Raw genomic sequence first — 72,089 nt, 5'->3', positions numbered from 1 at the left:
ATGATATTTCCTTTATTTTGAAAGTTGAAACAAATACATTGGTTTTCTAGATGTGTCAAGATCCAGGAGAATTCTTTTAAAGTCGCAACCAGATGGTACAGAACACCAGATTTTTTGTATAAAATTATCTTAATCCCATCCAACAAATGTTGGAGATGCAAATCCCAAATTGGTAACATATCTCACATTTGGTGGGATTGCCCTTTAATCAAATCCTTCTGGGATATGGTGTCTGATGCTATACAAAAGGTCACATCATTAGAGTTCCTCCTTAACGCCCCTCTTATTCTCCTCTGGATCCCATCAGACAATTTCCACCCCAAATCTAATGACCTGGTTACTCAGATAATCACAGTGGCCAAATTATTGATTCCACTCCACTGGAAGTCAACGGAGCCTCCAACCTTGAATAAGTGGTTGAATAGGATGGACTACATATGTAAGATGGAGGAGCTCTTGACATGGGGATTCAGGAAACATGCTGCATATCTGAAAGTATGGACACCATGGCAAACCTTTTGTGCTGCTACTGTCCCCTCCCCCCAGTAATACCTGTCACATTGGGTACGTGGACCCACTGGACCGTACCATCATGACGGTATGGCAGCTGGCCAACAGGACACATGTAAAGGATTTGCCTGACACAGGTTCTGTGTTGACGCCCGGGGTTAATCAGCATTCATTTGCTCCAAGGTCTGCTAGAGTGACGCGATCTGTTACCACTCAGGCTTGAAGGCTGTGGAGGGGGAGAACCTATCACAGCCTGGCCTGACGGTTCTAGCTCCCGCCCTTGGTCTATTTATACCCTCACTTGCAGCATGTTCTTTGCCTGTGATTCTCTTGTTTTCCTGGCTCTGCTATTCCTGCTATTTACCTGATTGACCGCTGTAACTTTTTGACCCTGGCTTGCCTGACTATTCTCCTGCTCTGTTTTGCTACTACGTACTCTCCTGGTTTGATTTGGCTCGTTCACCACTGCCTGTTGCTCACGGTTTTCCGTGGGCAACTGCCCTTACTCCCCTTGCTTCTATGTGCCCTTGTCGTGCATTGTCTGTCTTTGCACTTACTGAGCGTAGGGACCGTCGCCCAGTTGTACGACATCATTTAGGACGGGCCGTGCAAGTGTGCAGGGACTGAGTTGCGGGTAGATTAGGGCTCACCTGTCGTCTCCCCACCCCGTACCATTACATAATCACAGGCCACATACCTTTTCGTACCCTGGTCCCTGACTCTACTATGGATCCCCTTGAGACCCTGGCTCAGCAAATGCAGGGTCTTTCCCTACAGGTCCAAGACCTGGCTCAGAGGTTCAACCAGTGTGATGCTACCCAGGTAGTACCCTTCACCTCACCTCTTGAACCACACCACAAGTTGCCTGACCAGTTCTCAGGGGACCGGAGGACTTTTTTCTCTTTTCGGGAGAGTTGTAGACTCTATTTCCGATTAAGACCCCACTCCTCAGGTTCTGAGAGCCAGCGAGTGGGTATAATTAGGTCCCTGCTCCAGGACGGCCCCCAGAAATGGGCCTTCTCCTTGCCTCCTGACGCCCCTGAACTTTCTTCTGTTGACCTTTTTTTTTCTGCTCTCGGGCTCATCTATGACGAGACTGACAAGACTGCCTTTGCCGAGAGTAAGCTGGTGACCTTACGTCAGGGTAAGAGACCCGTTGAGGAGTACTGTTCTGACTTTAGGAAGTGGTGTGTAGCTTCTGGGTGGAATGACCCTGCCTTGAGGTGCCAGTTTTGATTGGGTCTGTCGAACGCCCTTAAAGACCAGTTAGTTAGCTATCCCATCCCACCTCTGACTCTCTAGATCAGGCTATGGCTTTAGCGGTACGTCTTGACCGATGTCTCAGGGAACGACGACTTGAACGTTCTGGTGCCTTCACCTCTGGCTCTCCTATGATGGCTCCAGAGGTTCCGCTGCTTCGTTCTTCCACGGAGAACTCGGATGAACAGATGCAACTCGGGGCTTCCGTGTCTCCCCAACAACGTAGAGAGCTCCGCAGGAAGAATGGTCTCTGCTTCTACTGTGGGGATGACAAGCACCAATTAAACTCCTGTCCCAGGAGCAAGAATAATCAGCCGGAAGGACTTCCGCGCCTAAGTGACCATCGGGGAGGTCGCTTGGGCGCACAGGTATTTCCCGTTAACATGAAGCCTAATAAAATCTTGTTTCCCTTTCAGGTCTCTTTTGATGGAAGGTCTGCCACCGGCAGTGCCTTCGTGGATTCAGGGTCTGCTGCTAATATTATGTCTGTGGAATTTGCCATGTCTCTAGCTATGCCACTAATTGATTTGCCTAAACCTGCCCCGGTAGTGGGTATTGACTCCACTCCACTTGCTAATGGTTATATTATGCAGCATACCCCTGTTTTTGAACTCATTGTTGGCTCCATTCATTTGGAGCAGTGTTCTGTGTTAGTGATGCAGGGGTTACCGTCCGATTTGATTTTAGGCCTCCCTTGGTTGCATAATCCCACTTTTAACTGGAATACTGGTGATCTTACTAAATGGGGTAATGAATGTATGACGTCATGTTTTTCTATTAATTTGTTTTCTCTCGCTGAGGAGGTGATCACTCTACCTGAGTTTATTCAGGACTTTGCGGATGTCTTTTCTAAAAAAGCCTCTGAAGAGTTACCTCCTCATAGAGAGTACGATTGCGCTATCGACTTGGTACCAGGAGCTAAGTTCCCTAAAGGTAGGATATTTTTTCTCTCTTGTCCTGAACGTGAAGCCATCAGAGAATATATCCAGGGAAGCCTGGCCAAGGGTTACATTCGCCCCTCTACTTCTCCGGTAGGTGCTGGCTTCTTCTTCGTGGGGAAGAAGGATGGTAGTCTTAGGCCGTGCATCGATTACCGAAGTTTAAATAAAATCACTGTAAGGAACCAATATCCCCTTCCTTTGATTCCTGATCTCTTCAATCAGGTTCAGGGGGCCCAATGGTTCTCTAAGTTCGATCTTCGGGGGCCTTATAACCTTATCCGGATCAGAGAGGGGGGTGAGTGGAAGACAGCGTTTAATACACGGTCATTTTGAATATCTCGTCATGCCCTTTGGGTTGTGTAATGCTCCCGCGGTCTTCCAGAATTTCATAAATTAGATTTTAAGAGACTATCTGGGGGTATTTCTTGTAGTGTACCTTGATGACGTACTTGTGTTTTCCAAGGACTGATCCTCCCACATTGAGCATGTCAGGAAGGTGCTCCAGGCCCTTCAGAAAAACAAACTCTTTGCAAAAACCGAAAAATGTGTGTTTGGGGTACAGGAGATACAATTTTTGGGTCAGATCCTCACTCCTAACGAATTCTGCATGGACCCTGCCAAGGTTCAGGCTGTGGCAGAATGAGTCCGCCCTGCCTCCCTTAATGCCTTACAGTGCTTCCTGGGGTTTGCTAATTATTACAGGAGATTTATTGCTAACTTCTCGGTCATCACTAAGCCTCTTACGGACCTCACTCGTAAAGGTGCTGATCTCCTCCACTGGCCTCCGGAGGCGGTTCAGGCTTTTGAGATCCTTAAGAGGTGCTTTGTCTCTGCCCCAGTGCTGATTCAGCCTAACCAAATGGAGCCATTCATCATGGAGGTTGACGCTTCCGCGGTGGGAGTGGGTGCTGTCTTGTCCCAGGGTACTAGGTCTCTCACCCATCTCCGTCCCTGTGCCTACTTCTACAGGAAGTTCTCCCCCACTGAGAGTAACTATGATGTTGGCAACCGCAAACTCTTAGCCATTAAATGGGCATTTGAAGAGTGGCGCCACTTCCTGGAGGGGGCTAGGCACCAGGTAACGGTTCTTACTGACCACAAGAATCTGGTGTTCCTAGAATCTGCCCGGAGGCTAAACCCGAGACAATCTCGATGAGCATTGTTTTTTACGAGATTCAACTTTGTGATTACCTATAGGGCTGGGTCAAAAAATATCAAATCTGATGCTCTGTCGCGTAGCTTCATGGCCAGCCCTCCTCTTGAGGAGGATCCCGCTTGTATTTTGCCCCCAGGTATAATCATATCCTCTGTGGATTCAGACTTAGCCTCCGAAATTGCGGCTGATCAAGGTTCTGCTCCCAAGAACCTTCCTGAGAACAAGCTGTTTGTTCCCCTGCAATTCTGGCTAAGGTTGCTCAGGGAGAATCATGACTCCGCACTATTTGGCCATCCAGGCATCCTGGGTACCAAGCACCTCATTTACAGAACCTATTGGTGGCCTGGGTTGCCTAAAGACGTTAAGGCCTACGCTTGTGAAATTTCTGCTAGGTCCAAGACTCCCAGGTCCCGACCTGCGGGCTTACTATGTTCTTTGTCCATTCCCCAGAGACCCTGGACCCATATCTCCATGGATTTTATCACCGATCTGCCTCCATCCCAAGGCAAGTCGGTGGTGTGGGTTGTAGTAGACCGCTTCAGTAAGATGTGCCACTTTGTACCCCTCAAGAAATTACCCAATGCCAAGACGTTAGCTTGTTCGTCAAACACATCCTGTGTCTCCATGGGGTTACGGTCAATATTGTTTCCGAAAGAGGGGTACAATTTGTTTCATTGTTTTGGAGAGCTTTCTGTAAGAAGCTGGAGATTGATCTGTCCTTTTCCTCGGCCTTCCATCCTGAAACTAATGGCCAAACTGAGAGGACTAATCAGTCTCTAGAACAATATTGAAGGTGTTTTATCTCAGACTATCAAGATGATTGGGTCTCCTTCATTCCCCTCACTGAATTTTCCCTTAATAACTGGGTCAGTAGCTCGTCGAGGGTCTCCCCCTTCTTCTGCAATTTTGGGTTTAATCCACGGTTCTCCTCCGTTACACCTGGTGGTTCCAACAATCCCGAGGTAGATGTCGTTCATCGGGAACTGTGCACAGTCTGGGCCCAGGTTCAGAAGAACCTTGAAGCGTCCCAGAGCATCCAAAAGAGTCAGGCAGATAAGAGACGTTCAACTAACCCCCTATTTGTGGTCGGGGATCTGGTGTGGCTGTCTTCTAAAAATTTGCGCCTTAAAGTTCCGTCCAAGAAATTTGCTCCCCGGAATATAGGGCCGTACAAGATCATTGAGGTCCACAACCATGTCTCCTTCCGGCTGGAGTTACCCCCGTCTTTTCAGATACACAACGTGTTCCATGCCTCCCTCTTGAAAGGCTGCTCCCCGTCCTTGGCTACATCGAGGAAACCTCCGGTCCCTGTTCTCACTCCTGATCGGACAATCATATGCACGATGAGGCGGAAAGGTCTCTGCTTCCTTCTTGTCGAAGACATCAGTGAACTGAGAGAAACAAGGTGGCAACCTTGCCAATGACTGATGCCGAGAAGGCTGCGGTGGATGGATATGACCCAGACAGCGGTCGAGACACTTGGGACCCCACTGTAGAACCTCTCCGGAGTTTCAATCCAGGACTGGGGCAAACGGAGCCAAGGCAAACCCAGCAGCATGGGGTTGATGGCCTTGGGCAGAACAAACAGGGAGATGAGCTCAGTGTGAAGAGCTCCCACTTGAAGTCTCAATGGCTTGGTCACGGAAACAACTGGGTCAGGCAGAGGCAGTCCATCTACCGAGGCTATGATCAACGTCCTTTCCAGGCGGACAGTGGGCAACTGGAGAAGATCCACAAGGTCTTGACAAATGAAATTAGCTGCAAAGCCAGAGTCCAGGTAGGCAGAAACCGGATGGAGCCTCTCGCCAGCGACGATGGTCACGGCAATAAACAGTTTGGAAGAGAGCTCACGATTAAATGCAGTAGCGCCCAGGGTTGTCTCTCCAACCAAACCTAGGCGTTGTTTTTTTTTTGTTTCTGTGGACACAGACGCACGACATGGCCAGCGAGGCCGCAATACAGACAGAGTCCAGAGGTGCGCCTGTGCTGTTTCTCTTGTACAGACAATTTTAGGCGATCCACCTGCATCGGCACCTCAGGCGTAGCAGTAGATGAAGGCAAGAGGGGTTGTTGGAAGTTGGGCGCCAATCTGGGAAGTCGTCTCTCCTGTTGCACCTCATGAGACCTCTCCCTGAGCCTTATATTTACCCGAGTAGTCAGCAGAATCGGGCAGCAAGTTTGTCCTTGATCCTGGGCGACAGGCCATGCCAGAAGGATGCCACCAAGGCCTCATTGTTCCAGGACAGCTCTCCTGCCCGTGTCCGAAACTGGATGGTGTATTCGCCCTCTTGGCAAAGGTTGAAGACTGAAGGCTGCTGACGAGACACGTCCTGGCTACTCAAAAACAGTACGGAACAACCGCACGAACCCCTGGAAGTCTCGAGTCTCGGGTCTCTGTCGTTCCCAGATTAGGTTTGCCATGCCAGGGCCTTGCCAGCAAGTAGAGACATGATGAAGGCGATCTTTGTTTCATCCGACGGAAATGCTTGGGCATTCAGGGAAAAATGGATATAGCATTGGTTCAGATATCCCCTACACGTACTTGCGTCTCCATGGAACCGAGAAGGAGCTTGTATAGAGGCAGGAATGGAGGCAGCTAGCGCCCCTAGCTGCTGCGCCATGGAGTCCACTGCCACAAAAATGTTGATCCTGTCCTGTTCAGAGATCCTGCAGGTCCGCCAGCATGGCTTAGGAGGGTGACATGCCCTTAAATTGACCAGCGGGGTCCATGGCCTGAGCGTACTGTCATGAGGCGGGGTGTGGACCCACTGGGCCGTACCGCGTAGCGGGATGGCAGCTGGCCAAACAGGTATGGTACAGAGTCTATAGTCCAGAAAAGGGTACCTGAGGCAATGTAGGCAGTAGCAAGGCAGGCTTGGCTGGGACCAGGTGGAAGGAAGACGTCAGGCATGGTGCAGTAGAACAGGCGTGGAGACGCAGCAAAACACGACAACAGTTCAGCATGGCAGTAGACCAGGATGGTACTGATAGCACGGGAAACAGGATACAGGATACAGGTACGGGGAACACTGGGAAGCTGGAAGACACTTAGGAGACCATTTGCAAGACAGACTAAGGGAAACAACATCAACGCTCAAGCGAGTATACGAAGGGCGGTGACCCTCTTATAGTCCAGGAATTCAGGAGTTGATGATGATGATTTCTAGGTGCGCTCGCTGGCCCTTTAATAGCGGGCACGAGCGCGCGCGCGCACCCTCCGGGAGACAGGCTCGATACCCGGAAGTAAGTGCCAGCGCCTCACAGGGGGACGACACAGCACAGCAGCAGGGCTTCCATGGCCGCGGTCGTCAAGGGGTAAGTTAGAACGACAGACCGTGGCCATAGACATTATAGTGGTTATGGTGTGGAGGTATTATTTAATAACAGTATGGGGGTATTATTCAGTCACTATGTGGTTATGGTGTGGAGGTATTATTCAGTAACCGTATGGCGGTATTACTTAGTCACTATGTGATTATGGTGTGGAGGTATTATTCAGTATGGGGGTATTTTTTCATCTGGTATAGTGGTATGATTTAATAAGATTATATGTATATAGATCATTTTTTTGTGTGAGGGGGGACATATGCTTTTGGTCTTGCAACACTCCTGGACGCGCTAGCAATCAGTGATTCAATTCTCTGCACATCACATTCTGAATTGACTGCATTATTGATACAGTAAGGGTGTGTTCATTTCAGCATCTGGGTTCCATTGATGGACGGAATCAATAGCACAATCGACCGGGCTATTGTTTCCGCAAAAAAACCTGAAACCTTACAGAACGGAGACAAACGGAAACCATTTGCAACGGAAACATTACCATTGAAATCAATGGTAATGCAAACGTAAGCTATGGTTTTCGTTTGGTTTGCGTTCATGTGTTCCCCTGACGGAAAGGTCTGACAGAAGCCATCAATGGAACCCCGACGCATTTGGGGCCCCACTTTTAAACTTGTCCAGGGCCACACTTCGTCTAAAACCGGCCTTGCTCAGCGCGTGCGCCCGCTCCATACATCACCCCCCGCAGCACGACGTGCTATTAAGTCATAGTGCGCGAAGGGGTTAATGTGCAGTGGATGGTGTAAAGTGAAAATTTCACAATTTGTTGTGCCCAGTTTGTGCCACTAAAGACAAATACCTCATAAAATGTAAAGCGGGTCCTCCTGGGTAGGGCAATGCCATATATGTGGACGTAAACTGCTGTTTTGGGCACACTGTAGAGCTCAGACGGGAGGGAGCACTATTTGGCTTTTGGAGTGCAGATTTTGCCTGGTAGTAGTTCTGTTTGGGGTTTTGCTGGTATTTCAGCTTATGATGTGGGGGCATTTGTAAGCTGTGCAGAGTACATCAGGGCATAATAAGAGGGTATAATAATGTGGTAAATAATTCATAGATGTGTGGCTAGTGTCACACTGATAAACGGTGCCCAATCTTATCCGCTTTTGGAGCGCTCTGCACATTTTGCGTCGCTATATTCTGAGAGCCGGAACTTTTTTATTTTTTCTCCAACAGAGCTGTGATAGGGCTTATTTGTTGCGGGACAATCTGTAGTTTTAATTGGTACCATTTTGGGGTACATTTGTTTTTTTTAATCACTTTTTATTTCATTTTTTGGCAAGCAATGTGACCAAAAACCATAAATTCTTAAAATTCTTGCTCGGCGGTAGTAGTGAGTACGCGGTCTTAACCTTGTGGGCCTGGGAACGATGCTAGCTCCACCCACCTCTCGCAGCGGGCGAGTCTTTCCCCGGCTCTGGCATCTTCCAAATGAAGCTGACAAGATCCCCCCCCCCTTCACCTTATGCCCGCGCTCCCTCCTGGCTAGGTAAAGTTAGGCTCCGCCCATCGACGAGACGGAGCTCCGTTTGCAGGCTGCATCCACGCCCTGTGGTTGAGCTACCTCCACTGTTGCGCTCCCCAGGGGCGTACCCCTCCCCTCAGCTGCTAGCAGCTCCACAATACCTACAAGTGATTTCCCGCAGCAATGAGACTGTGCACAAGCCCATACCAGTGGCGCTTGGCATGACTTTTTCCCACCAATGGATGAGGGGTCTCAGGATGGCTCAGATATATTTTTCCCATGCGGGCAATACTTGCCACCGGTTCGACTGGTCCCAGCCCCTGCTGCGGAGCTAGTGGATACAGTGTTTCTGTCTGCAGAGTTAGGTCCAGGTTATGTCCTCCCAGATAGGTCTTCCAGACCCCCTTCAATGGCTTCACATGCCAGTGGTAGTAGGTATAGGTCCTGATCTCGCCACCATCACTTCTCCCACCGAAACTGGTTCGGGCGATCCAGGCGGCGACATTCCAGGAGAGATCGCCGGTGGCCCTCTGAATCATGTTCATCCAAATTATCTCGAGGGAGTTCCTTTGCGGGTTCTACTAGCCGTGGCAGTCTTTGCAATGCGTCTGATCATGGCAAGAGACGTCGCCGTCCTTGTTCCTCTGGAGGATCCCGGAGGGTCTTGTTGACCACGCCAGTAAAGACTCCTCCTGTGCAGGCATTACCCCCTCCCGCTGCGGCTCTGTCTAGAGTGGTTCCAGCGCCTCCTCCTGGTGAGTCTGATTGCCTTCGGGCTTGGTATACATGTAGTATATCAGATGGTACTTTACTTGCTGCCTTGCGATCTCTATTAGCGGCCATGGTTTCCTCTTCCGTGGAACACGTGGCTCGTTTCGTGGCGTGGAAGTCTCTGGTTGAGGCTTCAACTTCCACGTCGACGCCTTCGTTGCCCGCTTCTAGGGATACCTATTTTTGCGGTATTTCTCCTCTGGGTGCTCATATTTCTGAGGACATGAGGGAAAATATTGTTAGGAATGATTTATATTGATATCTGGTCTCTTTTGTCTACTGATTCGTCGACGGTTGATAAGGAACGTCGTTTCGATAAGGGAGTACAAATTAAGCCTAGAGTAGCTAAGACTGCCTTCAGGCTTTTGCAATTTTGGGTGTTGTTTTAGTCAGAAGCGTCCGGATAGTGCTTGTCAGTTATTTGTGTACTTGAACGCCATATTAGGTGCGTACTAGTCTCACAGGAAATTTGCTTGGCTACCGATGTTTAGTTGCGCTTGATGATGTCTCAGCGCCCCTTTCAGCACTTGCCCCGTCTCTTCGTCTTTCGCTGGTTTGGGTGCCGGTCTCGGGGGTGATCCAATGCACAAAACAGGTGCCTGTTGGCATTTTAACAAAATCCACTGTAGGTTCTAGGGGTCCTGTAAGTTTAAACATGGGTGCTCTAACTGTGGCGGAGGTAACTCCACAGTTAGATGCTCCTGGCATGTACTCGCGATGCTCCCATGGCTAGTCCGGTACCCCAAGATGTGGGAAGCCGCCCTACTTACATCTGGTTTTTGTATCGTTTTTTTCATCCCGTTTACTTTTCATTCGGCACCTGTTTTGTCTCGGAATTTGAGGTCTGCTTCGGAAATTCCGGCTGCTATTAGGGAGAAAGCGGATAAGGATGTGTCTCTGCGTTGGATGGCTGGCCCGTTTATTGAATTTCCCTTCCCCAACCTTCGTGTCTCCCCCCTAGGCATCATCCCTAAGATGGAGCCCGGGAAATTCAGTCTCATTCATCATCTTTCCTATCGCAGAGGAAGTTCGGGTAATGATGGCTGTAACACCCATTGCTGCGGGCCGTTAGGTTTACTCACCTCCTGACGGCCACAGCCATAAATCAGTGAGCGCTGGCCTGCATCTCCTACTCAGGAGACGCCAGCGCTCACTTCCGCTTCACTCTGCTGTGTCCCGGAGGGTGTGCGCGCAAGCTAGTGCCCGGTCTTAAAGGGCCGGCGTGCGCACCTGAATTAAGTTACCAAATTAGCCCATGAGCACCCTGGACTATAAGAAGGGCCCTGCCCCTTCCTGCATTGCCTGAGTGTTGTTGTCGTTACCTATGTAAGTGTTTTCCAGCTCCCAGTGTTCCAGTTCCTGCTACCTGTATCCTGTATCCCATGCTATCCTGGTCTTAGTGCCGTTGAGAGTTGGAGTCATGTTGTGCTGAGTACTACATCTGCCTTGTTACACCACGCCTGGTGTCTGCCTGCTGCCGAGGTCCCATCCGAGCCTGTCTGGCTGCTGTCTGAAGTTACCACAAGTACACCAGTTTGAACTATTGACTTTGCTTGTATCCTGTTGGCCAGCTGCCATACCGTCAAGACGGTACGGCCCAGTGGGTCCACACACCCTACGTGACAATGGCATCAGTAAGGATCTTGTGACAGTGTCTTATGTGTCTTTTGACCAGGCGGTTGATCTGTTATGTCTGGCGGGTCAAAGTGCCCTTATGGCAAAATTTTACATTGAATCTGCGTTTCGCTTGTTGGCGGTTCACGCAGATTGCTTTCATTTATTGGGTTGTCATCTCGACGGGTTTTTCTATTACGATTTGTGTTCTGCCCATGGGCTATTTCGAGGTATTCAGCTCTTTTCTTGAATGGGTTTTACGTGAAGTTACTGGTTGCGGAGCGGTTACTCACTATTTAGATGATTTTTTGTTTCTTGGCACCGCTTCTTCGTCTCAGTGTCCTTTCCTGATTAGATCATTTTCGTATATTTCTCAGGGTTTTGGGGTCCCTTTGTCTGAAGAGAAGACTGAGGGCCCTTCCACTGTGTTGTGTTTCCTGGGTATTGAGATTTATTCCTCCGAAATGGTTTTTCGTCTCCCTGTAGATAAGATCTTCAAGTTGCGATCAGCTTTAGATTTAGCGCTTTCTTCTCGTAAGTTGTAATTGCGTCAGATCCAGTCTCCCCAGCTCTTACACTGTCCGTAGCAGTGACACGCCCCCTTGCCAGTTCGGCAGACAAAGTACAAGGCTGATCTCCCACAAGAGATGAAGAGATGAGAGCTCTCCTCTCCACAGCTCTTACACTTTCCGTAGCAGTGACACGCCCACTTGCCAGTTCGGCAGAAGACTGATCTTGAAAGCTGAAGAGTGAGAGCGTGTGCGCGCACACACTCTCTCTCCTCGCTCTTGCTGTAACACTGTCCATATCTGATTGGATAGTGTCACAGCCATAGTAACACAACCCCTTGCCAGTACACGGCAGGTAGAATTTTTTTTTTAAGTCCCCCATGGTTTGTGCAGCCCTCCCCATTACATGCTGCACTCAGCTGCACATGTATGGGGAGGTGAAAGGTTGTCTTTAAGAGATTTCTTCACAGTATAATACCAAATAGCTGCCCCCACACAGTATAATGCCCCATAGATGCACCGATACAGTATAATGCCCACACAAATTCCCCCATAAAGTATAATGCCTCCATAGCTGCCCCCATACAGTATAATGCTCCTATAGCTGTGCCCCACACAGTATAATTCCCTATAGCTGCCCCCACATAGTATAATTCCAAATAGCTGCCCACACACAATATAATGCCCCCATAGATGCACCCATACAGTATAATTCCCACACAAATTCCCCCATTAAGTATAATGCCCCATAGATGCCGCGATACAGCAGAATGTCCCATACAGTATAATGCCCCATAGCTGCCCCATAGTATAATGCCCACAGATACCCCCATGCAGTATAATGCCCACACAGATGCCCCCATACAGTACACTGCCCCATAGTTGCCCCATACAGCATAATAAAAATGGTGTGTAGAAAAGGCAGATCCAGCACTCTGATGTATAAAAAATTCGATTTTTATTTGGTCATGTTAAAAATAGGGATAAAACAACAATCCCGGGACCACGCTTACGCGTTTCAGACCGCTGGGGTCCTTAATCATAGCATACTGAATAAACATAAAATTCACATATATATAGTCAAGAAACTCAATCACATGATTATTTGGGGCTGGGTTAGAAAATTTTAACCCTATCCGGTAATGAACAAAATTTATGAACGGAACTTATGTCGTAGTTATCTCTTAATGTCAGAAATCACAAAATTATTTTGCTGTAGCAATATATGTTGTCACAGAAAGCACAGGAATAAATAGATGTTACGGAACAGAAACTTTTTTTCAAAAATATATGTTAAAGGAGTGTCTATATATTTCTTAAATTGTATTCCCATGGTTGGAGCCTAATTGTAGTTAGTTAGACACCAGGTGTATAATGACGTCAAGCTTGATTTAAACAGAATAGGTGTTTCATGCGTAAATGGTTACTAGAATATAGATATATAATTACGTGTAACACACTTTTTCATACTATTTTCTAATGATAAAAAGTACCAGGCATCAAAATCTATTTACAGTCTATATTGTTATAGAATATGTTTTATATAAAGAATTATCTGTATATGTAAATTTTAATTACTTTTCAAAAAGTGAAAAAGTGTGTATATGACGCACCTCAGTTATATCTCAATGATCATTATACAGACAGATGCGTTATCTGCTGGATTGATGAATGTAATAAAGATTAAAAAGTTAGTTAAGATTAACCTGGAGAAAGTATCTAAAGCAACAGATTTCACCAAGAAATTCGACATGTGTGAATAGGTTATATTTATGCTGTCTCCATGGTGCTGAATGGACAGCTCTGATTACTCTGTTTGAGATATATTTGTAAAAGCACTATCCACTGTCTCCGTGGTACTGAAAGAACAGCTCCACTCTAGAACTTATTATAAAGGCATTGCCCATGAATGAAAAAAAACGGCAATATTTAGTGATGAATGGCATAAAGATTGTAAGAATAACAAAAATAGTTATTAACACTGTGATTTTCATGATATTTCGGCCAATGAAAATGTATTCCAGATTTAATTAGTAAATATACATTAAATCATTCCTGTAATTCATGCCAGTTGGAAAACGAGTATCTAGTTTTAAAATCCATAAGGCTTCTCTGTTTAGCAGGAGTTTTCTCCAATTTCCCCCTCTTTTTGGACAAAATACTCTTTCCAGGCCACAAACTTTAAATGTACTAATATTACCTTGATGTCTTTCTCTAAAATGTTTTGCTGCTCCTGAGATGTTGATTTTATTTAAATTTTTTATATCTGCTAAATGTTCAGCTATTTTAAAGGTCTTATAGTACATCCTACATATTGTGTATTGCAAATATTGCAAGATATAACATATACCACATGAGTAGTACTGCAATTAATAAAAGACTTTATTTACATTACCGAATGTAATGTCATTGACACTAGACTTACAACACGGGGCTATTCAAAACAAACATTACAAGAAGCGAAAAATAAAGTAATAGCTAAATCTAGATCTGAACTGTTGTACCCGACAATGAAAAATATCAAACATAGTCAGCATCAAAGTAAATCTTTAACTTTTTCCACTCCTTACAGTAATGAGTATAATCAAATAATATCCATCATAAAACGATATTTACCCATTTTAGACAAAGATCAGGATCTTAGAAAAATATTAAAAACAGGTTGTAATTTTGTGGCCAGAAATTCAACCACGATAGGCAATAGAATTTCACCTAGTATTTTCCCTAAAACTTCAGACAAAATAAGCACATGGCTAAAATATACAGGTTCCTGTAAATGTGGGGGGAACAAATGTAATATTTGTCAATTTATGACAATCTCAAATAATTTAACATCTTTTTCAACTAATATTTCCTTTCCCATAAAGTCTTTTATTAATTGCAGTACTACTCATGTGGTATATGTTATATCTTGCAATATTTGCAATACTCAATATGTAGGATGTACTATAAGACCTTTAAAAAGGAGAATAGCTGAACATTTAGCAGATATAAAAAATTTAAATAAAATCAACATCTCAGGAGCAGCAAAACATTTTAGAGAAAGACATCAAGGTAATATTAGTACATTTAAAGTTTGTGGCCTGGAAAGAGTATTTTGTCCAAAAAGAGGGGGCAATTGGAGAAAACTCTTGCTAAACAGAGAAGCCTTATGGATTTTAAAACTAGATACTCGTTTTCCAACTGGCATGAATTACAGGAATGATTTAATGTATATTTACTAATTAAATCTGGAATACATTTTCATTGGCCGAAATATCATGAAAATCACAGTGTTAATAACTATTTTTGTTATTCTTACAATCTTTATGCCATTCATCACTAAATATTGCCGTTTTTTTTCATTCATGGGCAATGCCTTTATAATAAGTTCTAGAGTGGAGCTGTTCTTTCAGTACCACGGAGACAGTGGATAGTGCTTTTACAAATATATCTCAAACAGAGTAATCAGAGCTGTCCATTCAGCACCACGAAGACAGCATAAATATAACCTATTCACACATGTCGAATTTCTTGGTGAAATCTGTTGCTTTAGATACTTTCTCCAGGTTAATCTTAACTAACTTTTTAATCTTTATTACATTCATCAATCCAGCAGATAACGCATCTGTCTGTATAATGATCATTGAGATATAACTGAGGTGCGTCATATACACACTTTTTCACTTTTTGAAAAGTAATTAAAATTTACATATACAGATAATTCTTTATATAAAACATATTCTATAACAATATAGACTGTAAATAGATTTTGATGCCTGGTACTTTTTATCATTAGAAAATAGTATGAAAAAGTGTGTTACACGTAATTATATATCTATATTCTAGTAACCATTTACGCATGAAACACCTATTCTGTTTAAATCAAGCTTGACGTCATTATACACCTGGTGTCTAACTAACTACAATTAGGCTCCAACCATGGGAATACAATTAAGAAATATATAGACACTCCTTTAACATATATTTTTGAAAAAAAGTTTCTGTTCCGTAACATCTATTTATTCCTGTGCTTTCTGTGACAACATATATTGCTACAGCAAAATAATTTTGTGATTTCTGACATTAAGAGATAACTACGATATAAGTTCTGTTCATAAATTTTGTTCATTACCGGATAGGGTTAAAATTTTCTAACCCAGCCCCAAATAATCATGTGATTGAGTTTCTTGACTATATATATGTGAATTTTATGTTTATTCAGTATGCTATGATTAAGGACCCCAGCGGTCTGAAACGCGTAAGCGTGGTCCCGGGATTGTTGTTTTATCCCTATTTTTAACATGACCAAATAAAAATCGAATTTTTTATACATCAGAGTGCTGGATCTGCCTTTTCTACACACCATTTTTGTTTCTATAGCCTGCTGTCGACACAGGAATTAGTTCGGGAGGATCTGCGAGCACCAACAGCCTTTGGATTTCTTATGCCTACATTGGTTTCTATCAAACTTCATTAAAACGCATTGGAATAACGCAATCCAGTATGAAGGTTATGAGGTGAGCAAAACTTTTGGTTATACTTTTTTCACTTTTTCATACAGCATAATGCCCCATAGCTGCCCCATACAGTTTAATCCCCACACAGATACCCCCATGCAGTATAATGCCCACACAGTTGCCCCATACAGTATAATGCCCCATAGTTGCCCCCATACAGCATAATGCCCCCACGGCTGCCCCATAGAGTATGTCTACATATCTGCCCCCATACAGTATAATGCCCCTTTAGCTGCCCCCATACAGTATAATGCCCCATAGCTGCCCCATACAGTATAATGCCCCATAGCTGCCCCCATACAGTATAATGCCCCATAGCTGCCCCCATACAGTATAATGCCCCTTAGCTGCCCTTAGCGCCAGTGCCCACATATAAAGTACCAGTGCCCACATAGTGCCTCAGTGCCCATGCAGATAGTACCACACACAGTGCCCATGTAGATAGCGCCAGTGTCCCCTGTAGATAATTAACATATGGTGCTACAGTGTCCATGCAGATCGTGCCACACCCCCCTTTAAGATAGCGCCACCCCACTGTAGAAAGCGCTACCCCCTGTATATAGCGCCATTGGGGCTCCCTCTATGAGTGGATGCCCCAGCCAGAACTTTGGCAACGCTCTGGCAGGGGATTCTGCTCCAGTAGCCCCTGATGTCACTGTCCATATATGGACAGTGACGTCAAAGGTTCCCTCTAGGAGTGGAATCCTCGGCCAGAGCGTCGGCAATGCTCTGGCAGGGAATTCTGCTCTAGGAGGAGCCCCTGACGTCACTGTCCATATATGACAGTGCCACCCCCCCTGTAGATAGCGCTACCCCCCTCCCTGTAGATAGCGCTAATGGGGCTTTCTCTAGGCGTGATATCCTCAACCAGAGCATTACCAATACTCTAGCCGGGAATCCCTCTCCTGGAGGAGCCCCTGATGTCACTGTCCATATATGGAGTGACTACTCCTAGAACGGAATCCCCTGCCATTGGAACGGCAACGCTCTGGCAGGGGATTCCGCTCCAGGAGAAGCCACTGGCGTCACTATCCATATTTGGACAGTGACGTCAGGGGCTACTCCTGGAGCAGTATCACATGCCAGAGCGTCAGCAATGCTCTGGGTGTGGATTCCGCTCCAGAAGTCACTGTCCATATATGGACAGTGACGTCAAGGATTCCCTCTAGGAGAGGAATCCCCAGCCAGAGTGCTGGCCACGCTCCCGCAGAGGATTCTATTCCTGGAGTAGCCCCTGACGTAACTGTCCATAAATGGATAGTGAAACCAGTGGCTTCTCCAAGAGCGAAAACCCCATCCAGAGCGTTGGCAAAGCTCTTGACGGGGATTCCGCTCCTGGAGGAGCCACTGATGTGACTGTCCATATATGGACAGTGATGTCAGGGGCTTCCCCCTGCTCAGCGCTTAAAGTAGCGCTGTGCCAGGGTAGTCCTCTTCTCTGTATTAATGCTGAAGCAGGGAGCGGACAGCTCCTCACTTCAGCATTGGATTCAACTGTATCTGTGACCTGAGGATGCAGATACAGTTGACACCGAGACATACCACCAGCGGCCCAAGACAGCGGGACCTCGCACGGAATCCTGCACGGTTGGGAGGTATAGGGATGTTGGAATCTGTCTCTATAGTTGTAGGCCTTTCTCCTGTGTTCTGCTTGTGTGCCCTTCTGGTGCCTCTAGTTACGCATATGGTACTGACGGAGACATTTAGAATCTTAAAGGGAAGCTGTCACCAGCATTTCACGTATTAAACCAGCAATACCTGGTGGAAGTGGGTGAAAAATAGTTTCTATGTAACCTATAATTATCTTCTAAGTAGGCTCTGTACCTTTAGTATTCGTTTTTTTTCATGTTCCTATGCCGTATGCTAATGAGCAGAAGTCATATCTTATTTTGAAAAGTCGTATCTTCATTCCTCAAGCCTTTCCGAGTTAACCCCACCTCCTTACTTTTGATTGACAGCTCCTCGCTTCCCCCCAGCACACACACGAAATCCCGCGCTTGCGCATCAACGTCCTGTTCTGGTGCGTGCTCACAAAGGGATACCGGATTATTGCCATAAAAGGCACTAAATGTTTGCAGACAGTTATTTACAGTCAGAGGAGTTTAGGAGAGTGGATAATGGCAATGAACTTTTTACAGAAGCGGCCAGCGAGGGGTGAGTAGAGTTCAATATGTGAAATGCTGGTGACAGGTTCCCTTTAAGATTTTCACCTGGAATGTGAGGGGTCTCAGTGATAAATGTAAAAGGTCTCTGGTTTTTAATTTTATATCCACTTATAGTCGACATATGGCTCCCCTTTAAGAGACTCATCTACTAGGTTCTAAGTTACAAACACTTAAAGAGGATCGGTCACTAGTTTATGAATTCTCTATCTCCTAACTATTCTAATCGGCGCTATAATGCTGATAACTAGTGTAATTTTTTTTCAAAAAAGTTTATTATTTACAGTTATGTGCATTTTTCTAAATATGCTAATTTGGCTCTAATAGCCAAATAGGAGGCGACTTTATTTTCTCGCTGGGCTGTGTAATGTTTTGTATGACGCTGTCCAATCAGCATCATACAGTTCTCCTCTTCACAGTCCAGCGTAATCTCAGCTTCAATCGTGAGATCACGCTGTGTTGTCACTTCTAGCCGCAGGTCCTTTAATACAGCAACTCAGCGCTACTCCAGGAAGACCGTCTTTTTTAAATTTTTATTCGTTTTTAACACGTACATATACACATTGATATTACACATAACAAATATGTCCGCTACCTGTATCTATAACAGTCGATACATAGTCTACAATAATAATTCATTACCGCCAGTTAGACCCACACACCCATTTCTTATGCAGATCATTTATGTGGAAAACATGATTCTCATTTAGAGTGGTTTCGTAGCAATAATACGGATTAACTATTTATTATACTATATGTATCAGGCAGGATTTTTGACTTCCACTTGTAGGCCACCTCTGTTCTTCCTGTGGACAAGATTCTGTTGGTGACCCATCTAGAAGTAGATGGGATATTTTCAGAGGACAGGTCCAACAGTGCTATTCGGGTATAGGGCGAATCTCCTTAGAACAAATAGAAGTCAACAAGTACAAAATATCCTGCAAATTTTATTTTTTTCCGTACATTTCCACCACATATGAATTAGATCCCCTCTCCTCACAGCCACGCCAGCATACATCAGACCTTGACAGAAGGAATTTAGCTAGTTTAGATACGTTAGATACGAGCGGAGTTGTATTTTCCGGATTATCTCTATATGAATGATTCAGCGTGAATTTTTTGCATGCCCATTTGATTGCTTGGTGCCAGTTGTTCCCTAGCAAATTCCATTGAATACAATACATGAATATAACCAAGATCAGAAAAAATATATATATTACATACTATTATTCCAGGTGGTTTGTAAAAAAAAAAATAATAATTGGTTGAAGCTATTTATCAAAAACTGATAAAGGTTTATTTTTGTTCTACACAGGGGAGATAAAATAAATAAATAAAAAATAACAGAACTATCTGTGTGAAGGGTCCGTGGGAAAATAGGATATGTCCTATCTTTTCACTCATCATGCATCCCTCCATAGACTCTCAACTATGGTGGATGCGTGACATCGCGTCCCGCAGCGCTGAGCACGGATGCACCTCGGATGTGAAAAACTGCAGTTTTTCATGTCCGAAATACGCAGCGCTCGTGTGAATAAGGCCTCAAGAATCCCTTCGATGTTGGTATAGAAACCTTTTTTCTTCTAGACGTAGCACACTGATTCAAAATACTCCAAAAAGAGGGATAATGGGTACGTTTCAAACAAACTATGGCTTTATTCACAACAAAAAAACAAAACAACTCTACATGGTTGTCATTCCTTTTAAAAACCACATAGACATGTCTCTCCCACTTTTGCAGTGGTAGGATGAAGAAAACCCACAAAGTCAATTTAAAAGATTTTATTGTAAAATGTCAAGATATCATAAACAGATCGATGAAATGTTCTCCAGATGTCATTAAGGCTTATTAATATGTGCATGCGTGAATATTATTGCTAGGTCCCAACTTTATTTTCTTTTCTTCTTTAGTGAACACCGGTTATGTTAGATGGTGGTTACAATAAATTCCCCTCAGCATGATGCAAAAGGAAATGCAACTTTGAGATGACTTAATATGGTTGACCACAACACTGAACGAAAAGATTTCCTTTAGACCAAGCTTAAACATGTGCATCAACGAATATAGAACGAAAAATTCAAGTAAAACAAAGAGATTGTAAAAGTGCAAAGGTTCATATGAAATATATGCTAAAGAACCATTTTAGAAGTGACAAATCCTCTAGATTACTAATCTAAGGGGATTGCCCAGAAGTTTCAAAAAGAGTTTATCAGTATCTGAAGAGTGCTGAAAAAGTATGAAACAGTCCACTTCTACGCAGCGGGTCTATAGAAGCGCAAAGAATGCACCATGCCCATAAACTCTCTATATGGGCCAGAGGTCGTATTATATACCAAGTCTCAGAGACTGAATTAAGACAGCCGAGGGCATTAGCCCACAATTTATCACACTCCTTTTGAGACACACAGAGGGCCCCTTTAAGTCTTTGCAGACATTGCTCTCCTTAGTACAAACTGTTGTAAACTATTGTAAGAAACTGAATGCGAAAACATTTCCAAGGCTGTGTCAAAGTAGTGTGCTTCCTATTACTTTGCCGTTCCATGTTATTCACTATTGTATATTTGTAATAGATCAGTCACCCAGTAGGGCGGCGCAGCACAAGCCCAGCCTTTTAAGCTAAAACGGTGTGTACATGTCAGGCACTTGAAGATAGTTTCTGATACTGCGTTTAATATTCAAGTACAGTTAATACACAGCGAAACAAATACCCCATATTCCCACAAAGTAAACCTTTATTCTTCCACTGGACAGCTCTCTCTTGTAAAAAATAAAAGTTATACCATTTTATAATCTACTTTCTATATTATTCCTCATGTTTTTAAGATCTGTGCTTGCGGTTATTCAGTAGGAACATTCATTGTTTACTTCCAGTGGATATAATTCTGTCCATGGTCATGTGATGGACACACAGGTGCCGGGATCGTTACAAGACACAGCTGATACAAAAACTCTAATGAGCCGTGACACCTGTGTGTCCATCACATGACCAGGGCAGCAAGCAGAGATAGCGAAAAGTGAGGCATTTATACAGAAATTATTTTGGTAAATTGTATCAACTTAAATTATACAAAAAAATAACTTTAATTTACTTAAACCAGACAAATCCTTTTAAAAAGATTTACAATCAAATTGCTGTTTGTTTTTTTTTTAACTCGGTGAAGCATTTAGTTGCTATATTGCATAAATCGTAGCACAGCCAATAATGATGTACAGCAAAAAAAAAAAAAAAACAATCACGTGGAATCGTATTAGCCAGTAAAATCTGTGATGTTAAATACTTGTGTTAAAAAAGACAAAGCTAGGGTGATCCTGCCTACCCAGCGAGATGAACCTCCAAAGCCGTGTACACGATACGGTTTACAAGGTATCCTAATGAAGAACCCGTATCGGGGAGAGCAATTACAATCCAATCACCTCTATCGCCCTTCCATTTGTAAGAAAATTCTCAGTTTTATTGCTTTATGTCAACGATGTTACACAAGGACATTGTATACGGGGGGTAATAATGCTTTTAAATGTCGTGTTCTTCTCTCGGTCATTCATTTGTAAACTCACATGATGAAGGGGCTTTGCTGGTTAACCAATATTGGCATCACTCCTATATTTGGAGTTTTTGACACAAATGTATTTAACATCATAAAGCCATTAATGCAACCACAAATTATAAATAATCTGAGCTTCAAGGTGGAGCCACTATCTGGTAAATGTTACTGTACGTCATAAGGAGGTATTTCACACCTTCCTCCCGGATTCCAGTGAAATAGCGAAGGTCACCAAGAACCCAACCTCTGCATTTCCCTTCATAACCAGATAGGCCTCCCATGTGCTATTCTAAGAAGCAGTTATCATTGGCTTGTGCTTTTAAAGTGAATCCACTTATTACAACTAAATCAAAGCCAAAAGACCAGACCCCCCCCCCCCCACCAAAAAAGGAAATATCCGTACTAAAAACATATCACCCAAAATACCAAGCTATTAAAAGTTAGTTTTATTATGAGGGAAAAATAAGGAAATCTCATTGTACCTGGCTTGAGGAGGGATATTTAGTATTTTAGGTAACTGTTCCAGAGAACATAGAAGACGAAACTCAATTTACTTATTATTCGGTCTATTTTCCATCAGGAATGTGTGTGGGGGGGGGGGGGGGTTTGTGTATCTTGGAAGGGATGGGGTAATAATTGAGTTTCACTGCATTTGACTAAGGCACTGCATCAGGTCTTTGGTTCAATGACCAACCAAGGGAAACAATCTCATTTATAACAAGTTCTTTCGCAAAATGTGTCTTCGATGCACAATCTACTGGATCCTTGTCAGCAGGCGTTTCTAGAAGTAGCACGAGCCGTTCCTATCTCTCCAGTGTGATGGAACGGCTTCTATGTCATTAGAAAGCTAAGGAAAAAAAGAAGATTGCAGTTACTGGTAAGTTGTAGACACCTCTAAACCAAAGAGGGAATTATTATTTTCACGTGAGGCTACCCGAGCTTAGTACACTTCCAAAGGGTCAAATGGTTTCTGCGAGTACGTGAAGTATTTACAGTCATCAAGTCAGAAGGTGTTGTCCCATCAGGAGGCCTGTCCAAGTGCCGTATTTGGTTAGATGAACTTTAGAGGGGGACCTCCAATCAGTACCTCACGATACGAGCAGGAAGCTGACAACAAGCAGAAGTTCGCTCTCGGGCAGCTGCATCTTTCCCGGCAAAATCAACTGTTTGCCAGGGGAATTAAGGTGCCAGAACCGTAATGATCAGCTGATCACCTCAGTGGCACAAATATTAAATGGGTAGTCGGAGATTAGACAAACGCTTGAACGGATGTCAGCTCAAAAGTAAACACAAGTGAAAGCGGAAATGTCCACACTGTCACCAGGAGTCTCCAAAGGGGAACAATCCCACTCTACTTGGTATTTTAAGTCAAAATGGTTAATGGTACTGCATGTCGTCATGTGGGAACCCGGTCTACATAACAAACATATCGAAAATCTTTCTTCCAGATGTCTAAAACGTCTCCAGAACAAGTCTAATGGGGCTCATGCCATAAAATAAAAGAAATGCTATATTCAATGATTTACCTGTATGGGTATCCGTGGTATTTGGATCTGAAGACAGAAAGCAGCCAGCTGAAGAATATCACCACTAGCCCCAAGCCTGCCACACACATCACTATCAACAAAAAGACAAAGTCATACTTTACGAATATACCATGCTAGAAATCCTCAATGCATGCCATCAACAACGTTCCAATAAAATGTGAAAACTGTAGAACACAATTTATATTCCTCCTGTGGATAGGCAATAAATAATGATGATGGGGAAAACCCTTTAGGGTAAACTCACACAGTACGATTTTGCAGAGCGGCTAAAGACCGCACCGAAAAAAATGCATGCGTTTGTACCGCGGTTTTGCCAACAGTGGTAAAAACACATGCGTTTTTTTTTTGTGAGATATTTGACTGCTTAGCAAAAACCATACCGTGTGAATACACCCTTGAGTAATTTGGAATTGCTGACCCTGGTTAATATTCACTAATTACAGTCAATAGGGATGGTGTTAATTCTTCTTTTAAAATTTTCTAACAAATCTGCACCATAGTACTAAAAAGAATAATTGCCTGTCAGTCTTACGCCGATGGGCAAGCTATTAGGCCATGCCACTGGAATGCTCTACTTAACAGATGATAACGGCAAACCTGGGGGCCTTTGTTAGGCCCCCGACTTCCATGGTAGCCCATCAGTACATTAGGAGGTGCTACTAACCACAGTATCTAAGGGGTTAAATGTCCAGGACCAGAGGTTTCTCTGATCCCAGCCATTACGGTGGGAGCCCGGTAGTCAATAACCGCCATGCTCCCGCTGTTGATCGCAAGGACACAGCTTCTGTGCAGATATTGGGGTAATTTAAGGTCAGCATTTTAGACGCCAGTCTTAGGCTAGGGCTGCACGGCAACTTTGGTCGCGACACAGGTCACTCAGGCAAAGATGGATGTTAACACAATGTCGCATTTGATGCATCACAGTAATGAAATTAAATGTGACTGCGTTGTGACCCGCAGTATGCCGCGACACGTCGCAAGAAGACCATCAAGTTTGGATTTTCTGTAACTGTCATGTCACGGCAACCTGCGGGTCGTAACATGTCGCATGAAGTCCATCAAGTTTGGATTTCTTTTAACTGTCATGACAACCTGCAAGTCACAACGGCCACATTTACTTTCATTACTGCGATGCAGCCAGACCGACACTGAGATAAAACAATCTTTGCCCGTGCGACCTGTGGTCGAACAAAAACTAATAAATCCCCCTAATTGGCCCCACATATTTGACACTATTCAAGCCAAGTTAGGATATCGATATGTGATTAATACAGAAATCGAGAATACAATTTTACATCCTTTTTGCGCAATTTTCCTGGTAGATCTACTTAATGTTTTCTATTTTTCAAATAAGTACTCACTCTTTCGTTTTCCTACATCCATTTCAGAAGTAGCAGCTTCATGTAAGAGGACCATTCCCAAAGTTACTCCACCATCTTTAAGTCCGATGTAAGGGCAAAGACAAGCATATTCATATTTTAACAGCCTAATATTAGATAACAGATGCTTTCAAAGTGGTCTACTACCATTCCTCCAACATAGATCTGCTAAAAGCAAAGAGAAAAAAAAAGGAAATAAAGAACAAATGTCACTAACTCCTACAAAGTGAGTTATCAGACTCACGTAATTGTCGCTATGTCGGAGTCAAATGGTGTTTGCTGCTTACTTCTGTTGCTGAGATATCGCCCCCTCTTTATTTAATAAACAATATGTAAGTGAACCGCTGGCTGGTCAAGTGGGTTTGGCTGCCAGCGATTCTCAATGGGCAGAGCTAGCATGAGAGTCTCGGACGCTGACCTATCAGCGTGAGGCTCTTTCCTCCAGACACTCCTAGGCCGGCGCCATCGCGTGAGACGCAAATCCACTTGGCTAGCCAGCGGTTCATTTACATATTGTTTAATAAATTACCAGTCAAAAGTGTTAGAACACCTCAATTTTTATTGATATTTTCACAGTTTAATATTTCAAACGTACTTTGAAGTAAAAGCATAAAAGATAGACAGGTTAAGATGAATAAACATAATGGATTAACTTTGTTTCAGCAAATTAAATCTTCAAAGTAGCCACCTCTAGCTGATATAACAGCTTTACACAATCGAGGCATTCTTTCTACAATTGCATTCAGATATTGTTCAGAAATTTCTTCCCAACATCGTTGCAGAAGTCTCCACAAATGTGCTGCACTTCTAGGTTTGCTTTGCTTTCACCCGTCTTTCCAGTTCATCCCAAACAAGCTCAATGGGGTTTAAGTCTGGAGACTGTGCAGGCCATTCCATTCTTTGAAGCCTACCGGCTTCTTCTGGTCTTTTAGGTGGTTCTGACGTAAACTAGAGGTATGTTTTGGATCATTGTCTTGCTGTAATATGAACCCCTGACCAAGTAGGCGTACACAAGAGGGTAGTGCATGGCACATCAAAATGCTGTGGTAGCCCTTTTTGTCCAGTGTGCCAGTAACCATGTGCAAGTTGCTAACTCTGGATCCAGCAAAACAGCCCTAGACCATCACGCTTCCTCCTCCATGTTTGAGAGTTGGTGTCACACACGGTGAATGTCAAATTTTGATTAATCAGTCCACAAGAATTTCTTCCACTCTTCAGTAGTCCACTGGAGGTGCCGCTTGGCCCAGACAAGTCTTTTTTGATTTATTTTTATTTTGCAATCTTAGCAGTGGCTTTTTTTACTCAACCTGTCTAACCTGCAGATAGAAGTCTTCTCTTCACAGTTGAAATGGACACTTGTTTTTTTTTTAAATTCGTTTATTCAAAATATCACATGCAAAGTATCACAGCAATTGGACAGTGTATAACAGTATCAAAAATGACATGGCATATACAGTGTACGTTTTAACAGTAATTTACAATCACATATATAACATATGCATGGCAGCCAATTGCCGATTACACAGTAAAGTTCAGGATTTATTATATATTTATTTCATTTATATTAAAATGAGCAAGTAACCAAATATAACCAAACAGAACAAATCGCCTATGTCGCACTATAAGGTCGTGGATATTAGCATCATACCTCCTGCCCGGACGCTCGGAAGCTGAATTACCCTACCATGGGACAAGGGTCAACAGCAGAAACTACCCTTGTATCTAACCACTGGCCCCACACTCCCTGAAATTTGTCTGGGCAGCCTCTGTGGGAATATACCAGCTGTTCGTAATTAATTACATTATCGACCAACAGATTCCATGAGGCTATTGACGGAGCTGTATCTGCCATCCAGTGCATGGCTATTGATTTTCTTGCTAGAAATAAAGATTCCTTTATAAAAATACCAGTGTGATGTGTCCAGTGTTCTTCGTCTATAAGTCCCAGTAGGGCTATTTTCGGGGAGAACAACAAAGGATTAGGTAATAATGGAACAATAACATCATAAACCTTTGTCCAAAATGTCAATATGAATGAACATTCCCACATAAGGTGCCAAAAATCTGCCTCTAGTTGACTACATCTATGACATGCTGAAGTGGGTATTCTGCGCATACGGTGTAGTCTGATTGGGGTGAGATAAGCTTGGTGTATAATGTATAGCTGAATAAGCTTATTGTTTATAGTCGGAGATACTGATAAGTGTGAGCTTAAGATGTTGGCCAGATCTTCCTATGAAAGGTCTGGCATTTGTGATTTCCACTTAGTCAGGACCGGGAGCGGAGTAGAGCTAATTTTAGCCAAGATTAGATGGGTATATAAAGCTGTAATAAGACCCTTGGGTCCTTGAGACTTCAGTATGCCAATAAGAGGGTATGCTGATATGATTGAGGAATGAGGTGGAAACTGAGCCTGTACAGCATGGCATAATTGCAGATATTTAAACCATTGTAAGTCTGGTGTGTCTCTTTAACCTGCAGGAATGTGAGGATCAGACCATTATCATACACATCCCCCAATCGGGTAATACCCAGATCCCGCCACAGCTGTGTATTAGTCAATGACTGGATATGTGGTAATGTAGGGTTATGCCACAGAGGAAGTTCTGGAATCGTATCATTGTATGTAAGTAATTTTTTGGACGCGCGCCAGATCGCCAGTGCCAGGTTATGCATAGGAAGTAGTTCATTATAGGGAGTAAACTTAGGGTATTCCAGGAAGCTAATCAGGTTATTCCCTGCTACCAGGGAGGCCAAGTAATAATCTGTGTCAGATAGGGGCGAGTCCCGCACCCAATCCCGGATATTGCGGAGCTGTCCCGCCAGATAGTACAAGTAAAAGTTTGTCAACGCCATTCCCCCCTCGATTTTTGGTCGTTGTAATGTAGCCAGATTAATTTAGACCTAGAGGAGCCCCATATAAATTGTATTATTAAGGGATTTAAAGAACGACATGGGGACTACAACAGGCATATGTTGCAAAATATAATTACATTGAGGTTGGACCACCATCTTGATCAAATTAATACGCCCAGCTACAGATAACGGTAGTTTTCACCACGTCTTAAACTTTTCTCCAACCTTAGTCAATAATGGGGTCAAGGACATATCTCGAGTCTGGCTATGGTCCTGAACTATAGTCACCCCTAAATATTTAAATCTAGAGACGGTTGCGACATTGACGGATCTGGAGTCGGGTGTCTGACTGTATATAAAATGGCCGATTTCTGCCAATTAACTTTTAGCCCTGAGTACTGTGAAAATGTATCCAATATACTTGCGGCCACATGAAACGAGGAGTTTGGGTTATCTAAAAAAAGGACCATGTCATCTGCGTACAGGCCTACCACAGAAGTTCTACCCCTCCAGTTTATACCAGTAAGATCCGGGGAGGCTCTAAGCCTGATCGCCAGTGCTTCTATGGCTATAGCAAACAGGGCGGGCGATAACGGACACCCCTGTCGGGTGCCTCTAAAAAGTGAGAAAGGGAGAGAAGGAACATTATTAACCATCACGTTAGCTTTAGGGGATTTATATATTAACCTGAGCCATTGACAGAATTGAGGACCGAAGCCAAAACGTTCCAGACAGGCCCACAAAAACGGCCATTCTACCGAGTCGAAAGCCTTCATGGTGTCCAGAGAGGCTATTGCCCACTGCATGTCATGTGCCCTACCTAATTGTGTAATAGCCTGTACCTTCCTGATATTGATACTAGTAGATTTCCCTGGCATAAATCCAGTTTGATTTGCGTGTATGATGGAAAGGATAACACCATTCAGTCTCTTAGCCAACAATTTTGTCAGTATTTTATAGTCTACATTGACCAACGATATGGGCCGATATGAACCACAATCAAGAGGTTCTTTACCAGGTTTCAAAAGAACTATAATGGTAGCGTCATAAAACGTAGGGGGGAGGGCGCGTAATTGGGACGCCTGGTTAAGAGTTTAAAGGAGAAATGGAGCTATGTTATCCATGTATTTGTGGTAAATTTCAATTGGGAGGCCATCCGGGCCCGGGGATTTATTAAGAGCCATATCACGGATAGCCGCTTGTATTTCTTCAAGTGTAAAGGGGGCATCTAACATAGATTGTTGGTCAACCGATAATGTTGGGAATGTAAGGTAATTTAAATATTCTAAAATATCAGTCACAGAGTGCAAAGTTGAGGAACTGTATAACTCAGTATAGTATTCCTTAAATCGCGATGTGATACGCCCAGCTTCTGTGATGACTGACCCAGCAGAGTCTCAAATCCCCAATACTGCGTTAGTACCATTAGTTTGTTTTATAAGATGGGCCAGTAATTGACTAGATTGGTTTCCCATTTCGAAATCGTATTGTCTGGTGAAAAATAATTTGCGTTTAGACTTGAGATGAAGCTGCCTCTTGTATAACTGAGTCAGGCTTAACCAAGCCGTCCTGTGGGTATCAGTGGGGTCTGCGATATACTGTGTCTCTGCCTCTGAGACCTGTTCCTCCAACTCCCTCTCCACCTGTGCTGAGGTTTTCTTAACATACGATATGGATGATCTCAAACAGCCCCTAAGGTATGCTTTGAATGAATCCCAGGGTAATGTATGTGATATTGACGAGTCATTAATTTGTAAAAATTGATCAAACTGATCTGATATGCGATCAGACGATCCGATTAATTTTAACCAAAAGGGATGACATTTCCAGTTGGTCAATACATATCTGCCTGGAAATGCTAATTGGAGCAATACTGGGCTATGATCAGATATACCCCTAAGATCATGTGTAATCTGAGAGACGTAAATAGATACATTTGGGGACCCAAAACAGTAATCTATCCTGGACAGTGTGTGTCGTCCTGTCGAATGACAAGTGTATTCTACCTCTCCTGAGTGGTGAGGTCTCCAGAGGTCGATCCACCCCACACTATCCATCAGCCGACATAAGGGAGTAGGATTAGAGGCAGTCAGGGATGAGGAGGTTCCAAATCTATCTAGAGAGGAGTGCATAACCTGATTGAAATCCCCCATACACACTATAAAGGAGGTCGGGAATTGATGTGCAAAGGAAATAGCTGCCTGAATTACATACAAATTAGCCTGCGGGGGGTTATAAAGACAGATAAGCACGTAGGGCCTTGTATCTATTTCCGCATATACAAAAACAAATCTTCCCTCTGGGTCTCTACGGGTTTGAATGGGGTTCCAACGTATGGATCTATGAATAAGAATAGATACCACCCTAGAGTAAGAGGTATGGTATGAGTGGCAGGACCATTGGATCCAGGGTTTCCGTAGATATTCTGATTTATCAGAAGTGAGGTGGGTCTCCTGTAGACCAATGATATGGGGATTGGATCGCCTAAGATGAGAGAACACAGATGCACGTTTATGGGGGGTGACCAAACCATGCACATTCCATGATATACATTTTAAAGTTTGAGCCATGACCAGCAAAAAGAACAGTAAGTGCATATATAGTAGGCATGAAACTGATCATAAGACTTATTGAGTTGACTTGCGACATAGGCTATTAACATTAGAACAGAATACCATATCAAGGTATCACTGAATAACAAAAACAAAATGACCCTAAGAAGATGCAACATTAGGGTTGAATTTGAGATAAATGGGGAATGCCTGACCATGATTTGTCAGGCATGTGACAAAGCATGTTCGGTGAGAGCGACCAGGTACCTTAATATCAATGTGTTGAGTATCTACTCATTTGTTATATATCCGGTATAATATATGTTGTAGAACTAGGAGGGTGTGGGTACGCCACGGTAATGTCGAGAGAGGTATTATCCCTCTATGTGGAAACATTTCCCTTATATCCTCTCACCCCTAACATGGAAGAGGAATCAATACAAAATGGATAACTAAAAATACATCCCCGCTATATCCTTATATGTAGTACATCACCCAGCGTCCAAATCAAGGTTGAGGTGGATGCATCTGGAGCCATTCAGTCGCCTCTCCCGGAGTATACAGAAAGACTACATTCCCATCAGCCACGATTCGGAGACGAGCTGGATAGGACATCGAGTAGGGAATGCCGCGATCTCGAAATGTCTTCTTTACTTCAATAAAAGGTGGCACGTTGTTTCTGCAATTCAGCGGAAAAAATCAGGAAATATGGAGACGATTGAATTGTTGTGCTTTAGCGGTCCTTTCAGGCGAGCAAGGCGGAGAACCGTATCCCGGTCTCTATAATTCAGCAATCTAGCCAAAAATGGTCGAGGACTTGCACCCGGAGGAGGAGGTTTAGCTGGGACTCTGTGTGCTCTTCCAACGATAAAGCATGACGAGAAGGAAGTGTCTCCCAACGTGGTTTTAAGCCATGTTTCGGTGAAAGTTTCAGGAGCCTGTCCCTCGGCCTTTTCAGGGAGACCAATAAGATTACGCCGCATGCGATTTTCCAGATCATCCATCTTGGAGTGATTAGCCTCCAGTTTACGAGAGGTGGAGGAGAGTGTGGATAGCAATGGACGGAGTTTATCTTCTGTCCGGGAGACTCTGTCCTCCATTTCTCCAATGCGTTCCCGCAGGTTTTGCATGTCGACGCAATAAGGGGACGTCGATCTTTATTTCATCGATCTTACCTGTTAATGAGGTCTTACAGGTGTTTATGGCCGCCAGCAATTGAGTAGAGACTTGGCTTAAAGTAGGCTCGGGATCCATCTCAGGTTCAGTGTTGTCCCTTTGGGAGTCACCATCTTGTGTCCTGCCTTGTGTGGACCGCGTAGCACGAGGAGTAGAGACAGTGTCAGCACTGTCTGTATGAGCATATTCTTTCAGCCTATCCATTGTGGGTTGAAGTTTAGATCTGTGCATGTCGTCTATATGAGGAAGTAAGCAACTGGCAAGTCACTATAATGAATTATCAAGGCGATCTTGAGAGTAGTAAGGTATAGAATGAAGCTTCAAAGTGCAGGGGAAGCATACAGTTGAGGAGAAGAATGAGATGAGACAGGCAGGGCAGGCTCAGTATGTCGTCCTCTGTAATACAGGATGGTCCTGATGTGTGATGTGCAGCGTGTGCTGCAGGAGTTTCCTGTGGCAGTCGGCGCTCAGGGAAAGCAGCTAGGCCGCAGTCACACACGGCCCGCACTTCACTCGGTGCTTACTTGGTAGTGGTAGGAGGTAGAAGTTGCTGAGTCGGTCCGGGAATAGTCAGGGTTATGAAGATCCGGTTCCAGTCGCTGCAGATCACTCAAACATGCCGTCAGCACAGGATTTCAGTCAGGATATGTAGCGTTCCCCTGTAGAGCAGCTCAGATGCGTCCGGCCATGTTGCTCGCTAGCCACACCCCCCCCAAATGGACACTTGTTTATTTGTTGCTGCATTAAGCTGGGCTTGAAGATTTTGCGCTGTAAGGCACCGGCCACGCAAACAGTTGACTCAAAAACTTGTCCTCTGATTTTGTAGTGACCCTTGGTCTGCCAGACCTCTTCCTTTCAGAGTTTCCACCAGTTTCTAAGTGCCTTTTGATAGTGTAGTTGATAGTGTAGGAAACTGTACTGACTGCCACCTTGACTTTCTTGGCAATTTCACTGTAGGACTGCCCTACAATTCTTGGGCCCACGGGTCGGCTACGCTGCATAAAAATCACGCAACATATCCGACCTGGAACCCGTAGCACCTTCCGTCTGAAAAATCGCACCACATTGTGGTGTGGTTTTATTTGGATAGAATTTCCTCTCCGTACAGAAGTGCTCATACTCCCCCCCCCCCCCTCCCTCCCTCCTTTGACGTCCGCTCCGGCCTCCTACGATGACGTTGCAGCCTGTAATTGGCTGCAGCGGTCACATGGGATGAAACTTTATCCCAGGTCGGACAGCAGGAAGGAGGGCGTTCTGGGTAAGAAGGATTTTTTATTTCCAGAATTGCGATTTTTGCGGCGTGATCGCTGCAAAACTTTGCTGTTGCATCCCCATTGAATTTAATGGGGAAACCCGCAACAGAAAAACAAAAACAGAGCATAAATTGCCAAACTGCAGAATTTAATTCTGTCTTTTGTTAATTGCCTTTTTCTGTGCTGCAGAGCAGCTGTCCTTGATGTCTTCCCTGAAAAAAGCCCTTTAGTTAAGATCAGAAATTCAGACTATTGCTGCGTTTGAGGAAAAAGAACTGGAAAATTTGAGGTGTTCTAAAAATTTGGACCGGTAGTGTAGGAGTCGCATGATGAGCTATTTTTTTATTTATTTTTTAAGATGAAATACAGATACTATGACAGAAATTATTAAAGTCAATGGGTTTCATTGGACGCCGTTGGTGTCAGTCATGCTACTTCTGGTTTTTACGTAGTTTTTCTCCTATAACTGAGCAGAGCGACTGAAACACTAACGCAGATGTGAATCCAGCGGAGTATACTGGCGGATGACAATAAAGTTGGTACATGTATAATATACATAGGCAGCAGTTCGTGCTTACCTATAACATGCAAGTTCACAAAATAGCAGGATGAACAGGGAAACCGTGGTTATAGCAGCCATTGTTACAGAATATCTGCCCCACCCCCTCATTTGTTAACGCCTTCATCGGCTATAATTCTAGTTCGCCCATTAATGACATACCAAGTACTAGTACGTGCTAGCCGTTAAGGGGAAGTATGGAGCGGGCTCACGGGCTGAGCTCGCTCCATACTCAGCGGGTGACGGCTTGTTATACTGCAATGGGCGGAATCAAAAGATCAAGATGACAGGCAGCCTTAGCAGGAAAAACCCAAAACCACAAATCTTCTTTAAAGCCCTGTTCACATGGCTTGTATTTTACGTGTATTTTGCGCGCCAATATACGCATTAAAAAAGCTTGAATAATCTTTCCATTGAAATCAATGGGAAAGTGCGCAATTAGCACATAAGCATTTAAAAAAATATATTTTGCGTAAAAAACAGTCAGGACCTTTCTTTGATGTGTAAAATGCGCCACATTTTCCCACAGTTAATGGGAGTCCTAATTACGTGCCCAAAAAAGCGCATCAAGTGCACACAAAACGCATAAAAAAGGCCTGTATTTAAAAAAAAAAAAAGTGATTCACAAGAAACGCTAGCGTAATCGATTAGTGCACTTTTATTTTTTGAGCGCCGTGTGAACATGCCCCAATATAATAAACGCCCGAAACTACAGGTATCTGCGCCTGTACGATGAAAGCAACATATATATCTATAGTGGGAAGCAAAAGATTATTAGATATTTATGGCTTAAATTAGAAGCTTAAAACTAGAGCGGAGAAAAAAAGGTTACGATTTAACTGGAGAAAGGATACTGAACAAGAGAACAATATGGGTTTCTGCCACAAATTGCGCTTGGCTGCTTCCATGTATATAATTCTGTAGGGAACACAGGATAGAAAAATCAATAGTAAACCGTATTGTAGTAATATATGTAATAATGTAGTAAGAGACATACAAAAATCAGACATCAACCCAAGAATTAGGTACAGCAGCAGATTTAGGCGCAATGACTTTAGTTCGGCTTCATACAGAATGACATTTTCTTTGCAAATAGACAACAGAAAGGGAACCACGAGTCAACAATACATTGCATCACGTCCGTTAGCGAAACCATTTGCCAGATTTTGCAAAAATGTATTTGCGGAACATGATGAGAGTTTTAGGGTGGCAAAAATGAGCAGCTAGAAAAATTGTGACTTTTTTCCTATAACGCTTGAATTAAATACAAGTAAACATGTTGCAATGAATCTGTAGGCAGAATGAACATTGCATTTAGAAGAATTCCTCATTTAATGAATGGAGAAAAGACAGAAGCCGATTCTGCATCAAAGTCAAGTTTTAAACTCATAAAAAGTTTTTAGTTTTTTTTAATAAAAGGTATTTATTTCACTAGGCTACTTAAAGGGGACCTATTAGGCTGAAATTACACCCACAGTTTTTGTGGCAGTAATTTTTTGCCAAACCTGGACCGCACAACCACTTGCTATACTATTGCGGCTCAGCAAAATAAAATGTACGAACATGAGGTTCTTAGTAAACATCTTGATAAAACTGTATAAGCCACTTGCCACTTCACGGCGACCTCTTTCAAGGGAGTCCCTACTCGACAAAGTGTAGTATCCCATGGCACCCAATGCCACTGCCACACAGCACATTGTAGTCTCAGTTGGCCCCTGAGACTACAAGGAAAGGTGAGCTTTTTCCATCTGTTCATTTTTTTGTGGTAATCTTTTGTTATTGTGGTGCGGTATCTGTGGGGAGACGTGGTCCAGAGCCAAGGTGGCTTACACTGGCAGCATGGGTGCTGTTGGTCTCCTGGGCTGCTCCCTCTGCAGGTGCGGTGTTGCAGCGGCATTGGATGCCATGGGATACTACACCTAGTATAGTAGGGACCCACTTGGAAGATGTCGCCATGAAGCAGCAAGTGGGCTTATATTGTTTGATCAAAATGTTTACTAAGAACCTCATGTTCGTACATTTTATTTTGCTGAGCCGCAATAGATCAAGTATAGCAAGTGGTTGTGCGGTCCAGGTTCTCTTTCTCCCCTGTGAATCTTTCCTTTACACTTTCCGTCTTTTTGGATTCACTCCTGACTTGGGCTCAATAACTGCACCAAAAACTGCATGTGTGATTCCAGCCTTATGATTCTGCCCTCTCCTTGTAAACACATGACTGCCTCGTCTCTCGCACAACTAATAAGCACCAGTGTCAGGGCATGTTACATGGCTTCTTTTCAGGCAGAAAAAGATGATGCTGATTTCGGGAGAAACCACGTTTTTGGAGCAGAATTTCACAGGGTTTTTTAAATGTGTTTTTTCGTTTTGTTTTTTTTGGCATAGTCAACAGAAAATGTTGAAGAATGATTTGAGAAGTAAAACACACGTTTTTTTTTTTGTTTGTTTTTCAACTTGTAATTTAATGCTGCCTTTTTATAAAACAGCGGCAGAAAATGATTCCTCGTACCCCTAATAAAAAATAAAAAGCTGCTTGAAGGCTTTTTCAAAGTGAATTTCAGAGAGCAATATCCGCGTTTAGCGCTCCGAAATACGCCAGAAAATAAGCTTAGTGAACATGCACTGGTTGATTCTATAAGTTACACTTCATCTCCGGCAGCTGCTTCACAGAGGAGTGTCTTTTCAGGGGAAATTGCGTGCCAAGGAGAGAGCCATACGCTCAAAATATAGTGGAGTGTGTCTATCAGTACTTATTTTGTACAGTGGGCAAAATGCAATAAAAGAAGTGGACCTGACAGATCCTCCTTAACCCCTTCCCGTCGTAAACAACTTTCAGATTTTCATTTTCGTTTTTTCCTCCCCACCTTCCAAAATCCATAACTTCTTTTTTTTTCCGTCGATATAGTACTATGAGGGCTTGATTTTTGCGGGACGAGTTGTAGTTTTTCGTAGCACCATTTATTTTGCCATATAATGTAGTAGGAAACGGGAAAAAATTATTTGTGGGGTAGAAAATGAAAACAGCGTTCCATGGTTTTTTGCGCACCGTTTTTACGGAATTCACTGTGCAATTAAAACAACATGTTAACTTTATTCTGTGGGTCATTACGATTACGGCGATACCAAATATATATAGTTTTTTCTATGTTTTACTACTTTTACAAGTAAAAACCTAAGTGTAAAAAAGAAAATTGATTTTGTGTCGCCAAATTCCGAGAGCCAGAACTTTTTTTTTTTCCGTCGATTAAGTGGTATGATGGCTTATTTTTTGCGGGATAAGCTGTGGTTTTTAATAATACCATTTTGGTGTACATGCGACGGTTTGATCACTTTTTATTTCATTTTTTGTGGGAGATTAGGTGACCAGAAAATAGAGATTCTGGCGTTTACAATTTTTTTTTTACGGCGTTCACCGTGCGGGTTAAATAATGATATATTGTAATAGTTCAGACTTTTACGGACGCGGCGATACATATTATGTGTATTTATTTTACTATGCTCTAGGGGGAAAATGGGAAATGGTTTTTTTTTTGAGCTTTTAATATTTTTTTTTTTTTTTTTTTTACACAAAAAAACAACTTTATTTAACTCATTTTTACTTTTTTTATTAGTCGCCCTAGGGGACTTCAACCAGCGCTCGTTAGATCGCTTGCACGATATACTGCAATACGAATGCATTGCAGAATATCGTGATTCTGACAGGCAACTATTAAGCCCTGCCGGAGGCAGGGCTTAATAGGTGTACAAAGATGGCGGTTCATTAGGCCCCCAGGCAGCCATCGCCCGCCCCCCACGATTGCGTTGGGGGGGGCGGGATGAGCTGTTAGAGGGGGCCGCCCCCCCGTCTTTCTAACGATTTAAATGCTGCGGTCGCTAATGACCGCAGCATTTAACAAGTTAAACGAGCGTGATCGCGCTCGAGCGCGATGCCGCTCGATACTCTGAAGTGCCGGCTGTAACAGCCGACACCCGCATCGTATGGAGCGGGTTCACTCCGTGAGCCCGCTCCATACTTCCCCTACCCGGCCATGACGTAACTGTATGTCATATGTCGGGAAGGAGTTAACCCCTTAATGACCAGCCTATTTTAGACCTTAATGTCCAAGCTATTTTTTACGTTTTTTCCATCGTCGCATTCCAAGAGCTATAACTTTTTTATTTTTGCGTCGACATCGCTGTATAAGGTCTTGTTTTTTGCGGGACAAGTATTTTTTAATAGCACCATTTTGAGGTACATATTATTTATTGATTAACTTTTATTAACTTTCTTTGGGGGGGGAATAGAAAAAAAAACTGAAATTTCGCCACTTTTTTTTGCGACATAAATCTACGCCATTTACCGTGGGGCATAAATAACACAATAAGTTTATTCAGCGGGTTGTTACGATTGCAACGATACCAAATTTGTATAGTTTTTGTATGTTTTACTACTTTTACACAGTAAAAACGCTTTTTTGTCAAAATTATTTGTTTTTGTGTCTCCATATTTGAAGAGCTGTAACGTTTTTATTTTTTCGCCGATGCAGTTGTATGAGGGCTTTTTTTTTGCGTGAAGACTTGTAGTTTTTATTGGTACCATTTTGGAGCAGATGCGACTTTTTGATCACTTTTTAATCACATTTTTTTAAAGTCAGGATTCACAGAAAACAGCAATTTTTTCATCGTTTTTTATTTAATTTTTTACGGCGTTCACCGTGCGGGTTAAATAATGTAATAGCTTTATAGTCGGGGTCGTTACGGACGCGGCGATACCAAATATGTGTAACTTTTTAACTTTATTTGGGTTTTTTAGTCCCATTAGGGTACTTCACTATGCGATCCTCCGATCGCTATTATAATACACTGCAATACTTTTGTATTGCAGTGTATTACTGCCTGTCCGTTTAAAACGGACAGGCATCTGCTAGGTCATGCCTGCGGCATGATCTAGCAGGCATTCACCACAGGCAGACCTGGGGGCCTTTATTAGGCCCCCGGCTGCCATGGGAGACACAGACACTCGGCGATCTTATCGCCGGGTGTCAGTGGGATGAGAGGGAGCTCCCTCCCTCTCTCCAAAACCACTCAGATGTGGTGCTCGCTATTGAGCACCGCATCTGAGGGGTTAAACGGGTGAGATCGATACTAATATCGATCTCACCCGGCAGAGCAGGGACGCTCCCAGCCCTCAGCTGCCTCTGGCAGCTGAGAGCAGGGAGATTTGACAGCTCCCTGCTCGGTTTACTTATTCCGATGCCGCGACGTAAAAAGTCTATGGCATCGGAATAAGGCCCATTAGTGACCGACGTAAAAAGACTATGGGCCGGTCACTAACGGGTTAAAAAGGTTTGCCCATCAGGGACATTTATGGCATATCCACAGGATATGCCATAAATGTCAAGATAGGTGCGGGTCCCAGAAGTGGGACCCGCATCCATCTCTAAAATGGGGCCCCTAAAACCTGTTCTACCTTTCTGTGTTCCCGCTGCAACTTGTAATTTCTGACCATGTAATCAGAAAACAGCGTAGCTCCCTGAGCTATGCTGTTTCCGTAACTTCCATAAATGTATTCCCCCACTATTCAATATAGAGTTCTGCATAAACGAAATTGTATGCTCTATTAGGGCTGGATTCACACATGGGCCGCAAAATGCGCCGCAAAATCTGTATGCGTTACATGCAAATTTTGAAGAGGATTTCCCACAGACTTGCTGCGGATTTCACCACATTTAACACAAGAAAATTTTTCAGCGCTGCGGCCAACTCCATGGCGGAAAAATATGCCATGTGTGAATACAGGCTTAATCTTAAAGGTGGTTGTCCAGTCATAAAAAACTGATAGCCTATCCTCAGGATAGGCCATTAATATCTGATTGGTGGGGGTCTGACTACCGGCACCCCCCGCCGTTCTGAAGGGACAGCGGCGCTCGTAAGAGCGCTACGTTCCTTATCTACTCACACTGTGAATCGGCAACACACTTGTGGCGACAGTTCACAGTATTTCAGCATTCTTCCTGAGGATAGGCCCTCAATTTCTTATGACTCGACAACCCCTTTATTTCTGTTTGCTCTATCATTTAGAGAAATGAAGCCTAGAAAAAAAGAAATGAAGGCAAAGATTAATTATCAGAAGCGGAACATTTTTCAACTGATTCGCTGGCCATTACGATCCATGGCAAATTAATTTATAAAAAAGAATAATTGTACTCTATGTAAAAGCACATATGGATTTCCTCACCCCCAATTATTTTAAGAGACAAACTTTACTATAGGAAATAGTAATGAGGAAAAGGTTTTCTTATTTGTGTCCTTACTCTCAGGAAACATATAGGCCTCTTAAAATCGAAATAATTTAGAATAATTAAGAAAATATTTACCACTTGACCAGTATGTGGATTCTTGTGGGCATATGGGGGTCCACGGATGTGATTCCACATTTGTCCAGATGTCATTGCTAACACAAAGCACTGGAACAGAAAAAACACAAAAACAACGTGACTCAGTAAAATGTTCAAAAAACTAATGCTTAAAATAACCTTTCACCTGCCCATATGTGAGCAGCTGAGTGCAGCATGTAATGGGGCACTTTGCATCTTTTTTCTACCCTCCTCCGTTATTTAGATATCTGGGCCATTATATTTGGCGCCCGATATTTAAATAACCCCCTGAACAATGGCGCGTGTAATGGCAAGGGGGGAATGTAACATGTCTGTGACACTGTCCAATCAGCTACGGACAGTATCACAGCAAGTGTTGGAGAGAGGAGAGTGTGTGCGAGAGATCACAGTCTTGTACTTGTCTGCCGAACTGGCAAGGGGCTGTGTAATGGCAAGTGGGCGTGTCACTGCTGCGGACTGTGCCAGAGCTTCTCGGCAGACGAGGACAAGACAGTGATCTCTTGCGAGAGATCAGTCTTGTACTTGTTTGCCAAACTGGCAAGGGGGCGTGGAACTGCTACGGACAGTGTAAGAGCTGGAGAGAGGAGAGCGCTGTTGAGTCAGCCGTCAGGAGCAGTGGACTGACGGATTTGAGATAAGGCCATATTACTCCGGCCGATTTTGGCCGGTGTAGCGAGCGCCGATCAATGAGACAGAGCGTTGATTGGAGCACGTTTACTTCTGTCAAAAGGAGCTATGTATGGGGACAAGCCGTCGTTGCTCCGCCCCTATACGGTCGATCACTCGTCCCCATACATTATCATCATGCCGGCAGCTCGTCTCCCTGTTTACACAGGGAGATGTGCTGCCGACAACGATATTTTAGTTTTTTAAAACGATACGATCAGCAGATGAACGATCATTTGCCAGATAATTGCCCAGTGTAAAAACCCCTTTAGACCTTGCAGGAGCTGTCTACAGGAGTTACACTAATGAAGACTATTTTGATAGTTGCTTAATTTTGCATTTACGAAGCAAATTTCAGTTCAAAAGGTATCCTTAGCCTTTAAAGAGGCTCTGTCACCAGATTTTGCAACCCCTATCTGCTATTGCAGCAGATAGGCGCTGCAATGTAGATTACAGTAACGTTTTTATTTTTAAAAAACGAGCATTTTTGGCCAAGTTATGACCATTTTTGTAATTATGCAAATGAGGCTTGCAAAAGTCCAAGTGGGTGTGTTTAAAAGTAAAAGTCCAAGTGGGCGTGTATTATGTGCGTACATCGGGGCGTTTTTAATACTTTCACTAGCTGGGCGCTCTGAAGAGAAGTAACATCCTCTTCTCTTCAGAACATCCCAGCTTCTGACAGTGCAGATCTGTGACGTCACTCACAGGTCCTGCATCGTGACGGCCACATCGGCACCAGAGGCTACAGTTGATTCTGCAGCAGCATCAGCGTTTGCAGGTAAGATCGACTTACCTGCAAACGCTGTTGCTGCTGCAGAATCAACTGTAGCCTCTGGTGCCGATGTGGCCGTCACGATGCAGGACCTGTGAGTGACGTCACAGATCTGCACTGTCACAAGCTGGGCGTTCTGAAGAGAAGAGGATGTTACTTCTCATCAGAGCGCCCAGCTAGTGAAAGTATTAAAAACGCCCCGATGTACGCACATAATACACACCCACTTGGACTTTTACTTTTAAACACACCCACTTGGACTTTTGCAAGCCTCATTTGCATAACTACAAAAATGGTCATAACTTGGCCAAAAATGCTCGTTTTTTTAAAATAAAAACGTTACTGTAATCTACATTGCAGCGCCTATCTGCTGCAATAGCAGATAGGGGTTGCAAAATCTGGTGACAGAGCCTCTTTAAAGGATTTGACGGATTTAGAAAACCCATTTTAAAAATACCCCATTAGGAAATACAGAATTAACAGATGGGATCTTTTAGGCAGAGTGGAGATAGTCTACAAAAAGCATTTCTTGCTCTGGAGCACCCGGCTAATTAAATGACAACCGAGTTAGGCTTAATTTCTCCTATGGTGGCACTGCAGATTACAGCTCACTGCCGGGCACCCTGTCAAAAAGGCATTGCCTAAAGCCAACAACTAAACCAAACATTCTTTCTAAAATATTTAGTCAAGAACCACATGCAAATGATGTTAAAATGATGACTGCAACTATGGTCCACCCGCAGCAAATACCGCACCGTTACCGGCTTGTGTGAATGTACCCTAAGAGAGCTCCGATATACTAAATCTCTGTTCACATAGCGCTCGCGTGTTACATTTAGCACATACGCCAGAGAAATCTCCCACTGTTTGGGAGGATTGTAAGGCACGGATATAGGACAATGCATGTTATATGTCATGCATTGGCCCCCAAAAATAAGTATACTGCGCAGAATACATTTTTTTAAGTTGCCCCTGTGAAAGCACAGGAGACTACACTTTCCTGCCCGGCGGATGCCAAAAGGACACACTTGCCATCTGTCGGCTCTATTGGGCCCTATGGATACATTTACCAAACGTATACTGAAAACATACAGTGTGAACTTAGCCTTGAGTTCTGAACCTGTATCACACTGGATGTCCTAGAAAGTAACACAAAACAAGAAAGTGAACTCCGCCTAAAGGCATTCAGTGTGTAATAAAAAGCATTTTCTTAATTTTTTTTACCAGGGCAGCCAGTGCCCATCCAGTTTTGTTGTGCAGGAAATCAAGGTTGCTTCTCCTCAAATATACTAATCCTCCGATCACAGTCAGGAGCAGACCGAGCATTAAAGGGCCAGCATAATTTGGAGGCCTCATTACACGTATCTGTAAAGACATTAGCGTAAACATGATAATCACATTTTTAATATACCTGGATATATAAAAGGACAAAAATTCAATAAATACTGTATATTCTCACATTGACATCTGTCCTATCTGCAATCCAGCGAGCAAGTTGCTCTGCAGCAAAGCCACGCACTTGCAGCTCATATGTGTCCGCTTTCTTGGGTTTCCCCTTAGCGGGAAAGTGAATGAAGGTCGGTGCAGAGTTCATATTAAGCTGAAAGAACAGGAAACAATCATAATCATGAACCACGTAAAAAAAATAAAAATATTTAAATAGAAAATTACAATAAATAATTTAACACTTGGACGGTTGATACAACCTGAAGTGTAACATCCTACTAGACAGAGGTTAGTGTCGAGTTTTATACCAAATAAACTTCAGAAACGTTCTTCCATTCAAAAATCTATTGTAATGGCAGGAAGGAGGTGAAGGGAAAGTGAGCCCTAATCTACCCACCGCCCTGTCCCTGCCTACTTGCAACGACCCGCCCTAGGCGACGGGGTACAACTGGGCGGCGGTCCCTACGCTGTCTAAGTGCACGGGAAAACAAACAGGGAACACGCAAGGGAAGGGGCAGTAGCCCACGGAACGCCACGAGGAAACGGAGCGGTGAATGAGTAGTCAGGACCAGGATAAGGTGGAGTATACCCAAGTGAGCACGGAGGAGGAAGCAAGCCGGAGGCAAAGCAAAGCAGGTTAAGCAGATCAGCAGCAAGGCAGAAGCAGGCTGGAGCAAGCAGCAGTGGGGCCAGGAATCCAAAAGAATTACAAGCACTGAGGAGGAGAACACAGCAGGTAATAAAGGACAGGGGGCGGAGCTAACTCCGACTGACCAGGCCGCGATAGGCTCTCCCACTCCTGAGCCTGCCACCCTGGTTGGTGGGAGAGGGTGTCAGTCGAACAGGTCTGGCCTCAGGTGTGGATTGATTAATCCCAGGAGTATACCTAGACGTAGTACCTGGCAGATCCTTAACAGTACTCCCCCTTTTATGAGGGGCCACCGGACCCTTACTAAGAGGACCCGGTTTAGTAGGGAAGAGAAGGTGGAACCTCCTGATCAATACCCCAGCGTGAACATCACGGGCAGGTACCCAAGTCCTCTCCTCCGGCCCGTACCCTCTCCAATGGACCAGGTACTGGAGGGAGCCCTGGACCATCCTACTGTCCATAATCTTGGCCACCTCGAATTCCACCCCCTCAGGGGTGAGAACGGGAACAGGAGGTTTCCTCGAGGGGGACCAGGACGGGGAGCAGCGTTTAAGGAGGGAGGCATGGAAGACGTCATGTATGCGAAAGGATGGGGGCAGCTCCAGACGGAAGGATACAGGGTTGAGGACTTCAATGATCTTATAAGGCCCAATAAATCGGGGAGCAAACTTCCTGGACGGGACCTTAAGGCGCAAGTTCCTGGACGACAACCAGACCAAATCCCCGACGACAAACCGGGGGTTAGCAGAACGTCTACTATCCGCCTGAATCTTTTGTGCGCTCTGGGACGCCTCTAGGTTCTTCTGAACCTGGGCCCAGACAGTGCACAGTTCCCGATGAACATCCTCTACCTCAGGATTATTGGAACAACCAGGGGAAATGGAGGAGAACCTTGGGTTAAACCCGAAATTACAGAAAAACGGGGAGACCCCTGACGAGTTACTGACCCGGTTATTCAGGGAAAATTCAGCAAGGGGAAGGAATGAGACCCAATCGAATTGACAGTCAGAGATGAAACACCTTAAATATTGTTCCAGGGACTGGTTAGTCCTCTCTGTTTGGCCATTAGTTTCGGGATGGAAGGCGGAGGAGAAGGACAGATCAATCTCCAACTTTTTACAAAAGGCTCTCCAAAATAAGGAAACAAATTGTACCCCTCTGTCAGAAACGATATTGACTGGGGCCCCATGGAGACGCAGGATGTGTTTCACAAACAAAGAAGCTAACGTCTTGGCGTTAAGTAGCTTCTTAAGGGGCACAAAGTGGCACATCTTGCTGAAGCGGTCTACTACCACCCACACCACCGACTTGCCCTGAGATGGAGGCAAATCGGTGATAAAATCCATGGAGATATGGGTCCAAGGTCTCTGGGGAATGGGCAAGGAACGTAGTAGGCCCGCAGGTCGGGACCTAGGGGTTTTGGACCTAGCGCAAACCTCACAAGCGGCGACGTAAGCCCTAACGTCTTTAGGCAACCCAGGCCACCAATAGTTTCTGGTAATGAGGTGTTTGGTGCCCAAGATGCCAGGATGACCAGATAGAGCGGAGTCATGGTTTTCCCTGAGTACCCTTAGCCGGTATTGCAGGGGAACAAACAGTTTGTCTCCAGGGACGTTCCCGGGAGCTGCACCCTGATCAGCCGCGATATCAGAAGCTAAATCAGAATCCGTGGCAGAAATGATTATACCAGGGGGTAAAATACAAGCAGGATTTTTCTCGGAAGGAGGATTGGCCATGAAACTACGTGACAGGGCATCAGCCTTAATATTCTTGGACCCAGCCCTATAGGTAACCAAGAAATTAAATCTGGTAAAGAATAGTGCCCACCGAGCTTGTCTAGGATTAAGCCTCCGGGCCGATTCTAGGAAAACCAGATTCTTGTGATCCGTAAGGACCGTTACCTGGTGTCTGGCCCCCTCCAGGAAGTGCCGCCACTCTTCAAAAGCCCATTTAATGGCTAGAAGTTCGCGGTTGCCAATATCATAGTTACTCTCCGTGGGCGAAAACTTCCTAGAGAAGTAAGCACAGGGGCGGAGATGGGTGAGGGAGCTGGTACCCTGGGACAAGACGGCCCCCACTACCACCTCGGATGCGTTAACCTCCACAATAAATGGCTCCTCTTGGTTGGGCTGAATCAGCACGGGGGCCGAGATAAAGCACTTCTTGAGGGTCTCAAAGGCCTGGACGGCCTCAGGGGGCCAATGGAGGACATCAGCACCCTTGCGAGTAAGGTCCGTAAGAGGCTTAGCGACGACCGAGAAGTTGGCAATAAATCTCCTGTAATAGTTGGCGAACCCTAAAAAACACTAACGCCTTAAGGGAGGCAGGTTGGACCCATTCCGCCACAGCCTGAACCTTGGCAGGGTCCATGCGGAATTCATGAGGAGTGAGGATTTGCCCTAAAAATGGTATCTCCTGTACCCCAAAGACACATTTTTCAGTCTTAGCAAACAGATTATTCTCCCGAAGGACCTGGAGCACCTTCCTGACATGCTCCACATGGGAGGACCAGTCCTTGGAAAACACCAGTATGTCATCAAGGTACACAACAAGAAAATTACCCAGGTAATCTCTCAGGATTTCATTAATAAAATTCTGGAAGACAGCAGGGGCATTACACAACCCAAAGGGCATGACCAGGTATTCGAAATGACCCTCGGGTGTGTTGAACGCAGTTTTCCACTCATCCCCCTCTTTGATGCGGATAAGGTTATATGCCCCCCGTAGATCGAACTTAGAAAACCATTGGGCTCCCTGAACCTGATTAAAAAGATCCGGAATCAAAGGAAGTGGGTACTGGTTCCTTACGGTGACCTTATTCAGGTTACGATAATCAATGCACGGCCTAAGACCACCATCCTTCTTCCCCACAAAGAAGAAGCCAGCACCTACAGGAGAAGTCGAGGGGCGAATGAAACCCTTGGCCAGGCATTCTTGGATATACACCCTCATAGCTTCACGTTCAGGACATGAAAGATTAAATATCCTCCCCTTAGGAAGCTTGGCACCAGGCACCAAATCGATGGCGCAATCGTAATCTCTATGGGGGGGCAACACCTCGGAGGCCTCCTTAGAAAACACATCGGCGAAGTCCTGAACAAACTCAGGAAGCGTGTTTACCTCCTCCCGGGGAGAAATAGAGTTAACAGAAAGACATGACATAAGACATTCATTACCCCATTTGGTGAGATCCCCAGTATTCCAATCAAACGTGGGATTATGCAACTGCAACCAGGGAAGACCTAATACCAGATCAGACGATAATCCCTGCATCACCAGTACAGAGCACTGCTCCAAATGCATGGAGCCAACCAGGAGTTCAAAAACAGGAGTATGCTGAGTAAAATAACCATTAGCAAGGGGAGTTGAGTCGATACCTACTACAGGGATAGGATAAGGTAAATCAATAAAAGGCATTTTTAGAGACATAGCAAATTCCACAGACATGATATTAGCAGATGAGCCAGAATCCACGAAGGCACTGCCAGTGGCAGACCGGCCAGCAAACGAGACCTGAAAGGGAAGCAAAATTTTATTGCGTTTCACATTAACGGGAAATACCTGTGCGCCCAAGTGACCTCCCCAATGAACACTTAGGCGCGGAAGTTTTCCGGCTTTTTATTCTTGCGCCTGGGACAGGTGTTCAGAAGATGCTTGTCGTCCCCACAGTAGAAGCAGAGACCCTTCATTCTGCGAAACTCCCTACGTTGTCGAGGGGACATGGAGGCCCCGAGTTGCATAGGTACCTCCGAGTCCTCCGTGGAGGGGCGAGGAGACGGGACCTCGGGGGGGGATCGCAGAAAAGTCAGAGGGGAGCACATTGAAGCGTTCAAGCTGACGTTCCCTGAGACGTCGGTCAAGTCGTACTGCTAGGGCCATAACCTGGTCAAGGGAGTAAGAAGAGGGGTAGCTAACCAGCAGATCCTTCAGGGCGTCAGATAATCCTAACCTAAACTGGCACCTTAGGGCCGGATCGTTCCACCGAGAAGCTACGCACCACTTTCTAAAATCAGAACAGTACTCCTCAACCGGTCTCCTACCCTGACGTAAGGTCACCAGCTGACTCTCAGCTAAAGCAGTCCTGTCAGTCTCGTCGTAAATGAGTCCGAGGGCAGAGAAAAAGCGATCAACAGAGGAAAGTTCAGGGGCGTCAGGAGGCAAGGAGAAGGCCCACTCTTGGGGCCCTTCCTGGAGTCGGGATATGATGATACCCACCCGCTGGTTCTCGGAACCTGAGGAGTGGGGTTTAAGGCGGAAATACAGTCTGCAACTCTCCCGGAAGGAGAGAAACGTCTTACGGTCCCCTGAGAACCGGTCAGGTAACTTGAGGTCGGGTTCTAGAGGTGAGGTGAGGGGAACTACTACGGCAGCGTCACCCTGGTTGACCCTCTGGGCCAGGGCCTGGACCTGTAGGGAGAGGCCCTGCATCTGCTGGGTCAGGGTCTCAAGGGGGTCCATGATAGCGTCAGCGTAGGGGAAATGGTAGACTAGGTAAGGGGCTTGTAATTATGTAATGGCAGGAAGGAGGTGAAGGGAAAGTGAGCCCTAATCTACCCACCGCCCTCTGTCCCTGCCTACTTGCAACGACCCGCCCTAGGCGACGGGGTACAACTGGGCGGCGGTCCCTACGCTGTCTAAGTGCACGGGAAAACAAACAGGGAACACGCAAGGGAAGGGGCAGTAGCCCACGGAACGCCGTGAGGAAACGGAGCGGTGAATGAGTAGTCAGGACCAGGATAAGGTGGAGTATACCCAAGTGAGCACGGAGGAGGAAGCAAGCCGGAGGCAAAGCAAAGCAGGTTAAGCAGAACAGCAGCAAGGCAGAAGCAGGCTGGAGCAAGCAGCAGTGCGGCCAGGAATCCAAAAGAATTACAAGCACTGAGGAGGAGAACACAGCAGGTAATAAAGGACAGGGGGCGGAGCTAACTCCGACTGACCAGGCCGCGATAGGCTCTCCCACTCCTGAGCCTGCCACCCTGGTTGGTGGGAGAGGGTGTCAGTCGAACAGGTCTGGCCTCAGGTGTGGATTGATTAATCCCAGGAGTATACCTAGACGTAGTACCTGGCAGATCCCTAACATCTATATTGTAAATTCCTATCACACATATAGGGCACTAGAGGACTTCTCCAACCCTTTTTTTTTGTAACTAAATCTACATATTATGATTTTCTTACACCAACGATTTCGGAAATGGTTATAACCATTAGATGGAGGTTTACACTTTTACAATTATTATATTAATAATAAAAGTACAGCAGCACATAGTCTGAGAAAAAACATTCAATCGGTTCCCATGACAGATGATCTTTCTAATATGGAAGCCCCCAATACCCAGGCAAACAGTCGACTACGTACACATATCAGTACATGGCATGGCCATGTTATAAATGGAGACACCAAGTCTGCCAGAACAAGACCCACTGCTTGTTAGTAACTCTGCTCTGGCTCAGGATGGGGGTCCCCGAGATCCTATGACGTCCATATGGCTTAATAGGAAATATAGGCAACGGTTATTCGGATGGCACAGCCCCTTTGACTTATTAGGGTATGTGCGCACACAAAATCAAAAACGTCTGAAAATACGGAGCTGATTTTCAGAAGTTTTTTTTTTTAGCAACTCGCGTTTTTCACTGCATTTTTTACGGACGTTTTTGGAACAGTTTTTCTATAGAGTCAATGAAAAACGGCTCAAGAAGTGACATTCACTTCTTTTTCGCGGGTGTCTTTTTACGTGCCGTTTTTTGAAAATGAGAAGTAAAAAAACACCCCTTCGGAACAGAATGCCGTATTTCCCATTGAAATCAATGGGCAGATTTTTGTAGGCGTTCTGCTTCTGTGTTTTCAGGCGTTTTAGAGGCGTAAACGCCCCGAAATACGCCTGAAAACACTACGTGTGCACATACCCTTACACATGAACCATATCACACAAGATTTACCACAATAAAAAATATTTGTATTGTAAATATTCTCTTAATTACACTGGGCAAAAATTATAATCAGAATCTGTGCGTCTTGTGCCTTAACGGGTTGTCCGTTTTTTTTTGTGTTTTTTTTAAAATAATTAACAGTTAAAACAATTTTCCAATAGACTTTCTATTAATTTCTCTGCCTGCTGTTAGGAACATTCAAATGTTTACTTCCAGTGGAAACAATTCTGTCCATGGTCATGTGACAGACGCACAGGTGTAGAGATCGTTAGAACCTCTGATACACATACTGTAATGATCCCAGCACCTGTGTGTCCATCACATGACCATGGACAGAATTGTATCCACTGGAAGTAAACAATGAATGTTCCTACTGAATAACAAGCAGAGATCTTGAAAACCATGAGGAATCAATACAGAATGTATATTGGAAAATTGTATAACTTAATTATACAAAAAATAACATTAATTTGCTGAAACCGGACAACTCCTTTAAGAGCGTACAGTGCATCCTCTATGGTACTGCCACAGATTGTTGCCTCTCGGAGTTCTGCAGGATGCCAGTCCTCTTTGAACAGACCATGTCTGTCTCTAACGTCTCTGCTGCTCCCTAAAGAATCCACACCCTACTACATAGCACATAAAAAGCTGTGAGCTCTCCCTCATCAGTACTATAGATGGGTGGGGATTTTTTTTTGTACGGATTGAAAAACTACTCAAAATACAGCAAATTGAAAAAAACTAAATGCAAATAAGCACAAACTAGATACCAATTATTTTGTATGCAGATTGAATAAAAACAAGCATCAGTTTGGTTTGATGGACAACGCATTGTAATATCCTACTCCCTAATATGAAGGCAGCAAATTTCATACTTTACCATTTGGAAGACATCTGATCCTTCATCAAAATCCACCATGGCAAAGAAAATCCTATTGGTAAATGCATTCGAATAACGCCACGAATTTGCCAGGATCTGGTATTCTTCGTCAGCTTGCCTATATAGGAAATACTGCATGAGAACAATTCTATAGCTTATTGTACATAGGCAAAAAGGCTGCATCATAATGTAGCATCAATAAATTCATATAAAACAAACCAACATAGAACGAAGAATGATGAGGAACTATTTGGAAAACGGAGCGGGAACCGAGGTGATGTGATGGTTATCAGCTCTGTGCTTTAGGTCTAGTGGATCTTGAGGGTTCACAAAAAAAAAAAAGCCATACATACATTGGGAAGTTTTGAAAGGTTTTCCATTTGTAGCTTTAGCAGATGAGTAATGCTGTAATATGGAGCGTTGCTCATAGTCTGTGTTATAGGAACTTCTAGTGTGAAAATAAACCCAAAAAAGCCAACAAAAACAATGTTTATATCAAAACTAAAGTAACTGCTAAGTACCACCTCATGTTTATTAACGGGTAATCGGAATTGCGGATTTCAATAGGATATAAAAACATTATTGTAACAATACTCTGCAAGTGCTTAGACCGCCAAATGTACGGTCTTGATTTTAAATTGCATTACGGCTACGTTCACTATACTTACAAATGTCAGTTTCTTAGGGCACATTGGAGGAGATGTATCAAAACTGGTGTAAAGGAAAAGTTAAGTAGTTTACCCATGGCAACCAATCAGATTCCACCTCTTACTTTTCAGAAGCCTTTTGGAAAATGAAAGAAGCAACCTCATTGGTTGCCATGGGCAACTACTCCACTTTTCCTGTGCACCAGTTTTCATGTCTTCTCCATAGCGATCACATTTTTGTAAGCCAACTCGCCATGACAAGACAGCTTTCTCCTGGGCCTAAGGGTATGTTCACACGGCCAAATTTCAGACGTATACGAGGCGTATTATGCCTCGTTTTACGTCTGAAAATATGGCTACAATACGTCGGCAAACATCTGCCCATTCATTTGAATGGGTTTGCCGACGTACTGTGCAGACGACCTGTTATTTACGAGTCGTCGTTTGACAGCTGTCAAACGACGACCCGTAAATTTACTGCCTCGGCAAAGAAGTGCAGGGCACTTCTTTGCCACGTAATTTGAGCCGTTCTTCATTGAAATCAATGAAGCACGGCTCAAGGTTTACGAGCGTCTCAGACGCCTCGTAAATTACGAGGAGGAGCTTTTACGTGTGAAACGAGGCAGCTGTTAACAGTCTGTCTTTTCACACGTAACTGCCTCTCAGCGTGTGAACATACCCTTAGCCTGCGGAATGTACTCCGGTACGTAGAAACAGCCTCATTCTAATTAAGAATACGTTTGAGCAGGTGGGAGAAGTCTATTTAGGCTAGGGGCCCACTTAAAATAGGTCACCTAGTCGGGCAAGCAAGCTCATTCAATTTGATCAAAACGAGCCTGGCTCGCTTGCAGTGGACAATAGCCGCATGAATTTGCCGAATATTACAATCGTGCAGCCATTTGCCACCACTGCTAGGTGGGACTGTGCCCTAAGGGTATGTGCACATGACCTATTTTCAGACGTAATTCAGGAGTTTTACGCCTCGAATTACGCCTGAAAAGACGGCTCCAAACATCTGCCCATTGCTTGCAATGGGTCTTACAATGTTCTGTTCAGACGAGGTGTAATTTTACGCGTTGCTGTCAAAAGACGGCACGTAAAATTAAGCCCGCGTCAAAGCAGTGCAGGACACTTCTTGGGACGTTTTTGGAGCCGTTTTTCATTGACTCCAATGAAGAACGGCTCCAATTACGAAGACGCCGTGAAAAACGCGAGTACTTGCAATTACGTCTGAAATTCAGGAGCTGTTTTCGCCTGAAAACAGCTCCGTAATTTCAGACGTATTTTGCGTTTGCGTGTGAACATACAAATGTGACGTTCTTAGGGTAAGTTTTATTTAAATAGCAGTAACGCAATTTAAAATCTATACAGTACATTTGGTGGTCTTGGCGCTCGCAGAAAACTGTTGCAATGTTTCTTTTGTATTGTTTGCAGTCACAGCGTGCACCTGCACATTTATGTCATTTTGTTAGGATGTGCTGACCAACTTTCCACAGGATATGCCATAAACGTCTGATATATGAGGTCCCGCATACATATCGAGAAGGTGGTAAGGGTGACACCCAACCCCCGTCATGCCTGGTGAGGTAGCCTCGCCTGAATGGAGAGGTGGCTGCACATGTGCTCGGCTCTCTCTGCTGACAACTGAGCGAGTGAGACTCCCATTCTGGATATAGGTGTGAGACATTTATGGCATATTTTTGAGGCTATGCCATAAGTGTCTGAGTTGAGAATACCCCTTTAACCCCTTAATGACCGCCGATTAGCCTTTTCACGGCGGTCATTAATGAGCTTTATTCTACAGCGCCGCTGAGTGCTGGGGGCGTCCCTGCTCTGCCGGGTGAGATCAATATTAGTATCGATCTCACCCGTTTAACCCTTCAGAGTGGTTTTGGAGAGCGGGAGGGAGCTCCCTCTCATCCCACTGACACCCGGCGATAAGATCGCCGAGTGTCTGTGTCTCCAATGGCAGCCGGGGGCCTAATAAAGGCCCCCAGGTCTGCCTGTAATGAATGCCTGCTAGGCTATGCCAGAGGCATGACCTAGCAGTTGCCTGTCCGTTTTAAACGGACAGGCAGTAATACACTGCGATACAAAAGTATTGCAGTGTATTATAATAGCGATCGGAAGATCGCATATGAAAGTCCCCTAGTAGGACAAGTAAAAAAAAAGTTTAATAAAGTTAATTTTAAAAAAAATGTGAAAAAAAAAAAGAAAAACCCACTTTTTTCCCCTTACAAACTGCTTTACTATTAAAAAAAAAACACAATAAAGCAAAAAAGTTATACATATTTGGTATCGCCGCGTCCGTAACGACCCAGACTAAATAAAATAAAAAACAATGGAAAAATTGCAGTTCTGTTAATCCTGACTTTAAAAAAATGTGATAAGAAGTGATCAAAAAGTCGCACGTACTCTCAAATGGTACCAATAAAACCTACAAGTCGTCCCGCAAAAAACAAGCCCTCATACAACTGCATCGGCGGAACAATAAAATAGTTATAGCTCTTCGAATGTGACGATGGGAAAACTTAAAAAATGGCTTGGTCATTAGGGCCCAGAATGCAAGCAGGGGGAAGGGGTTAAGCTGTTATTAGGAGAGCAGTGTAGCAGTGAAGTCCATCATTTCATTTTTTTCTTACTTGCAAACAGCACATTGTCTGTGTGACTGCAGAGCTGTGAACATGACAATCACAGAATAGTTTCTTGGTGGAGCCTTGATAAGTCGCCGAAACTTATCTCCATTCATACGAATGACGGGTCTCTTGCTGGCCCAGTCCATGAGCTGACCGACCTTCTCTGATAACAACATCTATATATTAATAAAAAGCAGAAACGTTACTCGAGATGGGAGTAGCTGAACATGCAATGCAGGCACTAGGCATAATAAGAACAAGCAAGAATAATAAAGCCATAAAACTTAGTGGAAAATTGGGTTATGTGGGTTATTAGAATTGATGGCCTATACTTAGGATAGGCCATCAATATTAGATCGTGGGGGTCCGAAAGCGGGCACCCCTGCCGATCAGCTGTTTGAAGGTGCCGCGCAGCCTCTTCATTGTTTCCATGGTCCTCCTCCTGGCTTGTACTTGAACGCCCCGTTACAAGTGTAGCAGCTGTGCAAGGTATTGCTCCACTATCCCATTCACTTGCCCCACCGATCTAATATTGATGGCCTATCCTAAGAACTACAAACCATGTAGATGCCGCGGTCGCTATTGACCATGGCATCTAAGGGGTTAATCGGTTGGAATCGGAGCTAGCTTTGGTCCCGGCCATTATAGCAGGGTGTCTGCTGTAACATACAGCGGACACCCACGACTGATGGTGCGGGGGCTCAGCCATCAGCTTATCGTACAAATTGTGCTAACCCCTTGCCGACCATAAGGTGCAGTTACGAAAAATGTCGGCAAGAGGACAAACTCATTTACATAAGTGGAAAATGCACCAAACATATTAAAAGGTGCACACAAATTAAAGAGGCTCTGTCACCACATTATAAGTGGCCTATATTGTACATGATGTGATCGGCGCTGTAATGTAGATTACAGCAGTGTTCTTTATTTAGAAAAACGATCATTTTTGACAGAGTTATGACCTATTTTAGCTTTATGCTAATGAGTTTCTTAATGCCCAACTGGGCGTGTTTTACTTTTTGACCAAGTGGGCGTTGTGGAGAGAAGTGTATGACGCTGACCAATCAGTGACCAATCAGCGTCATACACTTCTCCCCATTCATTTACACAGCATACAGTAATCTTAACTAGATTTACAGCAAGGCAAGCGTAATCTTGTTTTAAATGACAGTTTACAGCGTAATCTCGCGAGATTACGCTTGCCTTGCTGTAAATCTCACACAAACATTAGCGAATTGTCATGATTCTGAATAGACATCATGTCCTGGCTGGAGGTAATGTATATTCACTGTCAGGATACTGGAGTAACGTTAATGTGTGTATGTGGCTATACATAGTGATCTAGTAAGATTACTATGTGCTGTGTAAGTAACATCATGCACCCTGCAGAAACCGCCCCACTCAGATGTGTCATGCCCATGGCCACGGGCCGTCAGGCTCACTCACCTCCTGACGGCCGCAGCCATAAGTCTGTGAGCGCTGGCCCCCCATCTGCTCCTCAGGTGACACCAGCACTCACTTCCACTTCTCTCGGCCGGGTCCCGTGAGTTAAAGTGCCAAATTAGCCCATGAGTACCCTGGACTATAAGAGGGGCCCAGCCCCTTCCTGCCTTGCCGGAGCTTTGTTGTGGTTACCCTAGTCTGTCTATGCTAATGGTCTCCTAAGAGTTTTCCAGTTACCTGTGTTTCCCGTTCCTGCTACCTGTATCCCGTGCTATCCTGGTCAAGTGCCTTATTGAGTTGGGAGTTGTGCTGCGCTGAGTACCACACCTGTCCTGCTTCACCACGCCTGGTGTCCGCCTGCTGCCTAAGTCCCAGCCGAGCCTGTCTTGCTACTGTCTGAGCTACCTCAGGTACACCTATAAACTATAGACTGACCTGTTGGCCAGCTGCCATACCATCAAGGCGGTATGGCCCAGTGGGTCCACATACCCAACGTGATAGTATGGAATAGATTTTTCAGTTGTAGAAATTCTTGCATTGAATCTGACGCATGTAAACGCACCCAGGGGTAGGGCTGGGCGATTATGACCTAAATTAATTGAACATGTAACCTCGATTACGATGAACAATTATTTCGTACACACATCCTTTTGCATGCTACGCCATTGAATATATATGCCGAGCCTGCTGTATACTACTGTATATAATATACCCCGACACAGTATAAAGCCCCATAGCTGCCCTACACACAGTATAAAGCACCACAGCAGTCCCCACACAGTATAATGCCCCCATAGACCCAGCCTCCCTGTACATGATGCCACACAGCCCTGATGTAAATGCCACACAGCCCTACACACTCACCAATGCAGCGCCGTCTTCTTCAATTGTGGCGTCTAGTCTTCACAGGTTCTGCGGAGGCGGCGCGATGACGTCAACGCGGCGCCTTCGCAGAACCCGCGAAGACTAGAGACCACACCTGAAGAAAACGCTGCTGCATCGGTGAGTGTGTAGGGCATTCAGCTTCGACGCACAGCCTATAGCCATCAAGGGAACCAATAGTTCCCTTGCCTCTTGAATCCCAATGTCACAGATGCGTTTTTTTGTATAACCTTTTTATTGATTTTCAACAAAACCAAAACAAATAGTACATACTCATAATATATATATATATATATATATATATATATATATATACTTTGTTTAGATACAGTTTAAACATCACAAATCAGTAGGAATGTTAATATATACATCAGTGTACAGAGAACTAGAATGAGTTAAAGACATATTCTAACTGGAACCTTGAAACAGGGACGTTTAAGGTGGAAGTCATTTCTGCAAAGGACATATACTGTATTTTTCGGACTATAAGACGCAGTTTTTAGCAAGAATAAATCTTGCTAAAGAGTCCCTGCATCTTATAGTCTGCAGTCAAGGGACCCAGCAGCGCCGAGCCCCCTGATCGCTCCTTACTTAAACCCTTCCCGACCCGTGATGTGCCAGCACATCATGGAGTGGGGAGGGGATGATGTATGGAGCGGGCTCACGCTCCATACACTGCAGATGTCAGCTGTGCTTTACAGCTCACCGGGTGGATTCTGACCCATAGATTCTTGACTTGAAGTCTGGAGAACCATGGGCGGGAAGGGATACTTCGCCATGTAGGGTTGTTGCCCGACCAGACATTTCGTTTGGGTCCTAGATTTATCCATGACAGAAATAAATCGGTCCATAAACACCCGCGGCAGTATGTGGGAATAAGGATGTACCTCGGACACTTTCGGTAGCAGTCAGAAGGATCTGGCAGATGGAGCTCTGTCTCTGCACCTTTTTAACGGTTGTTACAAGTATTGATGGCCGTTAAAAACTGATCAATTGACTGCTATGGGGGCCGTTTGGGACATGTGCTATTTTTTGACGGCCCAAGAATATAAAAAAACGGAAATGTGAATACACCCATAGAACATCATTGTTCTGAAAATGGTCGTGTGAATGTAGCCTTGGGCACGACAGTGGGAAAAAAAATCAGTCAGTTTTTCATGGCCATTTTGCATCAGTGTCTCTAAATTTTCATCCATTTCCAGTCCGTCTGTCCATTTATTATAAGTTTTTTAGGGCCGCTAACAAAAAAAAAAGATGGATTTAAATGTCAGTTTTTTTTGGCCCAACCCCCTGAAGACATCACAGTGCCCATGTAGATAGAGCTGCAATGTCCCTGTAGATAGTCAGTGCCCACTGTAGATAATGCCCACAAAGGGCCAGTGCCCATAGTACCAGTGCCCACAAAGTGCCACAATTCCCACATATAAAGTGCCCATAGTACCACAGTGCCCACATATAAAGTGACATAGTGCCCGCATATAAAGTTCCAGTGCCCATTGTAGATAGGGCCACAGTGCCCACATAGTACCAGAGGGCCAACATACAAAGTGCCAGAGCCTACATAGTGCCACAGCACCCATGTAAATAATGCCAGTGTCCCCTGTAGATCGTGCCACATCCCCCATATAGTGCCACAGTGCCCATGTAGATAGCGCAACACCCCCCCCCCCCATATAGTGCCAAAGTGCCCATGTAGATAGCGCTACAGTGTCCCCTGTAGATAGCATGGTGTAATATATATACATATATGGATAGTGACGCAGGAGGCTTCTCCAGGAGCGGAATCTCCTGCCAGAGCGGGGTCTGGATGACGGGTATTAGCTCCTACAGGGAGCTAGAATGGCGCTATCTACGGGGGATGGGGGGGGGTTGCGATCTACATGGAGAGGAGCTATCTAGAAGACTGGAGTCCCCGGCCAGAGACCTTGCAATGCTCTGGCCGGGGATTCCATTGTTGAAAGCCCCGACTTCACTTTCCTTCTATGCACAGTAATGTCAAGTGCTTCCCCGGGCTCAGCGATCAAAGTAGCGCGGTGTGCGGGGAGTCCTCATGCCAGGATCAGTTTTCACCGGCAGTTACAGGGACTGAAAAAAAGCCGGTAAAAACTGATCCATCGACTTCTATGGGGGCCTTCTGGCTGTGAAAACGGACAAAAATAGGACATGTCCTATGTTTTGACGGCCAGTATTCACAGGCCGTTTAAAAAGGCAGTGTGAACACACCCATAGAACTTCATTGTTCTGAAAACTGCCATTTTTCACTGTCATGTGAATGCAGCCTAAGGCTCTGTTCACACCATCAGCTTTCTCTAGAAAATGCAGAGAAAGGTTCCAATGGTATTTTACTGCTGGCCAATGGCATAAGTTGGCATCAGCTAGCCTCCGTTCATTCTAGCAGAACATCGCTGCCTGCTACTCTATTCTAACCACTCAAGGAAAAAAATAAACAGGAAACTTGACATTTCGTTTTCTTTTCACTATTAAAGTTAATAGCTTCCATTAGAAGTAGAAGCCTTTACAGTGATGTGAACAGGACCGAAGTTTTGCTGAAGGTGAAGAAACATATTTAAAGGGATATTTCAGTTTACGTAAAAAACGTTTATTCATTGCATCGTGAAACGGTCTGCAACGTTCTAATAGGTTTGTGTATGAATTCCTGTGCTAGTAGTAATCTATAATAATATATCTAATACCTGTACTGTAGAGCCCTGCACTTGTGTGATCACATGACCAGGGCAGAGTTACTAGATGTAAACAGTGAAGGTTTCCATTCAATGACTGGCACTCAAATCATCAGACAGGCACAGTGTCACCTACAACATTATCTTCTCATCCATCCAGACCACTAGAATGAAAACTCCGCAGAGACGTCTAAATCTGCTCTCCAGACCCTGCCTGACAAGTGTCGCGTCTAGAGGAAGTCACCGGAACCGCTAATGGCTGCAAGTCCCTCCCGGAACACTTTCTGCTGCTTGTCCCATGAGGCCCTTGCCGCTGCTTGGAGGGTGCCCACTACCCAGGAATGCTTTCTCAGAGACCCACCTCTTTCTTTTTCTGGCCGTCAGAGAGACCCCCGCACAGAGCGAGCAGGATCACTCCGGACAGTATTACTTTCACCGCCGCCGCCATCTCCCCGGCTAAACTTTCCTCCGACCAGGAAGACCGGGAGGAAAGACGTCACTGCTTCTACAACGAGGGGGGAGGAGAGGTGACTTTTCAAGTGGCCGTTCTTGATTGGAGGATATTGTGAAGCGCAGCCAATCAGCGAACAGCAAGCTGTTACAGTCTTATTTGTCAGGACGAAAGAGGGAGGAGCCAGTGTGACAGCTTCATTCATGGTGTGTGGTGATATGGACACATCTTCATTCTCAGGATGGGGCTCCCAGAGGTTGGTCATGAGGTGATGGCATATATTAGCGACAACTCTATAATATCGAGATTGCTGGTGGCCACAAGCTTTGGGTTCCAGGCCGTCAGTAGTATGAATTTCTGCAGGGATGGCTTATGCGCCCTTGGCGACTGTACAGGCTTATGCCCCCAAAGGCTGTCCCTGCGCGACAATGCCAGAAAGAATGTTATATTCTTAACCCATGGATGGAACCTTTTATTTACCCATGGGAAAAACACGTAACTCGATTTGCTCTAAATACTCAAATTATTATGAAAGACATAAAGATTATTCTTCAATCTGAAAAGTCGCAATCAGACCTACAGGGTTATCTTCTCATCCATGTCCATCCTTAGAACTACCTGCAACGTTTTGCAATATTATTTCACAGAAGATGACACCATAAAGTAGCAGAGGCCTTCATTTAGCATAATGTTGCAACATTGTTGGAATTTTGTCAATAGCGATATCGTGTTGTGACATCATAGGGATAAATTAGTTCAATAATTGCGTCACTGTGGAGTCCTGACTTCAGGATGGGCGCAATGTGGAACTTGCACGAAAGGTGGCTTGTCTCAGCCACTTTGCAGCATCACTTGCTCTCATGGGGCAGCTGCTTTACGGCACATTCAAGCTGCAAGAAACTGTAAACCCACCCTGAGGTAGAATTTGACAAGTAGTAGCGGATTATAATATGGGTGCTTTGTGTGCACATTCATATTGCGCTACTGCATGTCCTTTTTATCCCTTAAAGAGGCTCTGTCACCACATTATAAGTCTCCTATATAATGTGATCGGCGCTGTAATGTAGATTACAACAGTGTTTTTTATTTTGAAAACCGATAATTTTTTAGCAAGTTATGAGCAATTTTAGATTTATGCTAATTACTTTCTTAATGCCCAACTGGGCGCTTTTTTAACTTTTGACCAAGTGGGCGTTGTGAAGAGAAGTGTATGACGCTGACCAATCAGTGACCAATCAGCGTCATACTCAGCACAGCGTGATCTTGCATGATCTTGCGAGATCACGCTCTGCTGTCACATAGATCCACATTAACTTTACTGAAGTGTCTTGAGAGTGAATAGACATCGCCTCCAGCCAGGATGGGATGTCTATTCACACTCCCGAGACTTCGGTAAAGTTTTTGTGGGACTTACACAGCACAGCGTGATCACGTCCCACACATGTGACAGCACAGCGTGATCTCGCAAGATCATGCTGTGCTGAGTACAAATGGACATGAATGGAGAGAAGTGTATGACGCTGATTGGTCAGCATCATACACTTCTCTTTACAACGCCGACTTGGGCATTAAGAAACTAATTAGCATAAATCTAAAATTGTTCATAACTTGCTAAAAAATTATCATTTTTCAAAATAAAAAACACTGTTGTTATCTACATTACAGCGCCGATCAGATTATGTGGGATATTGGGCACTTATAATCTGTTGACAGAGCCTCTTTAAAGGGGTTTTCCCACACAAAGTATTTATTACCTATCCACAGGATAAGTGATAAATATCTAATTGCTGGGGGTCCAACTGCTGGGACCCCTAGCAATCAGAACGGCCCCCCGAGTTCCAAAATGCGCATGAGTTTCCATATATATATATATATATATATATATATATATATGCCAGTACATTAGCCTGTGTACGGATAGTACACAGGCAGTTGTTAGGACACACCTAAGTATGCCCTAACAGCAGGAACTATGGTCAGACAGCCCTGGGGTCCTTCAATGGACCCTGGGCTGTCTGAACATAGAAGGTATGGGCCTCGATCGCATCAGAGGCACTCCCTGTGTCCGCCCTTTACTCTTTCCCTTTGAATGCCGCAATCAGCGTTGATTGCGACAGTCAAAGGGTTAACGCCAGGGATTAAAGATTCAGCTGTTATCTATCGGATTAATTCAAACGAAAATGGCTGATATTGCTTACCCTGTCAAAGCCTCTTTATCTCCAGGTGCCGCCGCACTGGGTCCTAATGCCATCCAGCGTTAGAACATACTGTGCATAACGTCCTAACACTACCAGCTGTAGCAGTCTGGTCTGGGCCCTGAATTCATTTGGGGGTCTGGTTCCTGGAATAATGTAAGGGTCTGGTCTGGGGTTTGCATTAATTTAGGGCAGGTTCTGGGGTCTGGTTTTAGAGGAGTATAGACTGGGGTCTGAATGTATTTAGACCTTGTTTTGGGTCTGAATTAATTAAGGAGTTTGGTCTGATCGCTGTATTAATTTAGGGGTCTGGTCTAAGGTCTGAGTTTATTTGTGTTGCTATTGAGGCTGGGGATGCCTACAGAAGCAAGGGGCCAAAGATGTCTCAGCAACAAACTCTGCACTGGTCAGGAGAATTCGTCATGGCGGTCTGGACTGGAGACGTAAAAGAAAGAGAACGACTCTAATCAGAGAAGACGTCACCTGTCAGTCACTGGATTTAAAGAGGTCCTGTCAACTCTCCTGACATGTTTGTTATAGTAAATCCTTGTATTCCCCATGAGAAAGCAATTCTGTAACATATTTTCTTAGAACTCTGTGTTATGCCATTTCTTCCTCCTGGAAAACAAAAAGTCTCTGTGTCGGCCTAGCCTAATCGACGACTGGGTGTTACCATTCCCCATGTCAAGAGGAACATCATCAGACTGTGTAGGGATATACCCTTTTGACAAGTAGAATAGTAACAGCCGGTTGTCAATTTATGCATGCACAGAAAGTCGGTGTTTACTGTAGATATGGCGCGGAGGGGAAGGGGGGGGCGCAAGTTTCGGGAACAGCCTAGGGCGTATTATCTACTTGATCTGCCACTGGTGACAGGCCATAAGTCTCCGCCTTAGGTAATGAGTGAACAACATAGGGTTGCCACAGGCAGGTAAATGACCAGGAGAGGCAGTACTAACACTGGGAGGCCGGTACCAGTTAAACATTTTTGGCATAAATATACTATGCAGCCTCGACTGTCAAACACCGTGGACATGCCAGAAGAGGGCTCTAGGATCTTGGATATGAAAGCAGAGGACTCTTGCATCTTGTACATGCCAGTAGAGAGCTCTGACATCTGGGACATGCCAGTAAGAGAAAGCCTTTCTCTATCCTCTGGACTTATCAACACAAAGCAATTTATTGACCATAAGCACCTCCATTTCCTAACAGAGCTTAGAAAGGGAGGCTATGGAAAAGTGACCAATACACAGGGTCGGACTGGGGTTCCTTGGGGCCATCAGAGGAGATGATTCTGAGGGCCTACCCTCCATCTATATAGAACATGTACATGTCCACTTTTAATTATTTTTTTGTGTGGATAGGGGATAAATGTTTTTGTGGGAAAACCCCTTTAATGGTCTCTCTACATTTTTAGCTCCCCAGCATTTCTCCATGCAGCTATCTGGCAGTAACAGCCATCATCGGATCTCACCCACTCTTTAAACCAGCAAACTGGGACAATGTGGAGGACATCAGCACTCACTCACCATTCCAGATGGATATTATAAGTATAATCAGTGGGGTGCCTTCCATGGAGGCAGATGACACAACTACTATAGAGCATCCAAGCTCAGAGCAAGCCCAGCAAGATCTCGTGTTCCGTCTCTAAAAACGGTAACTGCTGTATGAATATAGTACTTACCGATCAGTAAGCATTAATACAGCAGTTAGCGTTTTTTGAGACAGAACACGAGATCTCGCGATAACCAGCATTCTGAGCATGGATGCTGCTGTGTGAGATTCCGGGAGGATGCATGGGATGCCAGGATACCCCTATCGGGATGCTCGGGAGCCGACTCCTGCAAATAGTCACCTAATTTGCATAGTGAAAGTACACTTTTACTGGAGGTATGTTTGCATTTTTTTAATAACATATATTCAGAAAATTAATTTCTTAAGGGTCTAATGGGTTATAAAAAAAAAAGGCGCCCTTTTCCAGTGATGGGTACGCTTCAACCCCTTGCTACTGCAGCAAGTTTTGACCTTTCTAACAGCCTAATTTTTCAAAAATGTGTCACTCTATGTGGATATAGCTTTGTAGTGCTTTTACTTAGTGCTAACATTTTTGTTGATATATTTTTGTCGATATATTCAGTATTTATTTGTGAAAAACGCCCCAAATTTTGTGAAAATTTAGAAAAATTTGCATATATCGAAATTTATCTGCTTGTAAGACAGATAGTTATACCACACAAAATAGTTACTAGTTAACATTTACCATATGTCTACTTTACGTTGGCATCGTTTTTTGAACGTCCTTTTATTTTTCTAGGACAATACAAGCAGTGGCGGATTAAGTGTACCATGGGCCCTCGGCTGTTGACACAACTTGGGCCCCCTCCTTCCCCCTCACACGCCATTCAACCCCCCTCAACCCGCTGACACTGTACCCATCAGTGCCACTGACCTGACGGTTACAGATTTTAGCACTAGATACAGCTGCTCTGTATTCAGGATATAAAGCAGCTGTAGCTCAAAAAGTAAAAATAATTTTTAATAAAAAGTATTTAGAAAGTTAAAGAAAAAATATTAACCCCTAAGCGCACCACGACGCAACTCTACGTCCATGTGGCCAGTGTTTTAGAGCACAGCGACGTACAGTTACTGCGTGGTTCCCGGTGCACACTGTCGGCGACAGTGTGCACCGGGAACCGGGAGGCCAGCTGTCCCTGACAGCTGACACCCCACTGTATGCCGATCAGCGGCTTATTTCCGCTGATTTCGGCAATTAACCCCTTAATTGCGGTGATCGATTGAAATCACCGCATTCAGGGGTTTCTAGCACATCGGCAGACCTCACAATGAAATCGTGAGGTTTGCAGATGGCTAGCATGGCGATCGGAGGCCATATAATGGCCTCCGTGTCTGCCATGTACGGAAGCCTATCAGGACCAGCCTCCTGGGAGACTTCCTGTCAGAGTGACAGGACGCCACTGCCGTTCGCGATGCACATGTTTGTGACAGTGTCGGTGACAGTGTGCATCGGGAACCGGGAGGTCAGCTGTCCCTGATTTTGGCAATTAAACTGTTGCCCCGCTGATTTTGGCAATTAACCCGTTACATGCGGGGCTCGATTGCGATCTCCGCATGTAGGGGGTTTGTAGCACATCAGCAGCCCACATGCAATTGTGGGGGCTGCTGATGCTTGTTATGGCACCCCGGGGCCTGACAGTTGGAATACATTACACTACCTAGGTAGTGTAATGTATTCTAGCAGCGATCAAAGGTGCAGGTAAAAAAAGAAAGTGTAAAAAGTAAAGAAAAAAGTTAATGAAAATGTTTTACAAAACTAAAAATAAAAGTTTTTTTTTCCTATAATAAGTCTCTTATTATAGAGAAAAAATGAACACGTTAAAAAACAGTACACATATTTGGTATCACCGCGTTTGTAACGACCCAATCTATGAAACTATAATGTTATTTTTACCGCACGGTGAACGCCGCAAAAAAACAAACTAAAAACAATGCCAGAATCACTATTTTTTGGTCACCACCCCTCCCAAAATATAGAATAAAAAGTGATCAAAAAGTCGCATGTACCCGAAAATAGTACCAATAAAAACTACAACCCGCCCCGCAAAAAAACAAGCCCTCACACAGCTTTTTTGACCGAAAAATAAAAAAGTTACAGCTCTCAGAATATGGTGACGCAGAAAATAAATTATTTTATAAAGAAGTGATTTTATTGTGCAAACGCTGCAAAACATAAAAAACCTATATACATATGGTATCGCCGTAATCGTACCGACCCGCAGTAAAATTGTCATTTATAGCGCATTATGAACGCCGTAAGAAATAAAGAATTTAAAACGCCAAAATCACTGTTTTTGGTCACCAAAGCTCTAAATAAAATGTAATAAAAAGTGATCAAAAAGTTGCATGTACCAAAAAATAGTACCAATAAAAACTACAGCTCGTCCTCCCAAAAATAAGCCCTCACACCGCTCAATTCATGGAAAAATTAAAAAGTTATGGCGTTTGGAAGGCGGGGAGTGAAAAACTAAAATGGAAAAGCAAAAAAGGATCAGTCCTGCAAAGGTTAATTAATTTCTATTAAAAAAATTAATGTGGGGCATTGTCATACTCGGGAGAGATTGTGTTACAAATTTATGGAGACTTTTTCTCCTTTATCCCTTGTGAAAATGAAAAAATTCAACATTTTAGTGGACAAAAATGTTTATATTAATTTTCACGGCCTAATTCTACTAAATTCTGCAAAAAACCTGTGTGGTATAAATGCTTACTATACCCCTAGAAAAATTCCTTGAAGGGTGTAGTTTCCCAAATGAGGTTACTTTTGGGGTGTTTCCACTGTTTTGTTCCCTCCAGGACGTTGCAATCGCGACATGGCACTAAATACCAATTCAGCAAAATCTGCGCTCCAAAATCCAAATGGCGCTCCCTCCCTTCTGAGCGCTGCCGTGGGTCCAAACAGCAGTTTTTACCACATATGGGGTATTTCCGTACTCGGGAGAAGATGCTTTACAAATGTTGGGGTGTATTTTCGTCTTTATTCCTTGTAAATATTAAAAATTTCTATGTTTTTTCAGAGCAAAAGTAGATTTTCATTTTCACAGACTAACTCCAATAAATATATCAAAATACCTGTGGGGTGAAAGTGCTAACTATACCCCTAGATAAATTCCTTGAGGGGTCTAGTTTCCAAAATGGGGTCACTTTTGGGGAGTTTCCACTGTTTTGGCACCACAAGACCTCTTCAAACCTGACATGGTGCCTAAAATATAATCTAAAAATAAGCAGGCCCCAAAATCCACTAGGTGCTCCTTTGCTTCTGAGGCCGGTGTTTTGGTCCATTAGGGCACTAGGGCCACATGTGGGATATTCCTAAAAACTGCAGGACCTGGGCAATAAATATTAAGTTCTATTTCTCTGGTAAAACCTTCTGTGTTACACAATTTTTTTTTATTACAAATGAATTTCGGCAAAAAAATGAGAAATTTGTAAATTTCCCCTCTACCTTGCTTTATTTCCTGTGAAACGCCTAAAGGGTTAAGAAACTTTCTGAATGCTGTTTTGAATACTTTGAGGGGTGCAGTTTTTAAAATGGGGTGATTTATTTGGGGATTCTAATATATAAGGCCCTCAAAACCACTTCAGAACTGAACTGGTCCCTGTAAAAATCGCCTTTTGAATTTTAAATTGCTGCTAAAGTTCTAAGTATTGTAATGTCCTAGAAAAATAAAAGGATGTTCAAAAAACTATGCAAATATAAAGTACACATATGGGAAATGGTAACTAGTAACTATTTTGTGTGGTATTACCATCTGTTTTACAAGCAGATACATTTAAATTTAGAATAATGCACATTTTTGCAAATTTTCTCAAAATTTTGGTGTTTTTCACGAATAAATATTGAATTTATCGACCAAATTTTTCCACTATCACAAAGTACAATATGTCATGAGAAAACAATCTCAGAATCACTTGGATAGGTAAAAGCATTCCGGAGTTATTACCACATAACGTGACATGTCAGATTTGAAAAAATCGGCTGTGCCACAAGGCCAAAACAGGCTGCGTCCTAAAGGGGTTAATAATAATAATAATAATAAAAAAAATTATAAACACCACTCTTTTGGGTGCAGTTTCCTGAGGTGGGACTCGCATCTATCTCTAGAACCGGGCCCCCTAAACCCTGTTCTACCTCTTTCAGCTATCGCTGCCTCTCGGCCACATCCTGACCATGGACTTTCCGTAACTCATAGTAGTGAATGGCAGTTACGGAAGCAGCGTAGCATGCGAGCTACGCTGTTTCCGTAACTACCATTCAGTACTATGGGACTTATGGAAACAGTGTACCAGAACCAAGCTCAGCACATAAATACAACACCAGAACCAAGCTCAGTACATATATACATCACCAAAACCAACCTCAGTACATATATACAGCCCCAGAACCAAGCTCAGTACATAAATACATCGCCAGAACTAAGCTCAGTACATAAATACAGCACCAGCACAAATACAGCTCAATTTAGTGCAACCCCTGCTGTATAGGTTTGTATGGATAAAACTACAGCTCCCAGCATGGCCCGAACAATGGTAAGGATATGCTGGGAGTTGCTGTTTCCCCCCAAAAAATATCATACCACCCATCATCTCGCTGCAGATCATACAGTGAGTAAAGTACTGATTAGAGACAGAATAAAAATTTACATTAAGTGACTTACCAGTGATTTCATTTCAGATTCTAGTTCTTCTTTTTCTCTTTTCTTCTCCATCCGGTACAGACCTCTATATCTTCTCCTGGCCACGACCCATTTCTGCAGTTTTCCGCTCAGATGTCTTGGGCTTCTCACTTTACAAACATTTCTGCATCTATAAACAAATATAAAGTTATCATGGTGCCGCACAATACGTCCCTATATATAATAGTACCATACACTGCACCACTAATTATAATGCCATACACTGTGTCCCTGATTATAATAGCACCATACACTGTGTCCCACACACACACACACACACACACACACACACATAGTGCTCCCTGTAGATAGTGCCCCCATAGAGCCCCCAGTAGATAGTGCCCCACATATAGCCCCCCTGTTGATAGCGCTCTACATATAGCCCCTTAAAGATAGCGCTCTATATATAGCTCCCCCTGTATATAGTGCCCTACATATAGTCCCCCTGTAGATTGTGTCCCACATAAAGCCTCCCCTGTAGATTTTGCCCCACATATAGCCCCCTGTAGATTGCGCTCTACATATAGCGCACCCTGTATATAGTGCCCTTTCTATAGTCCCCCTATAGATTGTGTCCCACATTTAGCCTTCCCTGTAGATTGTGCCCCACAAATGGCCCCCTGTAGATGGCGTTCTACATATAGTGCCCTACATATAGTCCCCCTGTAGATTATGTCCCACATAAAACCTCCCCTGTAGATTGTGTCCCACATAAAGCCTGTGCTGTAGATTGTGCCCCACATATAGCCCCCCTCCTGTATATAATGCCGCCCACACTTTTAGTTGAATACAACATAATTTACATACTAACCGTGATCCCGTTACCACGCCGTTCTGTGTCAATGCAGGCCTGCTTTCTTCTGAGCAGGTCTGCTAAGGCTGAGCGACACCATTGCGCCGCTTGCGTCGTTGAAAGCCGCAAATTGGCAGGGCAGAATGACATGCCCCGTCAATCAGCGCCCTTCAACAATGGAAGCGGTGCGATGACGTCATCGCGCCGCTACCATCGTTGATTGGCAGGGCAGAATGACTTCCCCCGCCAATCAGCGCCTTTCAACAAGTTGAAAGGCGCTGATTGGCGGGACAACTCATTTTGCCCTGCCAATCAGCATCATTGTAAGGCGCTGAATGGTCGGGCACGGAACGTTCTATGGAGGCAAGTACATCTAATGCAGCGGTGGCGGCGGCTGGTTTCAGTTGCGCCGCCGCCCCCTCAGAAAGGCAGCAGGGCGGACGGTGCGGCCCTATTCCCTCTCAGCCCGCCCCTCCTCCCCATTAGCGGAGCTAGCGTGCTGCAATGTAGTTTTTTTTTAATAATGTGCGGTCCGCCCATATGATAATCCGCCACTGATTACAAGGCTTATAACTTTAGCACTGGAGGAGAAGAAAATTCCACACCACACACCATTCAGTAAAAGTTTCTTTTATTAGGCAGAAAAAGGCAGAATGGATATGGAGTACAAGCTATAACTTAAAGGAACAGTGTCACCACAAAAACATTTTTAATATGTTAAAGATGTTAGTGCTTTATTAAAAACGTTTGGATTAATTTGTGTGTTTGTGTTTTACTTTTTCTTATTTTTACACTTTTTCTTCCCTATGGGGGCTGCCATTTTTTTTTCCATTTCTGTATGTGTCGATTAACGACACATACAGACATGGAATACGGCAGCTCCAGTCCCATAGGGACTGCGAACGGGGCCCGTTCCATCCACTAACATGTACGCCGCTGTGTGGGAACGGCGCATGCGCCGCTCCCACACAGTTCAATTTGAAATGCGCGCCGTCCGGCGCCATTTTCCTGTGGACCGGAAGTCGCAGCCGGACAGTAAGATTACTACTTCCGGTCGCAGCTTCCGGACTTGTGCACATGGAGCAGCGGCAGCAGACGGAGCGGATGGACCGGAGGGAGCGGCGGCGACTGGAGCAGGTAAGGGATTTCTATGTATGTTTGTGTTTACTACTGTATGTAAACCTTCTACACTGTGTGTTAGCTCAAAAAATGGCGACACACAGTGTAGGAGATTAGACCGTTCAAACCCCTCATTTCTCCCAGCACTAGCCAGGATAAAGGAGGGGGGGGGATGCTGAGAGCTCACTAGAGCGAGGGCTTTTTACCCAATTTTGCAGCATAAAGCAATGTGGTTGCTTTACCACATGCAATGCTGCAATTTTGGGAATGGCTCCATCTAGTGACCAGCAATGGGAAATATTATAAATTAGAATCCAATTGAATCCAATTTATAATATTTCCTGACTCGTGAAAAAAAAAAAAAAATTAGAACAATGTTTAATCACCTATATACTAATTGTTTAACAAAAAAAAAAAAACATGTTTTGCTGGCAACACATTCCCTTTAAGCAGCAATTTTTCACATTTTCCAAAACATTTTCTTTTAGGGACCAATTTAGGTGGCTTTGAAGGGTCTTTATGTCAGAAAACCCATATAAATCACCCCTTTTAAAAACTGCACTTTTTTTTATGCAGATATCCAATTTTAATCATTTTTTTCTGTAATACAGCAAGTGTTAACAGAGAAAAGCAACTCAATATGTATAACCCTTATTCTGAAGTTTTTTGAAATATTCCATATGTGGCCCTAGTGTGTTACTTGAATGCAACACAAGCCTCAGAAATTAAGCAGCACCTTGTGGAATTTTAGGCCTTTGTAAAGGATCTGCCAGGCACAGCTTCGGGGTTAACGCCCATAGATAATCAGTCTGCACCTGCTTCTATGTCTGTGAGACTGACTCCATCTTCCACCACTCAGGGTGGCAGGCTTAGGAGTGGGAGAACCTATCACAGCCTGGCCAGACGGAGCTAGCTCCCGCCCTCTGTCTATTTATACCTGCCTTTCCTGTTCCTCCTTTGCTTGTGATTCTTCTCGTTTGGTTTCCTGGCCCTGCTGCAGCTTCTTGTACCATTGTCCTTGCTTCATATTGACCCCGGCTTGCTGACTACTCTCCTGCTCTGCGTTTGGTACCTCGTACACTCCTGGTTTGACTGGGCTTGTTTACTACTCTTCTGCTCTGCGTTTGGCACCTCGTACTCTCCTGGTTTGACTCGGCTTGTTCACTTCTCTTGTTGCTCACGGTTTTGCCGTGGGCAACTGCCCCTTTCTCCCCCTAGCTCTGTGTACCCTTGTCTGTTTGTCTGTCGTGCACTTATTGAGCGTAGGGACCGTCGCCCAGTTGTACCCCGTCGCCTAGGGCGGGTCGTTGCAAGTAGGCAGGGACTGAGTGGTGGGTAGATTAGGGCTCACTTGTCTGTCTCCCCACCCCCGTCATTACAGCCTTCTTTTTATTAGGATGTTTTCTAGGCACCACTATAAGTTTGCAGAGACCTTGAGGTGCCAAATCATAAAAAAACGCCCCTACAAAGATAACAAAAGAAGAAATTTGTCCGCTCACCACATGTGGGAATCCTAATACCATGTCCATTTCCGATCGTTGCTGGGACATAGATCCTAAGTCGGAGGTAGGTGGGAATCCAGAGTAGTAGACAAGTGGTCCGGCACACAATGCAGTTAAAAACAATACTGCTTTATTGGTATAAAATTTAAAACAAGTAAATAAAAGAAAAATCCAGGGTGAAGGACGCTTACACATTTCGAACCATTAGGTTTTTACTCATCTGCTATGATTTTTCTTTTATTTACTTGTTTTAAATTTTGTATCAATAAAGCAGTAATGTTTTTGGCTGCATCGTGTGACGGACCACTTGTCTACTACTCTGGTCCCAAAGAAAGATACCATTTTGGGAACTATACCCCCCAAGGAATTAATTTAAGGGTGCAGTGAGCATTTTGACCCTACAGGTGTTTCAAAGATTTTAATAAAGGGTTTTTTTATGAACATTTTAGATTTTTACAAGGAATAAAGGAGAAAAAGCCAGCCAAAGCATTTTCTACAGAGTACGGCAAAACTCCATATGTGGTCTTAAGTTGCTGTCTGGGCACACACCAGGACTCGGAAGAGAAGGAGCAACATTTGTCTTTTTGAATGCTGATTTGGTGGATTGTTTTCTGGGCACCATGTCGCATTTGCAGCGCCCTTGAGGTATCAGTACAGTGGAAACCGCTGTGAAGTGACTCCATGTGGGAAACTACACCCCTTGAGGAATTCATCTAAGGTATAGAGAGCATCTTTAGCACACAGGTTTATTTCTGAACTGTAATTTTTTCCACAAAAGATTTATTTTTATCTCTAAAGTTTTTATTTTCACAAGGAATAAAGGAGAAAATATTTTTAGTGTTTTTTTTAACTTCATTACTACTGCCTTAGTAATGGTGGCTGTCTGATAGACCGCGTCCATTACTAAGGTGGGGCTTAGTTTTAGCCGGTGAAGTGGCTAAAACTAACCCCCCATTATTAGCCCAGTACCCACCTCCACCAGTGATGCCGGGAAGAGCCGGGTACAGTCCAGTACCTGAACATCTGTAGTGATGGTAGGGCACTGGAGCGGCTGCAGACTGGTATTATTACCCTGGGAAAGCCAAAAAAAAAATGGCTAGCCTGCTTGTGCTATGTTGTATCTGGCTGGTGATGAAACATGAGGAGACCACATGTTGTATTTTTTTTTTGAAACGACGTGGGGTTCCCCCCATTTTTCATAACCAGCCATATACAACATAGCAGCTGCGGGCTAGCATTACCAGGGTGGTAAGGCCCATTGTTTTAGGGATTTTCCAGCTTAATAATACCAGCCTGTGGCCGCCCCAGTGCTCGACCATCACTTCAGATCGTACCCAGCTCTTACTGGCACCCCTGGTGGTGGTGGGTACCGGGGTAATAATGGGGGGTTTGTGTTAGCCTCTTCACCAGGTAACACTAAGCCCTGCCTTAATGTAATGGATGCTGTCTATCAGACAGCAACCATTGCACAGGCGGTAGTAATAAAGTTACAAAAACCACGGACACACAGAAAAAATATTTTATTGAAATAAAAAAACCCACACAACCCTTCTTAACCAATTTATTGAAAATAAAAACGCCGTCATCCAAGTAGTTCTCGAATCCGACATAGTTCAACAACCGAACCTGTAAAAAAAACACACAAAAAAAACATTAGTAACACTAAGAAATAAAAAAGCAAAA

The 72,089-nt window shown here is 44.2% G+C and overlaps 1 protein-coding gene across 1 annotated transcript; it reads right to left on the bottom strand.

Moving 5' to 3' along the window:
- Nucleotides 1-22,200: 22,200 nt before the first annotated feature.
- On the bottom strand, nt 22,201-58,617 carry MAGT1 (magnesium transporter 1). Its single transcript, XM_075835711.1, has 10 exons — nt 58,457-58,617; nt 53,096-53,265; nt 49,807-49,924; nt 42,363-42,503; nt 42,128-42,268; nt 39,445-39,534; nt 33,946-34,009; nt 24,678-24,752; nt 23,296-23,386; nt 22,201-22,616 (listed from the first exon to the last, which is right to left on the bottom strand). The coding sequence occupies exons 1-10, from the start codon at nt 58,541-58,543 to the stop codon at nt 22,601-22,603; spliced, it is 993 nt and encodes a 330-aa protein (XP_075691826.1). The 5' UTR covers nt 58,544-58,617; the 3' UTR covers nt 22,201-22,600.
- Between the last annotated feature and the right edge of the window lie 13,472 nt (nt 58,618-72,089).

This window comes from Rhinoderma darwinii, chromosome 8, assembly GCF_050947455.1.
Source record: "Rhinoderma darwinii isolate aRhiDar2 chromosome 8, aRhiDar2.hap1, whole genome shotgun sequence".
In the NCBI taxonomy this organism is placed as follows: Eukaryota; Metazoa; Chordata; class Amphibia; order Anura; family Rhinodermatidae; genus Rhinoderma; species Rhinoderma darwinii.
The sequence above is the reverse complement of the archived record's forward strand: the minus strand, read 5'-3'. Positions and strand labels throughout refer to the sequence as shown.

Bases quoted from the DNA above. Each gene is read 5' to 3' on its own strand.
- MAGT1 (XM_075835711.1), bottom strand. From the start codon at position 58,543: ATGGCGGCGGCGGTGAAAGTAATACTGTCCGGAGTGATCCTGCTCGCT. The intron at 39,535-42,127 runs GTAAAAAAAATT...TTTCTGTTCCAG, and splicing joins GATGGGCACTGGCTGCCCTG to TGCTTTGTGTTAGCAATGAC. The intron at 24,753-33,945 runs GTATCCTTTCTC...TCGGACTTAAAG, and splicing joins CCATATTGTTCTCTTGTTCA to ATGGTGGAGTAACTTTGGGA.